Source organism: Blastomyces gilchristii (assembly GCF_000003855.2).
Source record: "Blastomyces gilchristii SLH14081 genomic scaffold supercont1.6, whole genome shotgun sequence".
In the NCBI taxonomy this organism is placed as follows: Eukaryota; Fungi; Ascomycota; class Eurotiomycetes; order Onygenales; family Ajellomycetaceae; genus Blastomyces; species Blastomyces gilchristii.
The window spans coordinates 238,507-294,607 of NW_003101677.1; the positions used below are offsets into that span (position 1 = coordinate 238,507).

Genomic DNA, 56,101 nt, shown 5'->3' on the forward strand with positions numbered 1-56,101 from the left:
AAAATCAGTTCAAGATTTATTTGATCATTATAAATCTGACTATTTCTAAGTCTTTTTAAAGCAGCTTCACTATCAGAGAATATTTATATCTCTTTCAAACTATTTTCTCTTTTATGAGATTTTATTTCAATGAGTTTGAAAGCTTTCACTATTATAAACAGTTCAGCATCAAAGACTTCAGATTCACAGCCTAAATTTCAGAAATCTGAGATAAAATTAATATTATCTTCAGTATAAGCAATGCCTGTGTCTAATCTATTCAAATTCTCATTTTTTGAGTCATCTGAGTAGATCAGAATAGAGTCTTTTATATTGATTGTAGAGATCTTCTTCAAATGCTGTTCATATTCTCTCTCTTTAGATAGTTCACTTATTTATAAGTCTATGAGAGATTTCAGCTTTTCTCTTCAGAGAGATATCTTCTCATGATCAATTTTCTTAACATTTAATGAAGAAAATTGATTTTTAATAAGTGAATATAGTCTATACAGTTGAGAGAGCATTTTCTTTAAAGAATTATTCTTATTTCAATCAAGAAATCTATTTCAATTCAGTTCATTTTCTGAGTTAACTGATGAAAATGAAGAAGAGACTCTTTCTCTGATTATATAATTTAAGCTCATGTTCATGACTCTCAGAGCATAGTTTATACAGGCCTTTTCAAATTGAATAGCAGAAGATGGAATTGAAGCTTCAATTTTCAATACTTTAATAGAAGATAATTTGAATGCTTTCAGAATTCTTCTCAGAGCTCTGTTTTATAGACTTTGAAAGAGTTCAGTGAAATTATCTTGATTGTTTCATTAAACTTAAACTTCATAATCAGCTACTGAGATAATACAGACTATGTATAACTGTCTCATAGTCTGAAAGAATAGATCTCTCTCAGTATTTGATAGTCTGATTATACTATTCAGTAGTCTCTCTGCCTTGATAATTCTTTGTTGAATATGATATTTAAAATTCAACTTGGAGTTTAATCATACTTCTAGTCATTTAACATTCAAACTGGGTTTAATCTCTTTATTCAAAAGAGTTAGACTTAGTTCTTTCTTATTAAACCTGAGAAAAAAGTGAATTAACTTAGTTTTATTCATATTAAATTGAATTAGATTGATATCTGCTCTAATAAAGATTTTCTTTACTGCTTTCTTAATCACTTCTAAATTCTCTTTGATTGTCTTTGAACTGTAGAGTAGATCAATATCATCTATATAACTTGAAGATCTCTCTATTTTCATCTCTCTATTCTTGAATAGATATGCAGTGTATATTGTAAATAAAACAGATGAGATTGAAGATTCTTATGATACTTCTATTTTTATCTCAGTTTTATCTTGTTTTCTTTCATCAAAGAATAGTTGTATAATTCTTTTAGATATGAAATAATTAACTCATTTTATTAGAGAAAGTGACAGTTTTAACATCTTCAAAGTTTGAATCATCTTAAACTTTGAAACATGATTAAATGCATCTTTTATATCAATAAAAACTACAGTTGAGACCAGGCCTTCATACTTTGCTACTTGAACATCATCAATAACTGAGAGAATAGTGTCAATTGCAGAATATTGTTTTCTATCTCTCATTTATTTATTAAATAGAAGAGAATCACTAATAGAGCTTATAAAAGATAATCTAGTAGCTATTATCTTTTCTAGAATTTTTTTTCAATAGTTCAACAGAGATATTACTCTATATAACTTAGAAATTAAAGCTTTTCTATTAGATTTTGCAAGGATTACTCCAGTAGCTTTCCTCCAGCATTCAAAATGATAATCATTTTTTAAGAGATTGAAAAAGAGCTCAAAATATTCATTCTTCAAGTAGAAATATGTGTTTTGAATAATCAAGTGATTAATTGAATCAGGCTCTGCAGCAGTTTTAATTGAACTTGAGAATATTACTGACTCTAGTTCATCACATGTAAGCTCAGATCATTCTCAGTTATTTTCATCAATATATTCATGATATAACATATTCTTCTCTTCTAAATGTGATGAGTTTTGAAAGAGAATTCTTATAAAAGCTTGATATTTTTTTTCAAAAGGGTTTGCTGTATACAATTCATTCTGAAATTCATATTTTAAGATTGAAAGCTTTGCTACACTTCTTGTTTTAGTATAGTTGAAGACTTTAAAACTTCTTTTTCTTATACTTCTTCAAGAAATTTGTTTTAGTAATCTGTTTTAACTTTTTTAATATCTGAAAAATATTCATTTTAAATAGCTTTGAACTCTTCATCAGATATTAAGTTATTCTTTCAATTTCTCTTAGTAATGACTAATTGCTTTCTTTTAGAAGTGATATTCTCATTTCATCAAGATTTGAAATACTCAGAAGACTTTTTCTTTAAAATATTTTCTTCAATACTTGTTAGAAGAATAGATGTAATCAGCTTTACTCTATTCTCAAGCATTTCATTTGAGATATCTTGACTTTGATTTCAATAGAGCTTACTCTGTCTTTCAGATTTCAGCTGTTTTACTCTTTCTTTAACTGCTTTTCAATCAGCTTTTTCAAAGTTATACTGATTAGAGAGAAGAGAATTTTCACTTCTTTATTTTTCACTCAGTTCAATATCAAATTGAATGATCTCATAATCTGATTCTGAGGTTTCATTTGAATTAATAAATCAGTTTATAAGTCTTTTTTCAATTAGATTTTGTGATATGAAAGTTAGATCTATAATAGATTTCTATTTCATGTCTTTTCTAAAGAATATTTATTGATCAGACTTGTTAACTAAATCTATTAAATACTTAAAAGTTTATTCAATCAGTTTATCTGCTCTTACTGCTCTTATGCACTCTGAGTTTTATCAGAAATGATATGCATTGAAGTCTTCTGCAATTATAAAGTTTTTTAAGAGAGTTATATTGAAAAATTCTCTATTAATTGTTCAGATATTGTTGTTTTCTTTCAATGACTTTTCATTATAGGTATTTATAAGTTGAATAATATCAAACTTATTATCTTTATCTATAATATCACTCACTAGAATATCAGAGTCAGATATGATATTAAATCTCAGATTAAATTGATATCTTGATCTTTTTCTTTCATAGATTACTACTCTTGATTTTATCTCAGATTTTTCAGAAAGAAAGCAGTAATAGCTTAAATGAGAAATAATGTACTTTTACTCAGTATCAAAGTGTGATTCTTGAAGAAGTACAAAGTGAACTTTTTATTCAAATATAATCTGAAGATAAAAATAAATATAATTTGAGTTTCTATTCACATTATTTTGAATAAATGTGATTTTTGAAGAGTTTTTAAACTTTTTTTGTTATTTTTGTTGTACATTCATACTAAAAGAGAGTGAAGATAGAGTAGAATGTAATCACTATCATCAGATAGTAGATTATAACTATTTTAAAAAGCAGAAATCTCAACTGCTTACATTCTATCTAGTTTATTATCAGAGTTATTTCTCAATTCTCTAATCTTAACTGATGTTTGAGAATTCAAATTCTGTTTATATTTAGCTGAAGAATTGAAGTTTGAAGATCTAGATAGTTGAGAGTTTCTTCTTTTTAAGCTTACAATTGTAGATTTACTAGCTTGACTTTTCTCTTCAGTTTTAGATTCACTTTGAGCTTCATCTTTTCTCCAGTTCTTCTGAGTTCTTGAAGTAAATACACATTCTTTTGAGCTAGATGCATGTTTTTCTTTGCAAATGAAGTACTTAAGCAGAGTATGTTGACATATTTCATCTCTTTTTAAGCATGTTTCATATTTATACTCACTAGTTTTATGATCTCTAGCACAGAATGTGCATTTTAAGTCTCTGAAATAAGAGATTGCAAAGTGTTTATATCTTTAACAGTTTGAACACTGTGTTTGAGCTTTGAGATTCATTCTTGAGTCTTTGTATTCATGAACTCTCATTTTCAAATGTGCTACTCTTACTTCAGAGATTCTTGATTATTCAAGTATCTTTATATATATTAGAATAGAGACATTTCTTCTACTCTGTCTGAACTTAATTGAATTAAGTTATACAGGCTCTTTTCTCAGTTGAATAGAATTGTATTCTTTTAATTCATTTTTGAGAAGTAGCATTTCTTTCTCACAGTCAAAAATTTCAACTGAAATATCATGAAGAATGAATTTATTTCACTTTTCATCTCTCTCATATAGAATTGTTGTATTCAGTAGAGATTTCATTACTGATTTTCAGAGATTCTTATTCTGAATGAGGAATTCTGCACTAAATTCAGACATTGTAATCAAAATAATAGAATTTTCAAAGAAAGATGACTCAATTGAAGCTATAACTGATTTTTAAACTTCAATATTAGTTATTAACTGAGAAAAGAACTGCTAATTAATTTCATTTCTAATTCTGAAAATGAGATTTAAGTTTAGCTGGTTTTTTTGCAAGATCTTCTGATTTGAGACTTTGAGAATAAGTCTTTTATTTCTGAAGATTTGAAAGTTCTTCTCTTTTTACATTTCTTTTTTTTTCTTTCTATGAACAGAGATCTGAGTAATATTCTTCTCAGTTTTCTCAGAATTTTTAACAGGTTTTAAAATAGCAGGTTTAGAGATAGCAGATTCTGCTACTTGAGCATATATTTTCTTCTGATTTGAAGAAGAAGATGAAGAAGTAGAAGATGAAAAAGAGTCAGTGACTGTACTAGAAGATTTCAATGTTTTTTAAATTATGTTTAAAATTTCAAGTTTGAACTTGATCACTTCTTGTAGTTATCTAGTCTGAGTATGAAGAATTAACAGAACTTCTTCATTCTTCTCACTCAGACACTGTTTTTCAAGAATTTTGCTTGCTTTTTTCAGTTTCTGTATTTCAAGAACTTATTATTTCTCTATTTCTTCCTTCTCTCTTCTCTTTAGAATTTCAATCTCAGAAATAGTATCTGGGAAAACATCTTTTTTCATATCAACTGAGTGTACTCTTAAACTCATTTTACTCACTGAATAAAAAGTTGATCAGACTGTTTCAATTGAGAGATTTATTAATCTATTTTTAAATGAAAAGTTGATCAGACTGTTTTAGTTAAGAGGTTTATTAGTCTATTTTCAATTGAAAAGTTAATCAGACTGTTTCAAAAGAAGAATGAAAGACTTTTATATATAAAACATCTGATTTTTTTCACACTAGTTCAGTAACTAGACTGACCGTGTGACCGTGTCTGAGACCAGGACCAGATTTTTTGATAGTTTCATTACTAATTCAACTGATCCCATTACATGGTTTTAACATTAGATAGTAGTCTCATACTGTCTCAGTGAGACTTACTGTCTACTCTTGTCACATTTTTCAAATGAGACCATGATTTCCACTTCTCAATTTAAATTATTTTTATTGCTTTAAATGACTTTAAATCTCATTTGAGCATTATCAAAAAGCGTTACTTTTTAAAAAATTAAAAATAGTCTAAAAAAAACCTTAAAATGTCTAAAAATAGTAACTTTATGTCAAGAATGAAACTAAATGGAATCAAATGAGATCACTTTCTCATTTTTTTCAAGTCATGGTTTCATTTTAAGATCTGATATATAGTCACTTTACATGTTTTTTTGATAGCCAGTCCCAGCGGGATTCACGCCAAAAAATGTATGAGACCAGATCAAATGAGATCAAATGTGAAATTCATGGTCTCAGCGGCCAGTCTATCAGTAACTAGATTAGATTTTTGAAGAGAATCTAATAAACTAAAATTGATTTTTAAGATAAATCAATAAAATCTTTACAAACTCTTTCTTGAGATATAGTGAGAAAAAGTATGATATCAATTGATAATAAATCAGATAATATGACAGTTTTTAAGAGAAAAACTGATAAAAAATAAGTTAATTTTTTGCAGAGAAATTGATTAAAACTATTCAATTTTATTCTAAATTATTCAATTCTTCTCACACAATAAGTATGCAACTCAAATCAGTTAATAAAGAGTATAAAAGAGAATTAAGTATTAATAAAAGCTCTTCAGTTACTGAAAAGGTAATTCTTACTTAAAAGAATATGAAATTATGACAGAAAATAACTCTGTTTTTAATTCTTTGTAAGAATATTGTATAAAATTCAGAGAAAAACATCTTACTTTTTCAAGAGAAATAAAAAACTATTTCTAAGATCTTTTTTTTTGTATTAACTGCTGCAGAAGAATAAGATAGAAACTGCTAAGATATACACTACTGTATACGGCTCAGTGGCGTAGTGATTAACTACGCTATTATGAAGTCTTAATTAGTAGCCTTCTCCTCAGAGAATGAATGTCAAGAGAGAGTAGGTTCAAACTCTGTAAGAGTCATCTTAATCACAGCTTTCACTGTTAAGTTATAAAACAGTATCAGAGGCCCCCGGGTGCACTATAGTAAATCATTATCAAGCTTAAGATGTTCATCTCAGAGGTTCTCAGATACTAATTCTCACTGATCTTAGAATTAACAGTCTCTCAGATGCTTCAAGTTAGATCAGTACTAGAGTGATTGAGATCTAGAATATCTGCAGAATAGTAAATCATTATTAAGCTTAACTGATCAGGTCTTATCTCTCTCACTCTAAACACTCACTTTCAGAGAATCAATATTTAAAAACTATCTGATTAGAACATCTCAGGTCTAGTAAGAACTTAGATGAGATGAGATCTAGATGCTCTTAATAGATGATTAGTGTAAGCAAGACTGTGACAGTCAATTGATAGGCTGAAATACTGAGATTAGCAGCTGAAAGATTAGAGACTTAACTAGAATTGAGTAGCTCTGATATTATTCTTAATGAGAATCTTACTTATAAATAAGCTAGTTATAGAAGCTAGCTGAGTAGCAGCTCTTTAGAGAGAATAATAATCTCTGAAGCAGGTCTGAGAGAACAGAGACAGCAGTCAGTTATATAGAGTGTTAAAATATGTATATAGCTTAAGATATAAACTGTAGAGATCTTGTTCTGTAGATCTCTCTTTATTTTACTTTACTTTTTTCTTTCTATTCTTTTCTATCTATCTATTTAATATGTCTATCTTTAAGACTGTGTTCTCTTTTCTTTTGTCATAATATTATCAAATGATTTCAAAGTATCAGAAGATGTTAAAATACTGTAATTTATAAATAGTTTTTATATTCTGAGCTGAAATTTTCTGATTTTATATATCTGAAATTGATGAATGTATAATAGTTAACTTTATAAATATAGAAAAAACTCTGAGAATTAAAAGTTCTTAGATAGATGTTATAGTCTCTGACTGTATACATCTATAATTGAAAAATAATAATAATAATACTACTGTATACTCTCTATCAAGACTTTTCCTCTTCAGAGTCTTGATATTATAGAGAATATAAGTCTATTTCTATATAATAATATAAATATTATCAGTGAGATGTAGAGGAACTGATTATTTATATCTTAAAATAAAAGACTTTGTCAATAATTATATCAATATAGAGTTAATTCTTAAATTTAATAGAAATTTAGTATTACTGTTCTTAATTTCTTGCAGAATCTATTAAATATTGAGATATTAAAACTAGATTTAATATATCTCACTGTGCAGAGATCAAAGACTCAGTCAAATCTTGAAATATACTGAATTTATAGTTGTTGATATGCTGTTAACTTGTTCTGTTAACTCATTATTCACTGATTATATATTGAGTACTGTTATCAAGGTATCTTTTTGTATTATTCTGCCAGTGATGAGCCAGATTGAGAGAAGTGATACAAGAGTGAGACTTGGCATTGATATCTAGATACATTGAAGACAGACAGAGTATTCACAGAAGTTGCACTTCAGAAGTGTCTGTTAATTATGTGCTTGATATTATTACTGAGGTATCTTTTTGTATTTTTCTGCTGAGGATGAGCCAGATTGAAAAAGGGCGGTACAAGGGTGGGACTTGGTGTTGATGTTTTGGAACATCAAAGATGGACAGGGTTTTCGCAGATATTGCTTCTCAGATATCTTCACAATTACAGATCAGAGATCTTCCAAAATCGAGAAGATTGATGCATATGACTAGGTCTTTTCACCTTACAATTTGTATGGCAATTTGGCCCGGGGTTGTGGTGTGATAGAGGAGAACAGGGGATAATCCCACACAGAAGTTTCAAACAATGTCTGGTTCACATTTGGCTGGATAACTTCACCACCACACGGGGTATGCAGTCAGCAATGGGGTCAAAATGCTCATATGATTGAGAGCTTTTTAATGAATTTATCGGCGGGTTCTTATTCAAAAAATCAAGTGAGTTTATAATGAAGCAGTTGTAGAAGCTTCTGTGATCTGTGAATAAAACATGAAATTATCAGATAGTTTAATATCTCTGATCACAGTATATCAGAGAAGTATAGTTTTTATAAGAAAGTGAAGAATAAACTTATATAAGAATGTATTTAGGTATTTCATAAGTATTATTAATAATTGTTATCAAATTCTGATTATATAAGTAATCACTGAATAAATTGAATAAGACTGAATTTAATCTTCAGTCTCAGTTCTATTCTGATTTTGAAAGAATGATTATCTTTCACAGTTTATTCTGAGAAATTACTTTCATTTCACTGTTCTTGAATTAAATCTGGTCATTTTTCATGTCATTTCTCTCAGAAAGAGTTCATTTTCAGATTTTTTTGAGGCTTGGTCCTGGTGGGACTCACGCCAAGAAATGTATGAGACCAGATCAAATGGGATCAAATGTGAAATTCATGGTCCCGGCGGCCAGTCTAGTCCTTACTATTAAGAATGCCAATCACAAGATTGCAACCTGTAGAGCAGATGAGATGAAAAAGATGTTCAATAAGACTCTTCAATCAATTGGAATCAAAATCTATAAAATCTACAGTCACTCAACCACAACAAGATAATTCTATAGAATCTCAACTTACAGTGGATTCTACACCTTCTAATGAGTATATAGATAATCTTTATGTTATAGATAGATGTGGTGATGATTATTAATTAATTTTTGAAGATTACTATATTCAAAATATTTTCTTTACAGTGTGGTTTTCTGTATGCTGTGGCGCACTCACTACAGAGAGTGAGTAAGCATGGCACGGTTAATCTCCATTCTTCAGGGAAATTTACCTTTTGGCAAGGGAGTGGGCCGCAAAAAAAGAAAAGAGAGCCAAGCAATGACTTTCTCTCTTGGTGGGTTAGTATACTGAGAACCAACTGACGACGGGGACAAATATGAGTGGATGATGGAGAGATATTGGATCATTTTCCTGTTCGTTTATTTTTCTTTTCCCCCTCTTCTCACCTATTTTTATCCTCTTTGCCAGGCACAGATCACAGGCGACGGTAATTGTTGAAATTGGATCTGCCCGCAACCTAGGATCGGAAGATTGGCCGAAAAGAATCCATTGGAACTTACATAGTACATCGAAAACAATATCATGAAATCCCAGGTGTATCCGCAATGCGGAAAATATACTTAGTAGCGCTCGCCTTCCCCTCCTTCAGGTCCATCAATGCCTGCTGCACCCCTGCCAGACCACCAGGCCGAACTTCATACGGATGGCCCGAGAACTCCCGCAGCATCAGCGCCCGAGTGAAATACCGACACATCACAAAGCCCAAGCGTTCATTGTTCTCAAACCCAGCCATACCATGCACTGACCCCACCGAGATAGGCATGGCCCTTGCAGGCGACACGTCCATATTAGCCTCGGCCTCCACAACATCTATCAGCCCACCTGGGGCAACGCACTTCCTCAGTACCTCCGTGCTACGCTTGATGGCGACGCAGTCGAGCGCATGGTGTACCGTGGAGTGTCCCGCTTGTTGTAGACTACTTGTGATTCCTTCAACAGTGGCCTTCAGCCCGCCGCGGTAGTCGACGATTGCATCCCCTCTGCGCCGGTCGATAAGGGTTTCCACGTAATGCGAGCCTTTGCCGGCAACTGCGATGATGGGATGGATGTTACTCTTGCAAGCTAGCTTGATAGCGAAGGATCCCACGGCCGTGCTTGCGCCGTAGATGATTAGTGGAATTCGCTCCTGGGCAGGGACCCATGGGAACGGAAGGCGGTGGTTTGGGTATAGAGATACAGCGGCGGTCAAGGTGGCGAGGGGGATCGTTGCGGCTTCTGTGTCGATTGAGGGGCAAATATCAGCACATTATATCTCTCGAGCGAACAGTGGTACGTCTAATAGGTATAAGTGATTTTCTTTTCGCGTCGCACCTTCAAACGATGTATGTTTTGGTAGATGGAAAGTTGTATGGCTCCAAGCAATCGCATATTCGGCGTAGGAGCCACCCGGCATACACATTTCATGAAATGCCGCAACCCGATCGCCCGGCTAACAAAAGGTGCAGGTCCAAGTTAGCTTTTGCTCGTTTCAACTTCCTTGTTCGGTTTCACGAGAGGTTAAAATCAATGGCCCCGTCGCGTATTTAATAAGTATCGATTCGATCGATAAATACCTTAAATTCTACAACATTCGCGCCAACTGCCTGAACGATCCCAGCAATATCATCCCCTTGATTGACTCCCTTCCCAGCTCTCTGAAGCGTTCCAGACATGCCATTGTCATCGTCAACGTCCCCCGACAGCGCCGCCCACTCCGGCATCTTCCAGTCTTTCGGGTTTGAGCCCGACACGATCACTTTGATCATGACCTGGTCATCATTTGGTTTGGGGACAGGACTGTCCACGATTTTGATGGTCGGCCCGGCGTAGTTGATTGCCTCCTTCATAGTGGGCTAGGTTCTGTAACGAAAGAAAGAAAGAAAAACTAAAAAATACGATGAACGGAGAGGAATTGATTGATTTACACGCGCCACAACACAAGGGGCATTATTATTGTAGCCCTATTATTCCTCTAGTGGGGCGCCATTGACTATTGCTCTCGAATAAATGGTCCCAACGATGATGTCACAGGGCCCAGTGCATTTCTCCCGAGCTCAGATGAGGGTTTTTTGGGCCACTATAGTTTATTTCCTCCATAAGGCGTAGAAATGAGGTCCTAGGTAGAAAAGCATTTTTCAGTTCTGATTGATGGTTCGCAAAAGATATCATCACGAATCCGGGCTACAAACTTGAACAATCCATAGTCTGTAAATGCTCCATTGGATGAGAACACATAGAAATTTGAGTCAGTCAAAAGAATATATCTGGCTACCAAGCATGTATGGTATATATACTAGAGCAAGGAATTGTATTCTCTTTCCATATCTCTTTTTCTTTGTTACAAAGGGTGGCAATCGTAAGAAAGTCCGCACTAACCATCTCAAAGAGACATTGCAAGGCTCAATTGAATGTGGCCAATCGTCATGGAATTAGGACAACCGCCGAAAAACCAGTTCCATGGAATCTGGATAGATAGAATGAAAGAAGTTTCCCCTAACGTTTTGCCTTCTTGGTTGCGGCGTACGAAAGGGCTTGTTATTGGATGTTTGAGAACTAAAAGAAACATCAATCGGGTTAGGTTGCAGACTGGAGGTTTAGGTGGGGGAAACTGCCAGGTTTGAAGATGATTTGCTGGGATGGCTGCCAGAATGCAAGAATTAATTAATTAATTAATTAATTTACTTTTTGGAAGTTTTTCTTCATAGACACCCAAAGGAGATCCCCAGGCTGGGGGAAGGGAATAGTAACTAATAACTTCGTTAACTAGTTAAGTTAATTACGATCTGTGACATAAGCAACCCTTTGAGGCTCTTTCACCTCTTCAAAGCCGTACATGTAGATACAGATATGCATGGGCATGCGATCATAGGCTTGATATTGTTGGTTCCTCTTCTCCTCCTCGCAGATTCCGAGCAGCCAGTCATGAACTCTTCAGCAACGGTTGGCTGAATTGACCAGCGTCTGAATTTTTTGCACGCAAGGACACGAAGGAGACGTTTATCATACGGAGTGCATCAAAAAGAAATGAAATGCACAGGAAATGCTTGAATATCTGTCAGGAAAAAGAGGTTATACACTACTGAACGCCACCAACATCGTATTACTGAACGCCACCAACATCGTATTACTACAATATTTCTCATCATCATCAGCTTACTACAACGCTCGTCTAATACTCGCTTATGCTAGCTCTCTTGGCTCGCACATATATTTTACTATAAATAGCTCCATCTTTTGTATGAAATAGATATATTAGATAGTGTACGGATAATAGAACAAGCAGATCTTGATACAGATAAGATTCATATGTCTTCAACATATTCATCCGTGACACCCAATCCGACAATATCTCTCATCCTAGGATCCCCCGACAAAACGCACCAAATAGGTCTACGGCTCCTCGGAAGTCAGAGCAAGATGCCAATGTTATTCCAGGTCAGCCACGTTTCCCTGCGGGTTGGCGATGGATGCAACCTCTAACGCTCACCTCGGATGCAGCAGTAGCGCCGGAGACATATCATGGGCGGGGTTTGGCCTTGCGTGGGGGGCTATTATTGGTTCCTCAGACTGATGCAGAAAGGGGCCTGTGTGCAGCTATGCAGGCGGTTATACGAGCGATGGCGCTGATAACTGCTCTGTGGAGCTGCTCAGTGGAGCTGCTCAGTGCTAGAAAGCAACGAACGAGCTGAGCCAAAGATGCTTCGAGGTTGGGGACAGCCGTTTGAGTTTGAGACTTGCGGAAGACCAAAACAACTTTCGCAAACGCTGCTGGCGAGATGGCCTTGTTGTGGCTCTTTTCCTAGGTACTCCACTTTGTTGCCGTCCGTCCCCCCTCCCGCTGCTTTTTAGCTTCGTCGAGAAGGAATCTCAAGACGCCAATTCTATGCGCCATCTCTGTTAGCCTGAACTCTCATGTCTGGAGTGTTGAGTTGACTGTGGGATTTGTGGCGATTATTTTTGCTGAGCTTTTGACTTCGTACGCTATCCAAAAGAAACCGACTATGAACGGTATTTATAGGGTCAAGGAGCTACTGAAAGAGAACATTGACATCTCATAATCTAGTCAACCGTTCATTATTTGAGTCTGATATGCCAAACTAAAATTCGCGGTGCTCAGGCCTTTGAGCAGGTTCAGTCAGTCCTTCGGTGTTGAATTGGTCGCAAATCTTACCATACCGAACATCTGTGGAGTGAGTGTCTCGTCAGAAAGTTAATGTGAGGTCCGGCAGAGGTCGGGCAAGACACTACGCCGAGTAAAGATAGGTTGCACCCTCTCACCCGTCCGGGACAGCAGGCCGGTCACTCGCGCTGGATGGCGTTTCCGATCTCCGCGACGTTAGCAGTTGAAAGTCTGCACACTAAGACTTATGCAGTAAGCGGACGGGATAATCGAGCTGATTCCTTAGTCTAGACACAGCAGCTAAAGCAGTCTGGTTATGTTCAAGCGAGGACTGCCAAAAGACGAGGATGGGGAGGCCAGGCTCCCCCTCGTGTGTACTGGGTTCATTCATATATATCGGTGTTCCCGAGCTCGTGGAAGCCCCAAAAACAAACATCTTTTGACGATTTCCTGGTAACACAGGTATTATTTGATCATTACTTCTCTCGATTTGATTTTTCTTTTTGCTTTTTGCTCCCTTTGCTCCTCGAGAAGTAAATAAAAATGACACACCAAACTGAGACAATTGTGCAGCCCTCTGCACCAAACCCCGGGATTATCGATATCGATGTAGTGACTCCCTGGCGACCTTTCCTCAATACTCTTCTTTCAAAGGTCTATAGAACTAACAACCGAAACAGACAGAATTCGCAGATTGCGCCTCAATCAGCGCGACTGTTGGCGGTTCCTCCCTTGGAACCTCGCTCTCCTCCTCAATCCTAGAATATAGATATGGTGAGCGTCATCCCAACAAAATTCTGCGCTTCCGGTCGGGTCAGCATTTCGTGCTAATGCTGTTATGCCCTTTTCTTGCCACGTTATAGAAAATGGAAGGAGATACCACGGATTCAGGAACGGATCGTATATGTTACCAAATGACGAAGCGGAGCAGGAGCGGCTCGAATTACACCACCACATCTTTCGCCTTATACTAGGCGGTCGGCTCTTCCGAGCGCCCATTACCGCGAAGCCGAAGAGAGTGCTAGACTTCGGGACAGCAACAGGTGCATGGGCTATTGATTTTGCTGATGAATTCCACACTGCCACCGTGATCGGGAACGACTTGAGCCCCATTCAACCTTCCTGGGTGCCTCCCAATTGCAAGTTTTATGTCGATGATGTTGAGAGTGAATGGGTGTATACGTCAGATGAGGCATTCGATTTTATCCATGCGCGGGGGATGGGCGGGAGCATTAAGGATTGGAACACATTGTACAGCCGCGCACTCCAGCACCTGAAGCCTGGAGGGTGGATTGAAATGCAAGAATATGAAGCGTGGGTTCACTCCGACGACGACCCGACGCTTAAGAAGTGCCCCAATACATCCCGCTGGCTAGCCCTACTAGATGAAGCGAGTATAAAATTTGGGAAACGCCTGAATGTTGCTGGTGAGCAGAAGCAGAATCTGATCAACGCTGGCTTCAAGAATGTCCAGGATGATATATACAAGGTATGTCTCTTCATCCTGATTGAGCGATTTTTGTTTTTCTTTCTTTCTTAGACTTTCCCCTCTTCTTCTTCTTCTTCATTCTACATAACCCCCTTCCCTACAGAATATAGATACTAACAAGTATCGTCCCCGCAGGTCCCAATGGGGACATGGCCCAAAGACCCCAAACTCAAGGAGGTGGGCGCATTCCAAATGGAACACATGTGCAGCTGCATCGAATCATTCACCCTGGCCCTTTTCACCCGCATCCTCGGCTGGAACATAGACGAAACCAAAGTCCTGTGCGATGCGGTGCGAAAGGAATTCCGTGACCCCAAAAACCATCTCTTGACGGTTTTCCACTTCGTATACGGACAGCGGCCGACGTCCTAGGTTAAATCGAAAAGAAAGGGGGAGCACGATTCTATTTTGATTATCGTCGTGCTTGCTGGTTTGATCATGATGATGCAATGATGACGAAAACGATCACTTGCGTTAGCGGAAAGAAGGGGGGGGTTTGATATTTTGCTTAACGCCGGGGGAAGTGGTGCTGGGTTGCCGATGGACACTTGCCTGTTATTTGCAGTAACGTTTCATGGGATAATGATACCTCAGGTATATTCTTATACCTCATTGTTTGGAGATTGGTGAATGTTGACATAGCTCCTAGGGTGGTGTGGTGTTACATTACCTTCACCATCAACCTCTTGTGATGTTAACTAATGAGATTTTGGAGTCTTGGGTGCTGAAGCCCTGGTCGACGTGCTTTTTTGTTTCATTAAATTTTCTCCCCAAGTTTACTTGTCAAGCTTGCACACTTTAATTATTTTTTTTCTAATAGGTATAAATTCGCTCTCTTATTTCTTTCATTTTCGGCTCCAACATAGCCTATATTCATTTAGCATATAGTAACTGTCATCTCCGATTTCCCCATTCATTCATTCTTTCTTTCTTTAGCAAGTTAATGAAAATCCTCGCTTAGCGCCTGACACCGGACACAGGCGAACCGTTATACTCCATCTATGTCAATTGAACCTAACTAGTGGCAAGCAATTCGTAGCAAGTAGGGAAATTTACTTGCCGACGACTCCACCGGCCTCCACGTAGTTCCATGTTTTTGTGGGGTAAAACGTATCTGTGGGGGAGGAGAAGCGTGATGTACCAGAGAAGAGAAGAAAGAAGACAAAAGAAATCCATGCATGCATGCTCTGTTGATTTCCACAGGAGGAAATGATCAATCATCAGGCGTGGTCGTGGTTAACAAAAACCCCCACTCCTCGTCTCGTCTCGTCCATTTCGTAATATTTTGATATCTGGTGACGGGTGGCGTCCTTTTTGATGTCAAGTCTCCTGTTATATGACCTGAAAACTCCCTCTGAAAAAGGCGTCTTTTGGTCTGAAATGAGCACTTATTCTGCTCCTCCTAAAGATTGAAAACTGGCAGCAGGGGAAAGATATCCAGCATATATAAGGAAACACTAGAGAAGAGGATACTAACATTCTTTCCTCCTTTTTTCTTCTTTCCGTCTCAAAATGACATAGGTTCCCCACCCCTCTCTGTCTGTCACTAGTTACCAAAGGGCATTCTAAGCTAAAGGGAATCTCCACCGGGCTTCCCGAGGGATAGGTACGTGTATGATGAGGGAAGTGCTCGGGGTTTGTTCGGAGATATGGAAAACTACTATGTATAGTTAGTTGATAATGATATAATAATATAATAATAAGGGCGGTTCAGAAGAGCAAAGTTATCGGGCCAGTTCGGTTGTGGGCCCTGATAGAATAGTTCGGTTTGATTCAGTTCGGGAACTAAGAAAATCTAACCTAACTTGGTTAGATCTCAGAGATCTTAACCCCACACAAACCGGATAGTGGAAGAATCTTATTATTATATGATAGTGGTGTCAGCAAGATCGCCATACAAACCCCACTTCAGATTCCGCTTACTAATAACTTATCAATCACCACCTCAACCTCACCCACCACAAAGCATTTTGCTAGCAGAGGCTAGAATCTGAGCCCCGAACTAGACCGAACCAATAAATTCTCAATTCTGTCGAAGATAGAATCTTCTTCTTTTTTTTTTCCCCCTGCATTGTGATCAGTATGGATCCTTGAATATGCTCAGCACAACTTATGTTTCTATTAATGATAGAGAGTATGTGGCGAAAGGACATGTGCTGTCAGCATCTCAATTCATATATTCTTCTAAAAGAAAAACAATATAATATTCATTTTCTGACTTAAAAGATTTAAAAAAGAAAAAAAAAAAAAAAAAGAGGCGGGTATCACCATCCTTACTTTGCAGCACAAGACTACTGGAAAATGATGTAGTAGTTAAAACAGAGCCGTGAATTATATCGACGAGCACAGAGATAGGAGATAGGTACTGGTTTATGGAACGGTTCATCGCTTACCGCCCAGACAGACCGCTGTCCCCTTTCCATCGTCTAGTCTAGTATGGGGTAATGGGTACCTTGCAAGTCAAAGGCTCGGCTATCTAAGCGTTCAAACTTTTTCTTTTTATATGGCAAACGCCTGGTTGGGTGGCGGCATGAAACAAACTCAAGGCGGGTCGCAGTGGGCCATGTTGAACCCGTGCACCCTTGGAAGTCTATCCATGGATGGATGTTCTATACCAAGAGAGGCATCTACGAGAGAGTGCCCAGGTGTGTTCTGTAGGGATATATCGATAATCAGCAGCATTGATTTGAAAATGAGCAAGTGTTGAGTTTGCCGCGGATGAGAAGCTCAGAGATTTCAAAAGGGGGCTAAATAACGAGAGGCTTGAACTTGGCGTCTCAGAGTCCGGCGGTGGAGGGACACAGATGGATGAAAAGCGTAGAAAAGAGTTACTGTGATACTATTTGCACACCAAACCCAGATGGATGAAAAGCGTAGAAAAGAGTTACTGTGATACTATTTGCACACCGAACCCAGATGGATGAAAAGCGTAGAAAAGAGTTACTGTGATACTATTTGCACACCGAACCCAGATTAGGGAACAGTTCATTCATAACTTTGTACGTCTGCAAATACGGTAACGGGTCTTAGAGTGCTGAATCCCATCGCGATTTGGCCGCTGCGCCTTGGCAAAGTGTCAGCCAAGCCTCATCTCCCGACTGAAGAACAAACCACAACCACTCACCTCGGAGAATAGCCATACCAGAAACCGCTTGGCTCCTAAGCCTCAATACCGAAAATATTCATTATGTTTCCCGGAGAAGAAGCCGGAAGTCGGCGGGAATTGTTCACTGCTTGGCGGGCTTGGCGGCCGCTGGTGCCAAGCATTCCGAAGAAAGCTTAATTGTCTCAAGCGTTCTAGCGCCGATCCGCACCACCAAGACGACCGCCGTGAAGAAAAAAAGTTTACAGAGAAATCTAGGAATGTTATTATTGTTGTTATGCAACCCTGGGACGCTGTTGTTACTTTCAGGGCTTCCCTGGACGGAGGGAAAGGCTATATAATATGGCCTTTATTTATGCTCATGCCATAAACTCAACGGCCGGGACTGGGGAAGTCCGTACCCACACCTTTATGGACAGCAATATGATACATTATTATTAGTAACGAGTGTGCGGCATGCCGGGGAGAGAGGAGGGGGGAAGAGATAGAAGATGTGGTGATCCGCAATCCCGGAGAAGGGTACATCTGATCGAGATTACAAACTACTATTATAGAAAGCAACGGCAGGTGATGTCGCCACTCCCTACAACTTTATTTAGAGATATTAACTAAACAACTGTATACAGACTCAGAGGCGGCGGGCGTGCCTTTCCGACTCAACAAAAATGTAGCGCCTTCAGGCACCAGGCTCCTGTTTAGGGCATAATAAGGATAGTTGATAAGGCCCCTGGGTTGGGGAGAAAGAAAATATGGAGATAAGGCCAAAAAAAAGGCGCCCCGATTTCCACTTTCACTCGGCTCCGAATTCTATTTAGCATTATTTAGAGGTGGTTTCCCGGCGCAAGGAGAAGGCGGGTTCCCAAGACCAGAAGTGGAAACGGAGAATCCGTTCAAAACCCTGTTTCTCTCCTTATGTATTCCTGGTTCTCTTCTTTATTTCAATTCCATATTTTTTTTAATATTGTCTTTCGTCATTTAGCCGTTCTCCTACTCCCGCACCCTTTTATTACTCACAATACCCCACACCATACAGGGAAAGCCTCTGCAGGCTTGTTGTTTTAACAGCTCGTTCGGACGTCGACAATTGAGAAGTTGATAACCTTGAACGTCCGGATTTTCCGCCAAGGGGGGCAGGTTCAAAAGAAGGATGGCAGTTATGCTGGATGGAGAGGAGGTACAAATCCAGTCTGGTCTCAGTGAACGGCAGATCCCTGGGAAAATAGGGGACATAGAGAAGATCGATGGCGGCAGCTCAACTTCGCTCCCGCCATACGAGAAGGATGTCGTGACTCAATGCGTGGATCCCTTCGGGAATGAGGACTCTGCTGAGGTTAAATATAAAGTGTTGACGTGGTGGTGAGTTATTTCATCAAGAATGAAGAGAAAGGGGAAAAAAATCCGTTGGAAGGAAAGAAGGAAAATGTAATGACAATTGCTGACGATTCATGCTTGTTCGCTTTTAGGCAATGTGGACTACGTATGGAACCCATGCCGCTATTAGTCCTGTTCATCAGGCGCATAGAAACAGACACTAACAATTACTACAGTCATGATCGCGGAGACTATGTCTCTGGGTATTCTTGCTCTTCCATCAGCAGTCGCAGCGTTGGGATTAGTACCGTGAGTCAAAGCTCGCCCGCCCAACGGAATTTATATTATGTATCTCCAATACAACTAACAATTACGTCCTCCTTTCAGAGCCATTATAATTCTCCTCTTTATTGGCTTTCTGGCAACCTACACCGGCTACACCATCGGCCAATTCAAAGCTGCATACCCGCACGTCCATAGCATGGCCGACGCCGGAGAGATTCTCATGGGTAGATTTGGCCGCGAGTTGCTCGGCGTTGGGCAGCTCCTCTTCCTAATATTCATCATGGGCAGCCACGTCCTTACGTTTGTCGTCATGATGAACACGCTTACGGATAACGGAACGTGCAGTATTGTTTTTGGCCTTGTGGGAATGCTGGTTTCACTAATCCTTACCCTTCCACGAACACTGAAGAATGTTTCTTGGCTCTCTATTATTTGTGAGTTCCCTCATATCCCAATATTCACCCCCGCCTCCTTTATGAACCTTGAATTATTTTCAATGAACATTATATGGACCCAATCATTGACTAATTATATCTCAACTGTAGCATTCGCTAGCATATTCAGTGCTGTCATGATTACAATGATAGCAGTCGGGGTGCAAAAACCCGGCGACGGCATTGATGCATTTGTCACGACAGATATTTACCACGCCTTCTTGGCAGTCAGCAATATCATCTTCTCCTATTGTTAGTGTCTTTTTCTCCTATCCCTTGTATATATCAAATCTGTCTTCAATACTAATCATAACTCCCTCCCATAATGTATGTACAGCCGGTCACGTTGCATTTTTCGGATTTGCATCTGAACTCAAAAATCCTAGCGATTATTCCAAAGCCCTCTTCACCCTCCAGGGAACCAACACTACCTTTTACACGATCGCTGGCGTCGTCATCTACTACTTTGCTGGAAGAGAAGTAGCATCACCAGCCTTGAGCTCAACTGGACCTCTCATTAGCAAGATCGCATACGGCGTTGCATGCCCTACTGTACGTTTGATTCCATACCCCCAAATATATATGTCCGCCCTTCAAACCAAGGCACCAACAACTAACAGCACCGTTTAGATCGTTATTGCCGGCGTCATCAACGGACACGTCGCCTGCAAATACCTATACGTCCGCATCTTCCGCGGAACAGATCACATGTCCCGACGAAGCTGGACTTCAATTGGCGCATGGGTTGGCCTGGCCACTTTACTATGGGTCATCGCCTGGATCATCGCGGAAGCTATCCCCGTCTTTAACCATCTTCTTAGTTTGATCGTACGTGTTTTCTTTCCCCCCTTTAAGGCAGGAAATGGGAATGACAAAATTATATGATGCGGAAAAGACTAACGAACCAAATTTTCTTAACTCGGTATAGACTGCCCTCTTCGCAAGTTGGTTCACTTGTAAGCAACCCTGCATATACCCACCCTCCTTTTTTTTCGTCCTTCTTTTCCAACCCCCTATGAAAACAGAGACTAACAAAAACTGCAAACCAAAACAGTCGGCCTAAACGGTTGGTTCTGGCTCTACCTGAATAAAGGCCGCTACTTCTCCAGCCCACGCAAGATCGTTCTCACCCTACTCAACGTCTTCTGCGTCGCCAGCGGCGCCCTAATTGTACGTTCATTCACCCCATGACTTTGCCTGCTTACTATGAACTCCCCAAACCCCCCCCGCCTTTTTCCCTTTTTCTTTTTTTTCCTTCTACTCCTATGTATATTCCCAAACCCAACCTGATACACTCACCCGACATAGCCATCATTATTTCAATCAAAACAAAGAAAAAAAGAAGACAACAAAGGAAAACAGGAAGACACAGAAAGGAAAAGAGAACAAGATCTAACCAAACCGAAAAAACCCCACAGTGCGGACTCGGCCTCTACGTCTCCGGAAGAGCCATCAATGAAGATACCACTTCCGCGGGCAGTTTCACCTGCTCTAGGATGTGATTAACAGCAATGACGACGAAAGATAAACTATACCTTCCATATATACAGGGGGAATGAGTTCATTTGTTTCATTTTATTATTATATATACAACAGGAAGACGGTCAGGGCAGACCCAGGCGGTTTTTTTTTTTCATTTTTCAGAGAAGCCTGGTAGAAGGGGGGTATTGTTTGCCTTTTATTTTCTTGTAATTCTTTCTTATTTTTATTTTTCCTTTTCCTTTTCCTTTAATTTTGGTTTGGTGTTTTCAACGTTCCTGATTCCTTTCAGTTGGTGTTCATTCCTGTCATCCATTATCACCCCCTCCGCGCGCGCGAAACACCATCCCTCTATGCTGTGCTCTGTATTCCATTTTTCAAATGCTTTTTATACCAGATACCTCACCCACCATCCCTTGTCTACCTTTGGCTTCTATCCTTGTTTACGAGTATCGTTGAGGTGCCTCTGCAATGGCCTGTTACTTGTGTGTTGGATATTGTTTGCTTCATTGTTTTTTGCTTCTCAGTTTTGGAACAGTTTCAACAAGTTCCTTATGTTCCCAGCAGTGCAAAGTGCTTACTTTTATTATGTTTTTTATTATATTGTTTTCAACTACCTTTTTTTTTTCTAACTATATATTTCCCGTGCTGTTTGTGTACTCTTTTTTTTATACTCTTTTAATCAGTAAGTTATTTATCACACATATTTTTAGCATACCTCAAATTCACCATCTAGATAAATGAGTTAGTTTATAAATAAACATAACTAATTTAAGTTTTAAAAATATATAAGAGACTATTCAGAAACAGAAGTTAGATCTTGCTTTATCTCAGAATATTAGCCACTGTTTAGAATATTATTGCTTTTTTTAAATCAATGATTAGTCACTCACTAGTTATTTGAAGCTAATCTTAAATAGGAAATAAGCTAACTCAAATGAATCAGATCTTGATGATTATATCATGAGAGAGATTCTTAGTGATGAGTGTTATAATCTGTGCTAGTATATAGATTAGACTATCACTGCAGCGTATGTCAATTGTAGCGTTGTATAGTACTTGTAAAATGGTAAATCTCGTCTCATTCTTCTAAGATGAGGATGGGCGGGCGCCTCTATATATATATATATGTGTGTGTACATGCTTGTCTGTTTATCATAGTTAACTTTACAGAAAGAAGCAGAAGCTCTGAGAAGTAGCATGAATGAATGTACTTCTGAATAGAGGAATAAGAATGAAGTAGAAGAAGGAAGAAAGTGAAAGAAAGAAGAAGTAGAAGAAGAAAAAAGTGAAAGAAGAAAGAAACAGAAGCTCTGAAAAGTAGCAAGAGTGAACAATCACAGTCTCTCTGTTCAGAAAGAGGCGGGCGGTCACAGAGAATGAAAATGAGATAAGGATTGAAAAATGAGATTGAAAGAAGAGTAACTACTGCAGACACTAACTCTAATAAGAAATCAATTATAGATGTATGCAGTCAGAGACTATGACATCTACCTGAGACTCAGATCTCAGGGTTTTTCTAGTACTTATACAGTCAATTATTAACTATACATTTAGCAATTTCAGATACAGAATATGCGAATTTTTTTCAAACCGCTCCACCACGAACTCGCTCAATTTTTCGAATAATAAACCGCTGATAGTGCTCGATCATTCAAGCATTTCAACCCTAACACCGACCTCATACCCCGTGTGGTGGTGAAGTGATTCAACCAAACATGGTTCAAAGCCCCCATGTGAGGTTTTCCCCCATCCCATCCACCCCTACCCTACCACGCCACAACCCCGGGTCAAATTGCCATACAAATTGGAAGGTGGAGAGACCTAGCCCTAGAATTTCTATGCATCAATTTTCTTGATTTTGAAAAATTCTCAACCTCTGATTGTGAAGAATATCTGAAGCTGTGAAAATCCTGTCTGTTTTTAATGTTTCAAAACATTAGAAAAATATAAAAAAAAGTATCTTGATAATATTAGTCAGTATATAATCTGTGAATAATTACAAAATTAAATTCAATTCAAGATTTAACTGAGTCTTTAATCAAAATATATTAAATATATAGTTTTAATATCTTAATATTTAATAGATTCTGCAAGGAATTAAGAACAGTAATATTAAATTACTATTAAAATTAAGAATTAATTTTATATTAATGTAATTACTTATAAAATCTTCTATTTTTTAAAATATAAATAATCAGTTTCTCTATATTTCACTGATATTATTTTTATCTTTAAAGAGAAACAGACTTATATAATAAAAGAGTGTTATTTTTATTTAAAAAATAATTACAATATTGAAGAATATATTATATCAATTCAATCATCATTTTCATTATTTCATATCATGTTATTTCTTTCAATTTCATATTTTTATTTCATCTCTTTTCTTTGCTCTTAAAAATATAAGAATATATATATATTCTTCTCTAGACACTTCAAGTTTCACAATTCAAGCTTTAGTAAATTTATCACTCTTACTTCTCTTTTCATCATCATTTTCCTTTCTTTTTTTCTTTCTTCTTTTCACTCATTCTCTTTTCCTTTCCTTTCCTGTTCTTCTCTTGTCAATCTCCAATTCTGTCAGGAGCTGTTATTATATATACATTATGAGAATGATAAAAACATAATCAATGATGTTAAAAAGGGGGAAAGAGTGAAAAGAAAAAGGAGAAGAGAAAACAAGAGAAGAAAAACATTATTAATCTCTACAGAAAGTTAAAAGATATGAACAAAGATAAATGCGAGAAGGAAATAGCAGACCCCAGAACTTCCACGAAATGATAATATGATAAAACACCCATCGTAACTACCCATATCCCACTTTTTCCCTTTTGTCATGATTTTCGCATCTCATTTGTCATTTTTTTGGTTGCTTTCTTTGGTTTCCTTTTGCACCGGAACACCTACGTTGACCTAGCCGAAACCCAATCCCAAATCCCAAATTTCATTGCAAGCAAGAGGTAGGGAAAAAAAAACAGCAATTAATTAAGCATATGTTTGGAAGATGCTCGGGCTCCCATACCAATCCACATCTTCAAACAGCAACAGTGGCGACGCATGCGCCGACGATGCCGATGAGGCTCCGGATGAGAAGCCTGTCGTGTGCAGTGAGTCGACGAGGAAGGGGGGTGTGTCGACAGGTGTTAGTGAGGCAGAATCTTCGGAGAGGTCGAGCTGGCGGAACGGTTCTTGTTGCTGTTGCTGCTGTTTGTTGGTGGTGGTGGTGGTGTTGGTGCAGGTGATGTTACTGCAGTTGGTGTTGCAGTTTATGTTGCAGTTTGAGTTGAGGGTTGTGGTAGTGGTAGTGTTGTTGTGGTCGAAGAATTTGCTGTAGAAGTCTGTGTTTGCGTTTGTGTCTATGAGCGGGTCATAGTCGTAGGGGGAGAGGGAGCCACTGCTATATCCAGCAGTTGAGACGTGGCGAGGGGGAGAGGAGGAGAAGTTCAGGGTGCAGTCTGGGGATTCCCAGGGGAGTTCATAGTGGTCGAGGAGGAGACCGGCGGTGTTTGTGGAGGATGGGTCGAGGATGTGTGGGTGGAGCGGTGCTGTTGTCGTGGCAGTGGATGTCTGTGCCTGTGTATTTGGCTGTGTTTGCGCCTGTGTATGCGCCTGTGTCTGCGGGGGGGACTGCGGCTGCTGCTGTTTTTGGTCTGCTATGGAAAAGCCACTATTATGATTATGTGGAAGCGCATGGGAATGATGTTGATGACTATTACTGTGGTTGTTGTTGCTATTACGCCTAGCATCGCCACCACCAGTGCCACCCAACATCCTATCGAATTCATTCCAATCAATGCGCATGGATCCAGCGTGAGGGAGGGCAGTATAATTCTGCGAATCCGTAGTGACGGTGGGGGAGAATACGCCGTCTACCCCATCCAGACCCAATCCATTGGCAGCAGCACCACCAGGTTTACTTGAAAAGTCTACCGATAACCTACCCTCTCCGTCTGCATCGGCCTTTTCCACTCCCGCTCCCGCACCACAGGTGCCAGCGCCACCACCATACCCGGCATACCCACCACCACTAGCACTGATGCCTTCTTCCAACCTCTTCAGATACCCAGTCATCTTCTTGCCCTCCATAACTTCTCTTGCAAACCTCCCTGGCGTAATGCCCACAACCTTCTTAAACACGCGATGGAAATGTGACGGGGTCAACCCTGCCTCGTTGGCCAGGTCCTGCAGGGTCGGCCTCGTCCTCGCTTCGCCGGTATTAGCACCGCTCGCTGCCCGCAGCGCCGCCAGTGTCATGGTCTGACAGGCGCGCTGGGCGAGCTTGATATGCGGGTCAGGTGGGGCACGAAGATCCTCTGGCTTGCAGCGCTTGCAAGGGCGGTAGCCGGCCTTCTCAGCCTGCTTGGGGGTGTCGTAGAACTCGACATTTGCGCGGCGGGCAAGCCTAGCAGGACAACGGGGGCGACAGTAGATTTTTGTAGTGCGCACACCATAGACAAAGTCGTTGGCGGTGGCGTCACGGTTGACGATTGCACGCCAACGGATGGAGGAGGAGGTGGTTGAGACGGCCATCTTTTGAGAGGCGTTGTCGTTGATATATTTATTTGCTGTTGATATGGTTGTCGTTTTTGATATTGATATCAATATCGATTCTGGGGTATATATATAAAGAGACCGTATGCCAGGGCTTGGAAGAGCTCCAGAGAGCGCGCGTAAGATGGCTTCTTCTTATATATCTATATAAATAATAGATAGATATATGTATACCACAGGCAGCAGGAGCAGGCTGAACACGATACGGTCTGGTCGATAGTTACTTGGCAGGCAAGAGCAGGAAGCGGAAGGGTAATAAGGGTGGACGACGGAGCGATATTGAGGAGGCGGAGGAGAAGGTGGTAAGTGGATGACTTGGTATTTCAACGGTGTTCAATGCCATCAAAGATAGCTGCGGGAGCTTGCCTTGAAGCGAGGGGTCCTTTAGGTGGTTTCTTTTGTGTTGTTGTTGTTGTTGTTGGTGGTGGTAGTTCGGGGACGTCGTTGTGGTAGGATAATAGGATAGGATGGGGTGAGTCTATAACGTTTCTCTCTCTCTCTCTCTCTCTTTCTCTCTCTCTATGCTATGCTTATAGAGTGTGCTCGGATGAAGTATTCAGATATATTCAGATATAGTAGTAGGTTATAGTAGTAGCAGTAGCAGTAGCAGTAGCAGTAGTAGTAGGTTATAGCAATAGCAGTAGTAGTAGTAGTAGTAGTAGTAGTAGTAGTAGTAGGATACAAGAAGAGCTACGTGAAGAATATCGCCGCTGGCTGCAAACTGAGTCCGAGTCCTGTTTACTGTCTGTCTGTCTTCTTCTTCTTCGCTTCTCTTTCCGTTCTTGTACTTGTTCTTGATCTTGCTGGATCTGGATATAAATGGATATGCAAGTAAATAAAATGAAGGCTCGCTCTTTCTTCTTTCGGGCAAACGAGGGCTCTGAAGGGGGGGGCCAGGCCCTAATAAATAGGGCTGGGCAGAAACGGCAGGCACCACGCCGTCAGCCCTCGACGCTTCACTCAACGCTCCCTCGCCGCTTCCTCGACGCTTCCTCGACGCTGCCCGCCCCCTCGCGTCGCCCCCCTGGCCTGGCCGGCCTGTCCCCGTGACTGCCCGCCGCCCATTGGTCAGTTTGGTAGCAACGCCTGCGACGCCCCTTGGCAACTATCAGCGCCAGTTCACGGGCTCATCACGGGACCGCAGGATTCTCGCCCCCCCCCCCCCCCCGCCGCCCGCCGCTGATTGGCTGGCTGCTGACTTATGTAAGCCCCACCACCGCCCCAACGTGGGCCAAGCCCGCCAAGCCCCGCCAAGCCCACCAGCGTCACCTTGCCTAATAAATAGTTTAAATGGCTCGAAAGGGCATGGGTCAGGTGATCAGCGCTGCCTCGGCGCTCCAAGGGCTGCTGGTTTCCCCCTTACACAAACACAAACGTAGTCCAGCGCTCTTTTGGGTTCTAGACCGGTGTCTCTGCCTGCTTGCTTGCGTTGACACATAGGAATACAAAACCCTGAGTATAGCCTGCCCCCAAGAAAGGCCGGCTATTTTGACTCCTGGTGGGTGGTGCTTGGGTTCCTTGGGTCGCGGTGGGCTGGTGTTGGTGGTGGGTTTGTGGGTTGTTTGTGTCTGCACTGTGCCGAGGCTTGGGGGCTTGGCCTCGGTGGGGTAGGTAGGTAGACGAGCGATGACATAATGCCTAGCAGTTTGGCGCTTTGGATTGGTTTAAACACCGCGAACTCTGACGGCTTGTTGAATGTACAGTAGATATTTGTCTAGAGCGTCGTCGTCTTGTATAATCATAGGAGTACCCATAGTAAAATCATCATAAGTCTAAACTCTCATGGCTTCCATTGTCTGGATTCATGGATCCCTCCAATGGGTCCATCATCATCGGTCGGTCTCTGCTGGTGGTGGCGCGCGAAGAGAAATTAACTTATTTGTGGGCGGATGACATCAGTGGCAGGTCGTTTAACTAGCTAAATTTTTTAAGAATTTTTAAACCCATAAAATAACAATTTCCCTATGGATATTTAGATCTGTGAGCCCACCGCCCGCGGGAGAGGGGGGGGAACTTCCTCAATAATATGCTCGTCATATCATTGCCCATAGATATGGCTCATGCTACGGGGCTGCTCCGATGGATCGATCGTACGCGAGACAATTGTGCCTCGGGGATGATAGCATGCATACCGCTGCCGTAGTCGTCTGCAGATTGTAGGAGAAGAGGTGAGTTGGAATAGAGTTGTTTGGAAAACTGACATCAGGTGAAATACTACGTATAATCTACCAAAGCAATATTCTGTCTCCCAAGCAACCGTGGCCCAACATGAAAAATTCCATTCCATCACGGAGAATATAATGTTTATACCAAGTGAGTACGGTTGTACAGATTAGAGAAGCCTATATATGAAGTGATGTGATGAAAGACATGAAGAGAGGTTGAAGAGGCTGAATAAAGCAGAGCAATTGATATAAATATGATCAATGAGTGTAAGAAGAGTGAATAGTAGCTACTGGAGTGAAGAAAATTTTGATTATTTTAAAGCGTGAAATGAAAAAGGTTGATATGTTTTCTGTTTTCTGTATGTCTATCTACTCATTCAGTCAATATTATATTAGTAAATGAACATTCCTGACAGAAAAGAATCCTTGAAAGGGATGTTTTGTTTTGCGTCTGAATGATCTCTGGAGTCTGTAGAATTGTTTGTTCTAGTTCAACCCCTTAGCTTTTATATAGTAAAAGTTTAAATTCTGCTGAGAGAATTTTTTTTTTTCCCGCTCTTTTCCTCCGCCAAGGAGAAAATGGTTTCTTTCCCTCAAAACTGTGTAGATAAGAGAGAGAGACAAATGTTGAGAGTTAGCTGTTGACGGTTGACCTGATCCTGATAGATTCTTGTACAAGTCATACGTTGTCTGTGCAGTTGTGAATACTACACTGTCCATCTACATATATTCCACATTCAATCACCATCCCTAACACAGAAGAAACACGAGGTATCATCATGAATGAGATTCTGGGGTCCCAGATTTTCCTATCTTTTTCTTTTGACTTATAAGTGGTGTAACATCTGCTCTCCATTCCATTTCTTTTCCTTCTCTTCCTTTTGCCTTTCTAGTCCCATTTATTTGCTCACTTCAGACGTTGTTCAAAATGGAGCCCCAGCAGGCTTCGGCCCACATGAGCCTGCTCTTCTCGAACTGTGAGTGTGCATGGTATGATCATTTACCACACACATCACATAGCCATGCCATTTTCGAGGAAAAAAAGAAAAAAAGACAAAACAAAAAGAGCTGAAAACCAGAAACAGTAAGAGAGAAGGGCGTGTGAGTATTATTTTTCTAAAAAGTTTAAATACACCACACTCCCGACCAACCAACCAACCAAACCCATCATCATAATTTTTGCGCTCTTCGGAAAGGGCGAAAAACAAAGCAGGAAACATAGAGAGACAAATAGAGGAGGTAATAAAAAAGAGAGATGCAGATGATCGCCGAGGTTTAAACACAGGAGGATCAGGAGGAGGAGAAGGATGAGGTGAAGGGAGGAAGACGGAGGGTAGAGGAAGAAAAACAACCCCCAACAACGCAGAAGCCAGAAGCAAGAATTTCGTGTATTTTTTTTCTTTTTGATTTTTGTGTTGTTTTTCTTAATCCTTGGTCTTCTGGGTACCGCGGAGTAGACCGGTTCTCCGGGCAGCGATGAGACCGGATTTTTGACCTGCGGACGCGTACCGCGAGATTGTCGAGGCTTTACCGATGTGTTGATGGTTACCACCACCGTGAGGCTAGTTGAGGGGAGGTAAAAAATTAGTATGCTGCTGGGCGGGTGTCATACGCTAAAGGTAACAAGAGGAATATATTGCTTACATGGTCGACTGGGTTCATAGCAACACCACGAGTCTTGGGCCACGAGTTGCGCTTGACGGAGAACTTGTGCTTGGCGCGGGACGCCTCTGTAGAGTTGGTCGGAGTGGTTAGTATACATAACCAAACTTATCATTTTTCCTAGGTTATTTTTCCCAGGTCACGGAAGAATGATCCCTTAAACCGGTCTCAATTGCGCGGTTTGGCGGAGGGGGTACAAAAAACGTACTGAGCAGGGGCTTGTCTGTACGACCACCTCCAGCAACAATGCCAACCATTCCTCGCGAGCGGCTCTTCACAACCTTCTTGGCACCGCTGGGAAGCTTGATGCGAGTCTTCCCTTCCTCGGGGTTATGGCCGATGACGGTAACGTAGTTTCCAGACGTGCGGCCCAACGCACCGCGGTCGCCCACTTTCTCCTCGACGTTGGTCACGACGGTACCTTCGGGCACGGAGCCAAGGGGCAGAATGTTTCCGACGGTCAAGGCAGCGTTTTTACCGGCGTAGATGAATTGGCCGGTGTACATGCCCTCATTGGCGATGAAGGTCTCGACGACGTCCTTGTACTTGTATGGGTGGCGGAAGGAGACTTGGGCCAGGGGAGCGCCTCTGCCTGCGTCGTGGATGATCTTCTTCACCACTCCGCGGGTGTATCCGTGTCTCTCAGCATAGTCGAGGGTACGGAACTGGGCAGGAGCCTTGTTGAGACGGGTGTTGGCCGCTGTGGTTTTTTCGATTAGCAACGATTTTACGATCACCACAAAAATTATGATTGCACATCTCCTCCCCCCGTTCTCGTCCATATCTCCCACTGTGTTTCTTCGCGTTCCATAAACATTTTTTTATGGCTCTCACTTCCTTTTTTCCTTCTTTTGCTCTATTTCGTCTAGGAGGATCTTGGAGAACTGGACATTTGGGGGGTAGAGAGATCGCAAGGATAAAAATGAAATCTATCTTGTCCGCAACGTACTGAAAATCGATCCACGGCCCTTCCTCTGATTGCGAATCACACGACCCATGGCGTCTAACTGTTGTCGGCAAGAAGCACGAAAAGAATGTTAGCAAAAGGCTGCCGCTTGGTCCTGCAATAATTTGAATTGCTCGATGGGGGACGGTGATCGGGCTCGTACCTGATGCTTCGCAAAGTTGGCTGCTGCGGAATGGGGTTGGCAGTTGTGAGATCGATTCTCGTCGAAATTGGCTGGGTTTCGTCTGTCTTGCTTTCTGTGTGGGCTTAGGGTGCGCGTCGCTAAGCTAACCGAGTTGACTCTAGCGCCGAGCCCCACCAACCTTGGAACATCCGCAACAGAAACCTGCAGCTGGCTTCTTCCACGGTGACAACCTGCTGCGGATGAAGTATCAATCCACCAGGCGCTGAGCTGGGTATTGATATTGGCATTCGGGGTGATAGCAGGATCTCTTCCAATCTCGCCATGCATGAAATTGGGTGATGGGGATGGATGCCCGTTGCAAGGTTGCTCTCTCCCACGATAAGATCTATCAAAGTCTGGGCGTCAAACAGTTATTCTGGCGGATTCCTTGTCAGTATTACGTGACTCTGCAATAATGTGGTTCTTGGTCGAATGCTCCTCCACGTCCTGTTCGATGGGGCAAAACATGGGGGCTTTGGTCACTAAGAACAATGAATGCACCTTGATTTTTTGATTTTTTTGATTTTTTTTTTTTGCTCTTTTTAATTGTTACTTTTATTCGTGATGCGGACTTGATTTCCTCCCACCTTACTCAACTTTTTAGGTGCGTTTGCTCAAGTGCTGAGTTAAACTCACAAATGGTTGTTGTTTCAGACAAGGGGACTGATCTTTCAGTTCACGCTCTACGAGCGAGTGGCTTTGTCGCATCTGTTTTGAAATGATGATTGTTTTACAACTTGTGCGCTGTTGATGTGTTATTTGGGTTCCCCACCACTTTCTGTCTGCTGCTGGGCGTCGGGGAACAAGCTGTGCCATGCTTGGAAACAGCCCACACCAGAACTGGTCGCGACATACCAGTATAGATACGTTGTCCCCATGGGTTGTCGGGCATATCAATCTCTGTGGACTCTGCTCGTTGTAGCGATGCTCATTTTAGCGAGCGCTTGAATGCGAACGCTGGAACAGTGGAACACTGGAACACGAGAACTCAAAGACGCTAAGCGCCACCCTTCATGAAAACTGGCTGGTTGGGCTACATTGTTGTTCAACATAGGTGGTTTTTGCCAGGCTTCCGACAACTGACCAGCAGAGGGCGGTGTCATCCCTAAAATCTCATATTTGGAGAGTGAAATACTCCTTAGAACCTTCTGATGGAGAGGCATGGCTATTTGGGACTATTGGAATGGCTTCTATTGGTGGGTCCGTGTTTGTGAGGCAGCTTTGTGATCCAGGGTGAACTATGACGGTGGCCAGCTTGAGATCTATTCGTTCTATAGAAATTGAATTTTGACAAACAATATGAATAAGATAAAAAAGGGCTTTAGTTCAACGACGATAGCCCCTAGTAATTCCATGCCACAGCGGGCTGATGTAGTCTTCCTCCCCTCCGTGGCCCAATGAAGCCTTTAGACGAGAGATCCGCGTCATAGCCGCGCTGCCACCAGGTTTAAGTTGCTCCCAAGTAAGCAAGGCCATAAGTTACAAGTTACCTAACCTCCTCCGCCCAACCACGCAAGCACCACCAACCACACGCACTCCCCGCCCTGCCATCCTCCTCTACACAGCACCCAAGGATCATGTCGGACTCGGACTCGTCTTCGCTGTCTTCTCCTCCGTCCACAGATGATGAAACCATCGCCGCCTCCGTCAACCGCAGTATGGGCCTGGGAAAGTATTTCAAACCCCAGACGCCCGCCAAACCAGCCTCTCCTCCGCCGCCAAAACGTGCCCCCTCGCCGCCTCATGAATATGTTCTCGCAGACAATCCAGACATTGCAGTAAGTAATATGAAGTTTACGCGATCATATCGCGCCCTGATCCGTAGATTTAACGCGTGTTTTGTCGGGCGATCAAAATTGTGAAAAATAGTACGCGTTTGTTAATAGTTTTCATATTTTTTTTTTTTTTTTTTAGTTTATCGTGATGTTCCGCTCCAGATTCTCGGATGTCTTTCCAAAATCACTTCCACACTACGGACCACAGGATATTGAGAGAGGAGTCACGGATACTGTCCCTGGAGATCATATTATGAGATTATTGTGCGCTTTAATTGGCCTGTGCCTTAACAGGAAGAGAGATGTTGAGTTCGTCTTCACCCATCCAATACGCCATACACGTGCCCTTTTCTATGAGCAGGACAAAGGATTACTTCCTTTTTTTTCCTTTATTTTTTGTCAGGGGATAAACGTGTCTAGGGCTAATGGGCTAATGGCTTGTGCAATATAGGAGGGACCATTACCAACGCGCCCTCGAGGAGGTTGTGCAGACGCACTCATCACAGTGGCCACGATCGTGGGGCGGTAAAAACCCCCTTCATGGCGGGGGAAGCTTTGCGACAATGACCCCTACTGAACGAGTAAGACTCCATGTCCCAACCCCACCTATGGGCAATGCGCCTTGAAACTAAAACTATATATTTTGTTGGTGAAGCTGGCCTTCCTCAAGGCATTGATACTTTGGGCCCTCTCATCCTCCGACGCCGTCCAAGCCAAACTGAAAGCATCCTATAAACAAACGAGACACGATGACGATCTCAATCAGCCATTATCCGTCCAACCATGGGGGAATGATGCCTATAAACGCCGGTATTGGCTTATTGAGGGCAGGGATGATACACATTTCAGACTGTACCGGGAAAGCAACCCTGCGCTGAAGAACAGGACATGGTGGAGCGTTGCAGGGACTATTCCTGAACTGAGAAGCGTTGCGGATTCTCTTGCTGAGGAGAAGTCGCAGCACTCTAAACGGCTGAGTGAGAAGATCTTTACCAGCATTCCGAGATTCGAGGGCTCTGAGGAGGTACGTACCGATATCAATCTGTTTGTTTCTTCTGCAATATAAACAATTCCCACGACGGTGTATATGAAGATCAAACTAACTGCCTTCGTAATAATCAAATTTATCCAGAAACGAAAGCGTCGCGACTATCGCCTGGCGCGGAAAGCCGCATTCGCTCGTCCGGAACCTGGCTTCTCTCTCTACGAAGGCCGAACTCGCGGCAAGAAGCTCAAATACACATATTCCGATGACGATGATGACTTCTCATCCGACGCCCTCCCTACCCGGAGATCAGCTCGCCAGTCCCGCTTCTCAACCCCAGGTGAAATGCCCGCCGGCCCAACCTTTACCGCCAGCGGCCGGCAGGTCAAACCACGGATTGTCGGAGCGTACGGCCAGTCCCTGCTAAGTGGTCAACGGCAAGAATCAACACCGCTGCTGCCGCGGTCTGTTGGGCCTAGCGGTGGCGAGGAAGGGGATGGCGAGAGTGAACAGCCTGTTTCCAACGGAAGAAGGCCGCATCGGAGTAGGATGGGTCGGCAGTCGAATGGCGCGGGGAGACATATTGAAGGGTATAATGCAGTTGATGAAATGGACGAGGAATCGGAAGCTGCGTCGTCGAGTGGGAATGAATGGGATGGCGGCGAGGACAATGAGTATGGAGATGAGGATGAGGAGATGAGTGACGCCGAGTCATATAGCCCTGATCCTAGCGATAATGATGGGAACGGCTACGGTACTAGCCAGCGGAGTTTGGTGGTCCAGCTGAGATATGGGAAAGCGAAGCGGGGGCTAGGAAGCAGCAGTCCTACCGCAGCTCCTAACACGCCTCCTAACCCAACTGCAGGCCAAGCTCCAGGTGCAAGCCCACAACCTATACCAGTAAAGCCAGAAGCAAGCGAACCAAATCGCCAGCATCCGTTCGCAGTGGTTGTATCTGCACCAAATGATCCACTGTACCAGCAGCGGTACCACTACCACCACCAACTGCTGTAAATTCGGACAAAGAACATATCATCTCTCCTGAGCCTACAGCTCCTCCCACTACAGCCACTACCACTCCGCCGCCGCCATCCGTGACTAGCTCGAAAGATACTCATCAAGTATCCAATATAATGCCCGCAGTGAAACAACCTCAACTTTCCTATGGATTCCAATATCCCGCAACCAAAAACACTTCATCCACCATCCGATCAGAACGGAGTTCTTCCCGGGCTACAGTAATCCACGGCATTTCCTGTCCCGCCACGATCTACTAAGGATTCTGATCAATCCGTACTCTTACTCTTTTCTTTTTTTTTATTTTCAATTCATATAGAGAGCTGAAAAAGTTCGATAACTTGTTATCTTCCTCGTGTGGTTTTTATCCGGGATAGGTTGTTATGCAAAACCAATCGGCAACATCGTCGACCAAAGATTCACATTTTAATAATCTGTTTACTTCGTTTGTCCGTTTTGTTTCTCCTTCTTTTCGCGTGTGTAGCGACAATGGAAATTCGATGGGGTATATGTTTTGATTGAATAGGCGTGGGGACCTTGGTGCTGTTTTATTTGTTTCTTTAATCAATCCCTCTCACTCTTTGCTTTGACTTAACCGTCTGGTAGGGGGATTTGTGATTTATTTAGCTTTGTCAGGTTATTTCACCTTTTCTGTTTCTTTCTTTTCTATCTCTCTCTCTTCCTCTATTTCTCTCTCTTTTGGTATGTTAAGGTGTTCCAGTTTTCCATTCAGCTATTAACGTACCCTTTCGCAAACTTCGCAAGGGTTCGTTTTATTTAAGCAGAGGGTTTTATTGTTATTTTTTCAATCTCTTTCTTGCGAGGTTTGGTGGATGTTAATCATAGATTTTTGAGCCAGTACTAGCTCTCTCAAGCTCATAATTCTCTGTTTACACGTGCCTACGCTAAAAACCCACCACATCTAGAGTTTTTTTGACACCATATCAGAGAGCAACCGATGAACTTTGTCCTGGGACTGATGTCAAAGAAAATTTACGTGGCATTTTCTGTTTCGAACAAGTTTCCAAATGTATATATATACATACATACAAGTAGCGCCAGCAAGCCAACCTTCAATGATCGATGCCTCCCAACAGTTAGGAAACCTTTCAAATATCCCATGAGCACTCTAAACACCTAACGCTCTCATATGCAGGTAGCGAAAACCAATAGCCACAGGCCCCCAAAGCCTCGCACCGCGCCGCCTTTTTTAAGGTAGAGAGTCTCCCGAAGGTCGAACTTAAACGCAACTGGACCGGCGGACGCGCTGAGTACAGGGGCAGCGTGTGAAAAAAATCCCGTGGTTGCACAGCTACTTGGGTATGATAAAAAATACTCTCCCAAATATCGGAATGTTGGAATTCTTATATACATGTATTTTTCATAACTTTTTATCTCATTCATGACTGCGGTATCTTCCAGTTGTTGACTTCCCACCACCACCTGCGGATCCTGGTCCCCAGCGTCTGGCCGGTGAATTGGGCTCCACGATTCCAATATCGCCAGCCAGTGAGGGCGAGTGTCCATAGTGTCCCTTGTAGTAGGGGGAGGAAGACCTATTTTCCGTGGCAGGGACAACATTAGTAGGCTGGTTAAGTCGTCATTCTAGGCAAACAACAAATAGTGACTGATCATGGGGAAAATAGATATTGGACCCAGTGGAAAATAGACGAAAAGGACAAAAAGAAGAAGAAATTAACAAGAGTTATATTATCCGTACCTGATCCCGTAATGTAATCCACGCAACCCTCTGCCACGTCTCCGCCCCCTTCAAGCTGGCTAGGTAACTCTGCTCGAAGCGCAGGTCCGGTAGAGGCGGCAAGGGGGCACGCTGTAGAGGCCGTATTGACCGGCTAGGGTCGACAATGTCTGTTGATATGGAGGTGGCATATGAGGGAGAGCGATGATGGTAGGTTCTGATGGTGACCGGCTCCTTTTGCGAGGTCGTTGTGGACGGATTGATGTCATGGGCTGCTGAGGGATGGGGGTTTATGGAGGCGGTTTGGATGGTCTCGGCGAGTTGGATGGCTGGGTCTGTCATTTTTCAGTTGATCTGGGGGCTCTTGGGCATGGATTGGTGGTGTATATTTGTGGTGTTGCGGTGTTGATTGCGGAGGCGTTGAAGGTGTTCGGGATGTTTGGAGGTCCGAATGAAGACCATCCAAGACTGGACGTTAAATATTTGCTTTTTCCTGCAATATTTACTACGCTCTGCAACCCCACCACAACCAAACCACGGCGACCAGATAACTCAATTTTTTCTTTCACACGCACAAAGGATATCAATCGATATACTTTTCATTAGACAAAATGGCTGCTACGGAAGGATATCCTCTTCTCTGCCTAGAGAATCCCCTGCTGGGTAAGCTGCCTTCACGAACGCCTACTGAGTTTCCTTGCTAACATGCCCCTCCTTCTAGATATTCAGGGAGTCGGGTATGTGCAACCATAGGAATTGACATATTTCCTTTACAGTTTGTTTGTCTGCGCTTTGTTAAAACCATAGTTCAGAGATGCCGCCTTGCTCGAGAAATATGGCCTGAAACCCAACGATGCCATTCTTGCAGAGGAGAAGCATATGGGTCTCTTCGAGGACCTCATCCAAAACCGTGGTGCCAAGTTGATTGCAGGAGGGGCTGCACAGAACACTGCCCGTGGCGCTCAGGTATGTTTGTGCAGAAATAACGGCCAATTGATCCTCAATGCATTGGGAAGTCTTATGGAACTTAACTCGCTCTCCAATTCAGTACATTCTCCCACCAAACTCCGTGCTTTATATCGGCTGTGTCGGCAAGGATAAATACGCAGATATTCTCCAAGAAGCCTGCAACAAGGCTGGCCTGCGTACCGAGTATCGTGTTGACGTGACTCAACCCACCGGCCGCTGCGGTGTCATCATCACTGGTCATGAGCGGAGTCTTTGCACCCACCTTGCCGCTTCCAACGAGTACAAGTTGGACCACCTGAAGCAGCCACATATCTGGTCCCTGGTGGAGAAGGCTAAGGTGTACTATGTTGGCGGTTACCATTTGACCGTCTGTGTGCCGGCAATCCTGGCATTGGCTGAGGAGGCTGCTACGAAGAACAAGGTGTGTACTCCTTACTTAACGTCCTGTATCTTCAACCTCGATATCAGTTTAGCTAATTCAAAAACCCCTCTTGTTTTCCATAATAGACTTTCATGCTCTCCCTCTCAGCCCCCTTCATCCCTCAATTCTTCAAGGACCAACTCGACTCCGTCTTCCCGTACACAGATTACGTCCTAGGCAACGAGGCGGAAGCTCTCTCCTACTCCGAATCTCATGGATGGGGAATCACTGACGTCGAAGAAATCGCCAAGAAGATGGCTACCCTGCCCAAGAAGAACACTAACAGGCCCCGAATCGTCATCATCACGCAAGGGACTGACCCAACCATCTCCGCTGTTGCTAGTGCTGACGGAAATGTTGAAGTTAAGCTGACCTCCGTTCATGCCATCTCAAAGGATGAGATCAATGACACCAACGGTGCTGGGTAAGATTCCAACTCTCCACGCCACCAGTATCCCTTGTTCAAAACGAGAGCAGTACACTAATTTTTTCCCTTAACCTTGGAACAAACAGTGATGCCTTCGCCGGTGGCTTCTGCGCTGGCGTCGTAGAGGGCAAGAGCATCGAAGAAAGTGTTGATATGGGCCATTGGCTCGCCGGACTCAGTATTAGGGAATTGGGCCCATCGTAAGTTCCGCGGCACCCAACCCCGAGTCGCGCGGGACGAGGTTACTCCCGTTCACAACCCCCTTTCAAATGAGATACTAACCTATCCATCCCACCTACTAGCTACCCCTTCCCCAAACAAACCTACAAACCCTCGTAGAAAATTTCGGACTCAGTAAACTAAAGGGGAAAATAGAGTTGCCTTCCTACCCCCCCACACCCTCTTGACCTCCGCAGCAACCCCTTTTCCCTCTCCACCACATTCCTTATTCATTCCCAGCCCATTAGACATCCACAGGCTCAACCCCAGATACCCGCATGGAGCATAGCGACCCTCCCCTCTAACTCATAAATAGTTAGATCTAGACCCTTCATCCTGCGTCTAGAAATTCTGTCCCCCCCATTTCCGCCCTTCCTCCCTCCTCTCTTCTTATCTTTACCCTTTTTCAAATGGGAATTTTTAAAAAGAATATTATAAGCATATATCAGCACATTCAACCCCGCTGGTACTTTCCGTTGGGCAGTCCCTGTTATCGTATTTCCGCATTGCACCCAACGAGTCTACATTTCGGTGTTTTGCTTTTTGGTTCCGATGAAAACATTCAATTATTTTGTTTTGCGCCCACTCTTTTTGATTTTATGGCTGGGAAAAAAAAAAAAAAAAGCACCAACATGGAAATGAGATGGTTAGAAGAAAAACAAAATTTCAACTGCCAGATAGAGAATTTCTTTTCAGAAAAGAAAAGAAAAAGGGAAGTAAGAAGATTTAATGATAGAATTGTCTCGTTTTCAACAACGCGTTATGGTACTTTTTTCCCGCAAATAATAAAGTGTTGATTTTTTCCTACTTCCTTTCCTGCTGGATACGTTATTCAATGCAAACTCCCATAGGTGCACAGCTTTGCTCTAAATAGATCGTATTAGATACACCTCGATCTAACGCGGAGGAAATACGTATATCTCTACCCGGGGGTGGGGTTGGGCTGTAGAGCTGATGGGATGAAGAGAGCGAAGGGTAATTATTTAACTATAAATAAAATAAAGGGAAAAAAAATAATTTGTGCAATTCTGAATAGCGTAAGTAATAACAAAAGCCAGCCAATCAATCTAATTAAGCTACCACTCAGTCTGGTAAGATACATCTCTGTACAAAAATTGTTCTGGTGAAAAAAAAATACGATTAGAGGAGGTTGGGGGGTTGAAAAAATAAATAAATGAAAGGAATAATACTGGTAATGAAAAACGACCAACGCATGTGAATGAATACACACGTAGACACATGTATATGTTCTTATCAATGATTTCAAAGAGAGAGAAAAAAAAGGAGATTAATCACAGAGCAGAACAATAGCATGCATGCATAGCATAAATCGTAGCACAAGCGTAGCATCGCATGGCGTACATATATTCAAGTCAATAGATACAGTATAAAAGGTTTCTTCTTTATTAAATAAAAAGAAAAGAAAAGAAAAGAAAAGAAACGTGAATCCGGACAGCCAGCAACCGCTAGCTATCCATCTAAGGAAATGACAAAAAACTCCATCCACGGCCATCGTAGCCCACAATCCCATAACTGCAATTTATGTTCAAGCCAGGCGTATGTACCACACATCTTTACGAGCGTGTGAGAGTGGCGCTGTGTGTTACTCTGATGCCCGTGCGTGTGGTGACCAAGCGTTTGCATTTTGACTGCACCGTACATTGGACCCAGGAGAGCGGGGTATTCTTGCCTAGGGGTTAGAGTAGACTAGGTTGCTGGCTAGTTGTGGTTATATGTATCAATCGCGCCTAGGTTGCAGTTTTCTGAAGCAGCCTGGTCCGGACAAGTGTTGAAGGAAATGAGGTCCCCGTTTTGAATTCTGGTTTTCCGTTCCGCAATTGCAAACTTTCAGGAGGGTAAAATTGCTGAGAGGAAATGAGACGGGTAGCGCTGGGCCTGCTAGTGATGGCAGTAGGGATGGTGGTGCCCTTGTTGGTGGCTAAAGGAAGCCATGGGGCTCGTAGTTAGAGAGAGACGTGAACTGAGGCTGGCCGGGTGGCTTTTTGGGAAGGAAGATCGTGTGGGAAGTCGGTCGGGGTTTGCAACGACCCTGTCCGGGCGAGAAGGCAGCTCATCGCACTGGTGGTAGAAAGTGGTATAGCCAATGTCGAGGGGCTCGCAACAGAGGGGTATGCTAATATTCGCTCTTTGAAGTTATCCGTTTTCGCCGATTACCTTTACTAACTCGAATAAACATCCATGACATAGCATAGTACGCCTTATTGGATCCTTCTCCATCTAGGAAGAACAAGTAGGCCCCCATCAACATTGTTTCCCAAGTCAAGGGGTTAAAAACAAACCCCGCCCCCCTTTCTCCTGCACTTCCCTACAAAACAAGTGTATATATCCCAGTGAATATGCCACGAAAGAAGGCATTGCCCAAAGAGAAAAAAACTGGTCATCCGCCACTCCCCTGCCCACTAGGCGGTGTCTGGCCAATAACGCCGGCGCCCAAATGCGACGCTTTGGAATTCACACTCGAAATGGGATCGTACGATGAGTACTGATAAGACACACCGGATGGCTGGTTGAATCCCCGCTCGTTGTACTGGTGAGCAGCGGTGTTCAAAAAACCATTGAACGGAAGGCCCGGTGGTGGTTGGCGGGTGGCATACCCACCAGCCCCGCCTTGATTATAGGGGATACCTGGGGTTTGTGTCTGTGTTGGCGATAGGCTGCTTGTTGCATATGAATAGTCATTGGGCGTGGACGGGAGTTGCAGGCTGTTTTGGAAACCCATGATGTACTGCTGTTGTTGTGGGAAATCTTGGGCTGGGGAGAACGCTCCGTTATGATGATTCGCGCGGAGGATCGGGTTATACTGATCGCCTTGCCTGATGGCCGTAGAAGGACGGGTAGCGGGCGATAGGGCTTCGCCTGGTTGCGGCGCAAATGGAGTGTTAAGGATACTTGGTAGAGCGGGCCGGGGAGAATATGATTGCGGGGCTGCAGGTTCGATGATGGGACTGTATGAATTGAAGGTTCCCGTTCCAGTTCCGGTAAAATTACCGTTACCGGCGCGGTCGTCATCCCCGTCTTGTTGAGAAACCCCATTATTGGTATTGGCGTTATTTAGGCTTGCGTCGCGCCATGCTGTAGTGGACGAGAGGGTTTTTTCAATTGGGGGACAGTTTTCGGTTGTTTCTGATTCAACGAGGTTGTCGACCATCTGGTTCATAGCGAGGGAGATAGATGCTGATGCCGATTGGGAGTTGGCGTATTCCATTGGCCCCTGACTGGATTCAGGAGGACGGATGTCTTCGCGCTCTATGCTAGTGGAGGAAAGGGTGTGTCGGTGTTGATGTCCGCTTGGGCTTGAGAATTGAGGGAGCCCTTCTTCCTTGCAGACAAATAGTTTTGTCTCCTTATTCTCTGCGAGAATGATAGGAATTTTCTGTAGGAAATAGTTTAGTCCACATTTCTGGCGATAGGCAGAAAGGTTACGGAAGAAGGGAGAAATAAGGAAAGGCGGGAAAAAAAAGAAAAAAAGAAAAAAAGAAAAAAGAAAGGGAAACTTAGTACCTCTTGAACAACCAAATCAAGACCATCAATCACAAATTCACGAACACGAAACAGCATTTCAATATGAGCGGGCAGTTTCTCTGTGATATGATCGGATCTGGGTTTCTTATGGCCACGCTCATCAACGTATCTTCGCCAGGTTATATCATTAACCAAGGGACTAAACCCTAGCGTATCTTCGTCTTCCTGAAGAAGATACCCGACATCAGAAAGACTTGGCACGTCGAAACTCGATGTAAGCAGGCTTAAAGTACCCGCATACATTTTCCAGAATTCTTTGATCTGCACATATAACAGAGTATCCTTATCTTCATAGACCAAAGAGCCACTGTTCGAGAGCAGCCAGGAGCTATAGTGTCGCAGGGCGGGCAAAACGCACTGTGCAACTGGCGTTATTCTTTCAGACTCGTTTGCTGCAACCGAGCATTCCAGCTCGGAAAGCAAGATTTGCAACAGAGTGAAGAAAGTTTTCACATTGAGTCTCTGGAAAAACAGCGGTGCATCGCGTGCGGGCTCTACATCGCCTGCGCTTTTTCCCTCATTCGTCCGCCTAGCATTTGCGTACTCTTCCGCAGCGATGTTTATCAAACAAAATTTCTGCAATAGATGCGGGTGCAAGGAGAGCTCCTTGAGGTCAATAGCCATTTGACTAAGGATCTCATTTTCAAGTTCATCGTGCTCAGGAAAGTCCAACCCTTTGTAGCACTGGGCATGGAGGTAAACAAACATAGAGATAAGAGAGGCTTTCTCATCAGTTGCGCTTGCGATAGGCTCCCCCTTAGCCCGGACTGCTAACACTTTCCTAAACTCAATTTGCAGATTCCCGTGCGAGCCCGGGTACGGCTCTTGGGCGGATAAAGCGCGGTATAGATGATAAGTTGCTTGCAGATGGTTTCCATCCGCAAGCCCAATCACCGCTAGCTGGTTGTGGGACATTCCCGAGTCTGGGTTCAGCATATCGGCCAATTTATAATACCTGATAGCCTGGTTCCAGTTTCGATTCTTCGTTGGCGGAACCAATTCCATTTCGCGATAGCGGGAAAGATCGCCAAGGCGGATAAGGGTTGCATGGCATGTAAGCAGGACGCTCTTGCGTAGATCGTCCGGAATTTCAGGTTTTTCCTCTACAGAGATGTCTGTTTGTACGAAATTAGCGAGAGGGCCAATTTGGCAATGTCTTCAGCGTCTCTCCAATGGTATAGTATATATCTTACTCTCAAACTTAAGTTCCTTGGCCAATTTCTCCAGTTCCGGTATACGGTCGAATCGCGACACGAGATGTTGGATGTAGCCACGGTAGAAACGCTGGCTCGATTTGATAAAGTTCAAGTAGTGGCTCTGCAACTTTCGCCTTTCGACGGGTCTCTTTTTCTGCGCGTTATCGTCACGGAACTGGTCCAAAAAATGGCGGATATCAGCTGGACGGAAAGTCTGACAATACAAGACATTTGCGGGAGAGATAAAAACATACACGAAGTAAAAGCTTGCGAAACCGGTTGTTGATCTTCACATGTATCTCCCATAACCGGCCCTCCACACGCAGAGATGCGGTCTCCGTCCCGGTCTCGAAGCAGTGAAATATGGCATTTTGGCATGCGATACGGAACCTGTGGGCGGCGGAATCATCTATATCAGTATACGATCTCGCGGTTCCCATTATAGGCAAGCGAAGAGCGGATATACTTGGCAAGATAATCGTTGACTTCAGCAAACGTCGGTTCTTTATCAGAGAGAACCCTCAAGAGATCCTTTTCACCGTCAAGTTCGGGGCTAAAGTGTCGAAGAAAGAAGAGAAAGTAAGCACCCGACCATGTAATCTGTATCTTATTTTTTTCATGTCCTCCGAAAGAACAAAATACAAGGCAAAAGAAGCGCGACTTGCGAAAAAAACAATTTCCTCAAGCTACCTCCTCCGTCTATCTTTGCGAGGGAAGGGGGGAGTTATATATCGTCATTCTGTTCTGCAAGAAATCAACTCACATCGCATCAGCATTATTACCATCCCGTCCTCCCGCTGCCATTGCCCCAGCTCTCCCAACTCCTTCCAGCTAGAAATTACCAGAAGAGGAAAAGTTGCTAGAATGTAGTAAGACAAGCAAGCACACAAACTGCGATACCACGCCACCAGCGGGGGAAAAAAAAAAGAAGAAAAAAAAAAAAAAAAAGGCAGGAGACAAGTTAAGTCAGAATATATATTTATATATATTTGACACTATCCCCATCAAGGAAATCTAGGATGCGCTCAGCAGCTTCCCCGTTTTCTCGTTCTTTCTCCCCCGTTACCGTAATTCCCGCCTGTCTCTTCTTTTCCTCTTGCGCTGCGCTATGTTCGGGGTCAGATGATGGTGGCCTCTCGCGACTCGTCGGTGGGTTGCCAGGACGCCGCAGGACTCGAATCCATTGGGGAGCGGGAGCTGGACGGGTGGAAGGGGACGAAGGGAAGAAGAGAGAGGGGGAAAAAAGGAGTATGGTTATGTGGGAGAAAAGAGATAGAGCTACTCTCTCGCGCGAAATGAGAGAATGCCGCCGACAATGAGGTGGAAATATATGCGATAAATGAGGGAGGTTGTTGATAGGCGAGCCGCAGCGTCTTAATAAATGACGAGAAGGGGCAACTTTGGTACCGGGGATGACTGGCGCGGGTTGTTTAGTGCCGCGTGCCACCGCCTTGGGAGGATGTCGGCGGATGCATTATGACATGACCTCAGTCAACTAATACTGATCACAAATATACACTGATAAGTCTCGAAAACTCATATGTATATAAATTGATAAATTGATAAATAAAAGTGTAGATTCAATCCTCAGATCTTTTAATACTCTCTAACTAGTTAACCCAAAAGAACAACAAACAGTTTAACATTTAATATCACAAAAGGAAATCCCCCCCTCTGATTTACAATTGGCTCTTGAACCCCTTAGAATTCAATAACCGCTGCGACTCCGCATTCTGCCAATTGATCTTCTTTGTCACCTCATCCTTCCGCTGCTTGTTCTCCCTCCTGCCCATCTGCTGCAAGTGCACCTCATCAGGGCCGTCAGCCAGCCTCAAGGTGCGGATACCCGCCCACATGGCCGCCAGGGGCGTATCCTGGCAGACACCCATGCCGCCATAAGCCTGCACCGCACGGTCAATGACAGTCAGTACCGTCTGGGGCACGAGTACCTTAGCCTCCGCAATCTCTCTCAGCGCGCTCTTGGCATCGCCTTGATCGATCTTGATCGCGGCGTTCAGCACGATGAGACGAGCAGCATCGATCTCAATGCGGGATTTGGCGATCCATTCGAGAATGACACCGTGCGAGGAGAGGACGGCGCCGAAGGGCTTGCGGGACTCGTCGTTGGCGCGGGCGATGAGGTACTCAAGAGCCTTCTCCGCGGCTCCGATGGCACGCATGGTGTGGTGGATGCGGCCCGGTCCGAGGCGGCCCTGGATGATCTCGAAGCCGCGGCCCTCGCCGAGGACCATGTTGGAGACGGGTACTCGGACATTGTTGAAGGAGACGTGGCCGTGGCCGTGTGGGGCGTCGTCGTAGCCGTAGACGGTCAACATGCGGTGGACGGTGATACCTGGGGTATCCATGGAGACGAGGACAACGGATTGTTGTCTATAGGGATCCGGGTTGTTGGGGTCGGTCTTGCCCATGACGATTAAGAGTTTGCATCTTGGGTCACCAATTCCAGACGACCACCATTTCTATAGAGCCGGCCGGATAATAAGTTAGCTTTTTTTCCATGTAATTGTTGAATAAATAAGTTAGGAGGTTGATTAGTTAGTGGCGCTGAGCGTACCTGGCCGTTGATGACGTATTCATTACCCTCTCGTCGGATATCGAGCTTGATGTTGGTAGCATCGCTGGACGCAACATCTGGCTCAGTCATGAGGAAGGCAGAGCGGATCTTGCCCTCCAACAGAGGCACAAGCCACTGTCTCTTCTGTGCCTCGTTTCCGTATTTGGCAAGGACCTCCATATTACCAGTGTCTGGCGCAGCATTGTTGGTAGCCTATGTATATTCAATCAGAATCAGATACAAGAAATCAAACAAAAAGAAGCGGGCCGGCTAAAAAACTCGGATGACCACTGAGGGGTGTCGGGGAGTAGCAAATCTCGCAATTACATACCTCACTGGCAATCCGGCTTCTACCCAAATATTCCGCCATCAATCCGTACTCCAAGTTACTGAAGCCGGCACCCTCCCTGAAGTGATTCTTAGGCAAGAACATATTCCATAGCCCAAGCTTTTGGGCCTTGACTTTGAGCTCCTCGAGGATGACGGGGGTGGTGGTCCATCGCTGGGCGCCCTCACCCAGCTCAGCTTGGAAAACGGCATCTGCGGGGACGCAGTCTTTCTCGACAAATTCTTGGACCTGAAAAGAAAAACGAGTGTCTCAGTCAGTCGGGAGCTGGGGCAGTTAAAAGAAAACAAAAAAGAGAAGTCCGAGCCATGAGAATATTGCTACCTATCCATCATGTACCGACGGACGCCGAAGGGAAGCAACGCCGCGAAAGCGCGGGATTTATTTCATAGATGATAAAACATACTAGATCCAGAGTCTTCTTTGCCCGCTCGCTGACGAATGGCAGCGCCATGGGAGGGATTCTGGAGGAAGCCGACATTGGTTTGCGCTGAATACGAACTGTGATGGGTATGGACTGCAGGGGTCGCAAGCAAAGCTTTCGTGTAGCTAGCTATAAGGAGATATGTTGGTTAAGGGAGAAAGGGATGGGAGTGAAGACCAAGACAGACCAAGACAGCGCCGGATATGGGGCAAGCCGGTGTATTTAAACCGAACGCAGGATGGGCCGATAGCTGAGCCGGGAACGAGATCGAGATCGCATATCGGCGCGATGATTCTGGGCGGTCGGTGGTGGAGAGTTATCCGGCCCAAGGACGGCGCTGAGCCGAGGCTGTTGGAGCCCGCATCGCCAATAGCCTAGGGCCTGGGTCTGGTTGCCGCAGAACAACGATGGGAGGGTAGGGTGTGTTTGTGGTAGAATTGAGTCAACTGCCAGCTAGCCCTCGGTTTGTTTGCTACTGTTTTGGAAGAGGCATAGCTAATGGGGAATGTAGTTAGTTATTACTTTTATTATTGTTAAAATTCTACTATGTTGGCTTAGCCGCCTGTTTATACCCGGTTGCAGCTCGTGTCCGCCTAAGCAACATTTTTTGAGTTTGAAACGGCAAAAGCTAGGCCTGCTCGGCACTCGCGCGGGCCCTTGTTATATGCCGCTGTGTCGGAATGGGTGTCACGGATGAATATGTTGAAGACATATGAATCTTATGTGTATCAAGATCTGCTTGTTATATTATCTGTACACTCTCTAATATATCTATTTCATACAAAAGATAGAGCTATTTATAGTAAAATATATGTGCAAGCCAAGAGAGTTAGTATAAGCAAGTATTAGATGAGTATTGTAGTAAGCTGATAATAATGAGAAATATTGTAGTAATATAATGTTGATGGCATTCAGTAGTGTATAATCTCTTTTTCCTGACACATTCTCTTCAGCAAATGTAACATGTAAATGAAAGTGTAAATTAAGCTGTAATAATAAGAGTGTAAATGAATCTGTAGTAAAAAGAGTGTAGATAAATCTGTAGAGATTATATCAAGATAGATTATTTATTCTACTTATATCTTGATGATATCTGATATATTAACTAGGCCTAGCATCTTGACAAATTCTGTATGTTTTTGACATGACAGAGTCTTAGTGAGGCCATTCACTAGTATCTGAGTCATAGACACTCAATCAACTGTAATATCACTGAATTAAACACATTCTCAGAGTCAGCTTTCATATATATCAATATAACAGAGCTTTGTGATTATAGAGAAGTCTTTTTTTATAAGAATATTAACAGTTTAACAGTTATCATATTAAATACAGATTTTATAATCAGATTCAAATTAAATATATTAGAAGAATCTATTTTATTAAATAGACTTTTTATCAGCTTATAAAATAGTAATAAGCTCAGCTTCTGTAATAGATATAGTTATAATTATCTATCTATTTAATTTTTAATCAACAGCTTTATTAAATAGTTTGAAGATATATTCTTGTATAGAGTAGTAATTTAGATTATCTGTGAAAGAGATATCACTAATAGCTTTAATAATATCAGATTTAAGATTAAGTTATAAAGATCTGTTAATATTATTATTATATTAAATAGTAAGATTCTTCATATTATATAAATAAGATATTATTCTATTTATCTCTGATAAGTAATATTTCAATGAATTTATTATAAATATAGCTAGTTTACTCACTGTATATATAATATTGAAATAAGTTATTATTACTGAGTAGATACAGAAGCTAATATATTATTAATAATAATAAATTTTTATAGATATAACTGACTCATTAAAAGACTTTAATAGAGTATTAGTTAGTAAGATATATATCTTACAGATATATATAAGATAATATATATTAACTATCTTATTAATATAAATATTCTGATATAGTCAGAGCTTCAAATTGAGATAATTATATATTATTTATATATTAAGAAATCATTTCAAATCTCTTATTTATCAGATTTTATAGATATTTTTAAGATTTTTAATTAATTAATCTCTTTCTTTCAAATCTTCTCATTGTAATAGAATAATAATATTATTCATATAAAAGAAGATAATTAATTAATTATTAGAGAAGAGATATTAATTCTCTAGTATAAAGATAAAGTCTAGTATTCTTAATATTGAAGATAATTTATTTAATCAGAGAAGAAGTAATCTATGTAATTTATATAGTACTTATAGAAGTTTTAGTATATAATTTACATACTTTAAATTTTATATTCTCTTCAACTTTCATTATTCATTAAATAGTTTTATATATACTAGCTTATTAATATTACTATTAATAAAAACATTGATTTTATCTAGCTATTCTATATCTAGATTAAATACTGCTGTTAAAGTTAATAAGATTCAGAAATCTCTGATAGTTAGTATATAAGCTTTTATAGTGAGATCTGTAATTGATTAAAGATCTCTATATATATAGATATAAGTTTTATATTTTAAAAGAAAATCTTCATCATTGAATTTATAGATAAATACTTATTATAAAGAGATAACTAAGATATCTCTCTGTAATCTGCTAGTAATTTTATATATATTCTGCAGAGATATACTATCTCATTCTTATTTAACAGTATTCTTAAATTCTTTATAATATAAGTGTTTTTTAATATCTGTTTAGTGATTCAGTGAATCTGACAGTTAAGATCTATAAATTCTTGAAGTTAATATAAATACTGTTAATATAGCTGTATTATTGATAACTGTGAAAACAGTATTTAAAAATAAATTTTAAGACTTATAGCAGTCTGAGTGTGATTGAGAGAATATCTTATTAATTATTTAAAATAGATTGTTTTTAACATTTGAAACTATTATAAGATGAGCAGCTCTGTATTTTCAGATTCTGCAGTTATCAATAATATTTACTTCATTAAAGTTAGTACTGATATTATAAGCTCTAGATACAATATTTCATATTCAATTATCTATTACAGCTGAATAAGTATTAATATTAACATTAAAATCTGTTGACTCTGACATTGAATCTAGTGTAGAAAGAATTAAAATATTATAATATTTATACTTATTATTTTTCTTCTCTATTTTTTCAGAGCTTTGAGTATTTTCTTTAAAATAGAAAATATTAATATCTGCATCTATAATCTCTTTCAATTAATTGATAGAAGTCATCAGTGATTCTCAAACTTTCATATATAAAAGCTTCATCTTCTTAGATACTCAATCTCTTAGTTGTCTTTCAATGTAGAGATCTTCAGAGTTGAATTTTCTATTCTTATTAAATATCACATCTCTTACTCTTATCACTTATTCTAAGTATGAAATTCAAATTCAATAGATGTTTGTAGAATTATATTCAACTAGATATTTAATATATACTCAGAAATCTAGCTTCTGAGAGCAGTTTCTATTAAGAACTTTATTCAGTATCTTTATATAGATGCAATATTCATAGATTTGAAGATAAGTATAAAAGTAAGGTTTGATTTGTAGAAATTCTTTCAATACTTATAAAGATGACTTTCAATCTAGAATTCTAGTAGAGATTTGATTCACTAAACAGATGATAGTAAGTATAATCTCAGAAAAAAGTGATTATAATAGAAGAAATTCTATTTATAAGTTCTTATTTTTATTATTAATATTACTTCTACTCACTCTGCTGTATTATTTTACTCATGAATATACTCTGAAGAATACTTTATCTCTAGATCTTTATTATTTACTTAATTTATAAAGTCATTTGCTTTCTTAACTGCAGTATTATTATCAATACAAATGATCTTTATAGTACAGTTGAATTGATATTTAATTCAATTAATAGCTTATCTAAGAGCTTTTCAGATTTCTGATTTTCAGATAGCTGTTATAGCTAGACTGGCCGGCGGGATCATGAATTTCACATTTGATTTCATTTGGTCTGATCTTATACATTTCTTGGCATGAGTCCCACCAGGACCAAGCCTCAAAAAAATCTGAAAATGAACCATTTCTGAGAGAAATGGCATGAAAAATGACCAGATTTAATTCAAGAACAGTGAAATGAGAGTAATTTTCCAGGATAAACTGTGAAAGATGATCATTCTTTCAAAATCAGAATGAGACTGAGACTGAAGATTAAAATCAGTCTCATTCAGTTCATTCAGTGATTGCTTATATAATCAGAATTTGATAATGATTATTAGTAACACTCATGAAACAACTAAATACATTCTTGTGCAAGTTTATTCTTCACTTTCTCATGAAAACTACACTTCTCTGATATACTGTGATCAGAGATATTAAACTGTCTGATAATTTCATGTTTTACAATCATGAGTTTCTTGATTGTTTCTTCTTATAATTGTTCTCAGTGATAGTGATAAATATCTCAACTTGAGTTGAACTTTCACTTCATTCTCACCCCTGTCAATGAAATTGTCAGAATATCACATATCATCAGTGTAACAGTTGAATATATACTCTTAATAATTTTTCATAACTCTAGAATTGATTTAGTGTGTAAATTTGTCAGATTATCTTGAAGATAGCAGTCAAATTCAGTTTTACAAACATGTAGTTTTGTCTGATTTTCAGTTATAATCAATGTATGCAAGTTCTGTTTCAAAGTTAGTATTATAGTTCTATGTGATATGAAGTGTTATCAAAGATCATTACTTATTAGAGAATTGTATTTCACTGTCTTCACATCTCAAACATCTGCTCATTCAAATCTCTGATAGTTGGCATTGTAGTAGTCTCAGACTAATTTAACATATAAGTCTCATTTCTTCTCTGTTCAATCTTGAGAAGTGTAGATATTAACTCAACAGAAGAAATCTAGTAGAGCTGCTACAGTATAGTACTCTGTAAAAGATTGTTTCATTTTACTGTAGTAATATGCCAGTTTATTTCTTACAGTAACAATAGCCTGCACTATAGCATCATCTCAGACTGAATTTCTTTTTAAGTGATTCAACTACTTCTCAAGATGAGTAAATAAACTGTTATACACTCATCAGACTGACTGCAGCATTGATGTATAAGTGATTGAGACTGTCTTTATTATCTTATAAAACTAAAACAGTAAATCAATCACATATTTCAACTGAGTTCACTTCATATCTGAAAGTTTCAATATCTGAATCTTTTCTCAATCAGAGTGTTGTACTCAATGATCAATTATCTGATGCAATCAAAGAGTCTGAACAGTTATCTCATATGTTGAACTTCACTGTGTTCTAACATTCTGTATCATATTCAGTGATATAACTGATTTGTTTATTTGTTGAATATCATGAAATCATTATTATTGTTTAGAAGAGATATAAATCACATTAACAATGTTTTAAATCTATGATATTTAAATTATTAGTCAATCTATTCAAAATTAACAGTAGTATTATTAAAAAGCATTATCAAAAAGTAATATCAAAAAGTGTTATCAAAAAACATTATCTTTTGTAAAGTGAATACAAAAGTTACTTGAGTAATCACTTTCATCTCATTCTCATCCCAAGAATCAGCCATCTCATTATTCTTCATCTCAATGTTAAGATTCTTTATCAGTGTTTGTATTACAAGTTAAATCACATGAGCAATGCAGAGAATATGACCTTGTTTACTATTTCAGAAATGCAAAGTCAATTTTTGCTTCAAGCTCTTCATCATAGTATAGTTATTCACAGTATTATCAGTTGTAATTGTAAGAAGACTGAGACTAATATCTTAATAGTCATTTTTAATCACAGTCATTAATATCTCTGTTATATAATCTCTAGTATGACTACTGATCAATGATTCAAATTCAATTAATATCTCTTGATAAGTTCAGTTCTCATCAATATAATAACATGTAACTCTTATAAATGCAAGATTGTTTATACTAGTTTATGCATTCACTGTGAGAGACACTCTTCAATAATTCTTCAACTCTGATTCTAGATGTTGTATATTGACTTTGTAGTGTGTCTTGAGATTGAACTGAAGACAGAATTTATGTGAAATATAAAAATTTAAATTAAGCATTTGAAAAAGTATTCAGAATTCGGGGTTTTCAATTGATTAAAGAGGAAGATTTAGAGATATACACATATGAAGTAATTATTCACAGAAGTTATCAGATGAGAGTTGTGAAATCAGAGTACTGATACAGAGTCATTTTCACATAATTTTCTTCAAATTAGAAAGTTAGTATTATCAAAAATTATTATCTAGTAGAGTAACTTACCAGCTCAGTAGTAATTTTCTGATTATTTTTCTTTTGTTGTCTGCATTCTGATGACTTCAGATGTCAGGAAATTCTTTCAGAGCTATGATCAGTTTATAATGAATATTTCTGAATGAAGTTACAGTGATTGTAGCAAAGAGATGACTCTTCTGTAATCTGCAATATAACCTGTTGATAATTATTTCATAGTTCATCTCAATATTTATGTTAAGTTTTTCATAAATTTCATGGCCTGAAATCAGATGTGAAGAATGAAGTGATTATTTATCATAATTGAAAGAGAGCATTCTGTGTTGAATTATAAATAATATAGACTTTGTAATTCACAGTGATTTCTTGAAGAGTTTGTGAATCTTCAATAGAAGTAAAAGAAGTGAAAGAAGTGAATTCAGAAGATATAATAATAATTTAAGAAAGATAATAATTTATTTTCAATAACTGATCACTGATATATATAAGAAGAATTAATATAAGAGAAAATAATCTTGTTTCTTAACTTAGTTATAATTTTAGTACTAACTCAGATTGAATATCATTGATGTATAAAAGTAAATAAATAATCTTGATTAATCTCTGTCATATTTCTTGAAATATATTAATATTGTGAAAGAGAGTATTACCAAATTACATTATCAGATAATATTATTAAAAATATATTAATATTGTGAATATCAATATTGAAAAAATGTTGATACTTATACATTATAGTGATTTGTGAATCATGATAGTTAAATATATATATATATATATATCATTCCTGACTTGATTACAACTTGTACAATAATTTTTAAAAACTTAAAATCAATTTTAATTATTAATAATTAAAAACTTAAACTTATAATTAACTAATATAAAAAGAAAAAAATCTATTTCTTCTCTTTCTCATTCTTCTTATCATTCTTCATAATTCACTTCTTATTCTTCTTCTTCTTCTTCTTCTTCTTCTTCTTCTTCTTCTCATCTGAGATGATAATCATCTCAAAATCTCTCTTCACTGCCTTCTCAGAGAAGAGTTCTCACTGCTCTCTCTTAGCCAGGTCAACCTGCATCTCAAAATCCCACATTTCCTGGTCTGCTGCCTCAGATTCCACCTCAGCAGTAAGCAGATTAACATGCTCAGAGAGCAGAGCTGTCTTCTCAATATTCTGAATCATGAAGTGCATTTGAGACCTGAACAAGGCCTCAATTCCCTTCTTCTCTATCAGCTCCTGCTAATCAATTAGAGAACAGAAGTATTATTAAAAATCATTATCTCTTAATAAAAAACTTATCAGTTTTGACTTCTTTGTCTCTCATTTTAATATCTTCTCAATCTTCTTCTGTCACTGCTTATTTACAGTAACACTCTTCTTCTCTCTCTCTCTCTTCATCTTAGTCTCAAATCATTCTCAGAACTTCTTCTGATCTCACTGCTGCTGCATGAGACTCTTCACTGTCTTCTTTTTCAATCTCTCACAGACAGTGTTATTCATATTATTTCTATACTTAGTTCAGTCTAAATCTATTAGAAGTATTACTTAAAATCATTATCATTCTACTCTCTTACAGAGCCTCTTTAAGACATTATAACATATCTTGTGATCTGTCTCTCTGTACTTGAATACCTTCTTCTCCTCTCTCTTCAATCTGTGACAGTGCTCACACGCCTTGATAGTCTGCAGAACCGCAGAATATTTGAAGAGAAATGACATGATTGATTTTAATAAGTATTGAGAGAGAGATGAAGACAGGCAATGATATAATAATAATGATAATGATGATGATGATGATGATAGTAATGATAATGATAGTAATGATGATGATGATAATGATGATAATAATGAAAGAGAGAGTGTATTGAAATATATTATTAACTTATCAAATATAAAGAGACAAAGAAACTATTAACAGCTTTCAGAGATATACAGAAATGACTACAGTGTTGCATAGCAACATTATCTTCATTTAATACATACACTATTGATATTCTTTGTATGCATTTATCATATAATCTATATCAGAAATACATGCAGAAAACAGATCTTTATTACTAGAAAGAATGATTGCAGTGATTCTCTGTTTTCATATTATAAAGATAAGTTATTCTTATTTCTTTCTTCTCTCTTTTCTCTTCTTCTTCAACTCATCACTAAGTTCAAGCTGGTATGAAAACTATTAAAACACTCATAGAAATCCTCAAATTGAAGAGTATAAACTAATCAAATTTTAAATGCAGATGAATTAAATTAATTCAACAATACTAATTATTCATCTCTCTCTTAATAAAACAACAGTCATGTCTTTCTTCCCTCTTCTCAAATGAAACATGACTTGTGAAAAGTGAGTATCACATCAGATCATAATGATTAATACAGTCTCAGCATGCAGGGCTGTATATGCACAGCATGTGCTGAACTGAGAGACTGTGTGAGTTGCAAACTGATGACAGCATCTCAGAAAGAGCTGTGCAGTGTGAAAAAGCTGCAACTCTCAGTCACATGCACAGAGAGTGAATCACTGCAGTAAGTGCATGTGCATTGCATGAAAGTAACACTTTTTGATAACACTCAGTCTCTGATATTATGAAAATAGAGTCTCTTCATGAGATTCATTTTTATCAGAAGTTGAGAAATCTTATATTTCTCAAGATCATCTTCATGTGCCTTGTCTGTGAAATTAATGAGAGAAATTATCAATTTCAGTGTTCTGCTCTTAATATTATTCAAGTGGCAGCAGAGTTCACCCTGATCACACTTTTTAAGTGTATGTTTTCTAATTATTCACATTTATACAGATATATACTGATTATTTATTAGATGATGTTAAGGCAATGACTTATCATAGCCATGTTACTCTCACTGTGAGAAATACACAGTTGATGATAAACATTGTAAAGACTCTGAGAAGTGAGTATTTTAAGAATACTGTGACTCTGTGATCTTGATTTTTTTTATTTTTATTTTTTATTTTTTTCTTTTTCTTTTCTTTTTTTTTTTTTTTAATGTGATTTTTTCTTGTATTTGTTTTGTTTTTTATTTTTTGTTTTTTTTTGTATTTTATGTTTTTTTCATAATTAAAATTATATAAATTATAATCTGTGTTTAGAAAAGTAATGATATTTAATAACACTCTCTGTTGAATTTTCAACAAATGAGCACTATGTTATGATATTATGTAAGTGAGAAGTGATTTCATGATCTCATTTAATGTCATTCTCAATAATGAGATCAGAATGAAAATATGACTAAGAATTCAAACATATTCTTTATTCAGAACTAGATTTTTATTTGAAAAGTGAATCTGAAACCTTTAATATTTGAAATAACATGATTTGAAATCAATGTAATGAACACAAACCATGATCAGAAGTAATGCTTTTAGACAATATGACAACTGTAAAGTTTGATTCTGGTCTCAGACACGGTCACACGGTCAGTCTAGTTATAGCTATATAAAAATAGAGATAATCACACATGAAATATATAAGATAACACTCATTATTATAACACTGTGTAGAGTCATATATAATATTTATATATAAATATTTAAATAATATTTAAGATCTAACATAAAAAAACATCTAGATATTTAATTTTTTATATTAGATAGATAACAGAGTTTACAAAGCTCAGTGATAAGCTTATTCACAGCATCTTTTAGATTAGTGATTTAAATGCTAGTTGTATTATTTATAAGCTTTTAAATAATGATTTTCAATGAATGTTCTAATCTCTTATATCATATAGACTAAGT

General features: G+C 40.3%; 11 protein-coding genes across 12 annotated transcripts; 4 read left to right on the top strand and 7 right to left on the bottom strand.

Moving 5' to 3' along the window:
• Positions 1-9,366: 9,366 nt before the first annotated feature.
• BDBG_03645 (alcohol dehydrogenase) lies at positions 9,367-10,672 on the bottom strand (the record flags this gene model as incomplete). Its single annotated transcript, XM_002625540.1, has 3 exons — positions 9,367-10,061; positions 10,158-10,275; positions 10,400-10,672. 3 exons carry the CDS (start codon positions 10,670-10,672, stop codon positions 9,367-9,369), a joined length of 1,086 nt encoding a protein of 361 aa, XP_002625586.1.
• A 2,144-nt stretch (positions 10,673-12,816) lies between these two features.
• Positions 12,817-15,432, top strand: BDBG_03646 (methyltransferase). The gene is made up of 4 exons (XM_031721340.1): positions 12,817-13,407; positions 13,519-13,719; positions 13,809-14,434; positions 14,570-15,432. The coding sequence occupies exons 3-4, from the start codon at positions 13,850-13,852 to the stop codon at positions 14,804-14,806; spliced, it is 822 nt and encodes a 273-aa protein (XP_031577861.1). The 5' UTR covers positions 12,817-13,407; positions 13,519-13,719; positions 13,809-13,849; the 3' UTR covers positions 14,807-15,432.
• A 2,405-nt stretch (positions 15,433-17,837) lies between these two features.
• Positions 17,838-21,858, top strand: BDBG_03648 (amino acid transporter). Its single transcript, XM_002625543.2, has 11 exons — positions 17,838-18,104; positions 18,164-18,893; positions 19,001-19,014; positions 19,085-19,157; positions 19,236-19,567; positions 19,679-19,819; positions 19,905-20,119; positions 20,198-20,395; positions 20,496-20,523; positions 20,622-20,737; positions 20,986-21,858. The coding sequence occupies exons 2-11, from the start codon at positions 18,685-18,687 to the stop codon at positions 21,067-21,069; spliced, it is 1,410 nt and encodes a 469-aa protein (XP_002625589.1). The 5' UTR covers positions 17,838-18,104; positions 18,164-18,684; the 3' UTR covers positions 21,070-21,858.
• Positions 21,859-23,389: 1,531 nt separating this feature from the next.
• On the bottom strand, positions 23,390-27,465 carry BDBG_03649 (DNA repair and transcription factor Ada). The gene has a single exon (XM_002625544.2). The coding sequence runs from the start codon at positions 25,577-25,579 to the stop codon at positions 24,035-24,037; it is 1,545 nt and encodes a 514-aa protein (XP_002625590.1). The 5' UTR covers positions 25,580-27,465; the 3' UTR covers positions 23,390-24,034.
• A 1,724-nt stretch (positions 27,466-29,189) lies between these two features.
• Positions 29,190-30,845, bottom strand: BDBG_03651 (60S ribosomal protein L2; the record flags this gene model as incomplete). Its single annotated transcript, XM_002625546.2, has 5 exons — positions 29,190-29,327; positions 29,410-29,495; positions 29,636-30,127; positions 30,377-30,434; positions 30,537-30,845. 5 exons carry the CDS (start codon positions 30,843-30,845, stop codon positions 29,190-29,192), a joined length of 1,083 nt encoding a protein of 360 aa, XP_002625592.1.
• Positions 30,062-35,779, top strand: BDBG_03652. 2 transcript variants are annotated; one of them, XM_031721341.1, is made up of 6 exons: positions 30,062-32,335; positions 32,472-32,641; positions 32,784-32,913; positions 32,988-33,356; positions 33,465-35,364; positions 35,491-35,779. In XM_031721341.1, exons 1-5 carry the CDS (start codon positions 32,135-32,137, stop codon positions 34,329-34,331), a joined length of 1,737 nt encoding a protein of 578 aa, XP_031577862.1. In that variant the 5' UTR covers positions 30,062-32,134; the 3' UTR covers positions 34,332-35,364; positions 35,491-35,779. The 2 variants fall into 2 exon arrangements, with proteins under 2 accessions (XP_031577862.1, XP_002625593.1); XM_002625547.2 differs by having other exon boundaries at positions 33,465-35,779.
• Positions 34,819-36,572, bottom strand: BDBG_03653 (uncharacterized protein). Its single transcript, XM_002625548.2, has 3 exons — positions 36,055-36,572; positions 34,981-35,890; positions 34,819-34,877 (listed from the first exon to the last, which is right to left on the bottom strand). The coding sequence occupies exons 1-2, from the start codon at positions 36,373-36,375 to the stop codon at positions 35,735-35,737; spliced, it is 477 nt and encodes a 158-aa protein (XP_002625594.1). The 5' UTR covers positions 36,376-36,572; the 3' UTR covers positions 34,819-34,877; positions 34,981-35,734.
• BDBG_03654 (adenosine kinase) lies at positions 36,473-39,084 on the top strand. Its single transcript, XM_031721342.1, has 7 exons — positions 36,473-36,696; positions 36,755-36,770; positions 36,846-36,999; positions 37,082-37,423; positions 37,510-37,847; positions 37,937-38,050; positions 38,153-39,084. Exons 1-7 carry the CDS (start codon positions 36,645-36,647, stop codon positions 38,187-38,189), a joined length of 1,053 nt encoding a protein of 350 aa, XP_031577863.1. The 5' UTR covers positions 36,473-36,644; the 3' UTR covers positions 38,190-39,084.
• Positions 38,722-44,179, bottom strand: BDBG_03655 (uncharacterized protein). Its single transcript, XM_002625550.2, has 6 exons — positions 43,572-44,179; positions 43,275-43,361; positions 43,063-43,198; positions 42,806-42,983; positions 41,592-42,727; positions 38,722-41,463 (listed from the first exon to the last, which is right to left on the bottom strand). The coding sequence occupies exons 1-6, from the start codon at positions 43,610-43,612 to the stop codon at positions 40,468-40,470; spliced, it is 2,574 nt and encodes an 857-aa protein (XP_002625596.2). The 5' UTR covers positions 43,613-44,179; the 3' UTR covers positions 38,722-40,467.
• A 96-nt stretch (positions 44,180-44,275) lies between these two features.
• On the bottom strand, positions 44,276-46,826 carry BDBG_03656 (acyl-CoA dehydrogenase). Its single transcript, XM_002625551.2, has 4 exons — positions 46,136-46,826; positions 45,715-45,960; positions 45,384-45,596; positions 44,276-45,288 (listed from the first exon to the last, which is right to left on the bottom strand). The coding sequence occupies exons 1-4, from the start codon at positions 46,208-46,210 to the stop codon at positions 44,488-44,490; spliced, it is 1,335 nt and encodes a 444-aa protein (XP_002625597.1). The 5' UTR covers positions 46,211-46,826; the 3' UTR covers positions 44,276-44,487.
• Positions 46,827-53,385: 6,559 nt separating this feature from the next.
• On the bottom strand, positions 53,386-54,060 carry BDBG_16868 (uncharacterized protein; the record flags this gene model as incomplete). The annotated part of the gene is made up of 2 exons (XM_031724730.1): positions 53,386-53,580; positions 53,974-54,060. 2 exons carry the CDS (start codon positions 54,058-54,060, stop codon positions 53,386-53,388), a joined length of 282 nt encoding a protein of 93 aa, XP_031577864.1.
• Positions 54,061-56,101: the final 2,041 nt, after the last annotated feature.

Coding starts and splice junctions, on each gene's coding strand:
- BDBG_03652 (XM_002625547.2), top strand. CDS start 32,135: ATGTCGGACTCGGACTCGTCTTCGCTGTCTTCTCCTCCGTCCACAGAT. Junction 32,336..32,471: donor CAGACAATCCAGACATTGCA/GTAAGTAATATG, acceptor TTTTTTTTTTAG/TTTATCGTGATGTTCCGCTC. Junction 33,357..33,464: donor GATTCGAGGGCTCTGAGGAG/GTACGTACCGAT, acceptor AAATTTATCCAG/AAACGAAAGCGTCGCGACTA.
- BDBG_03656 (XM_002625551.2), bottom strand. CDS start 46,210: ATGTCGGCTTCCTCCAGAATCCCTCCCATGGCGCTGCCATTCGTCAGC. Junction 45,597..45,714: donor GAAGCCGGATTGCCAGTGAG/GTATGTAATTGC, acceptor GAATATACATAG/GCTACCAACAATGCTGCGCC. Junction 45,289..45,383: donor AATACGTCATCAACGGCCAG/GTACGCTCAGCG, acceptor CCGGCTCTATAG/AAATGGTGGTCGTCTGGAAT.
- BDBG_03646 (XM_031721340.1), top strand. CDS start 13,850: ATGTTACCAAATGACGAAGCGGAGCAGGAGCGGCTCGAATTACACCAC. Junction 14,435..14,569: donor TCCAGGATGATATATACAAG/GTATGTCTCTTC, acceptor TCGTCCCCGCAG/GTCCCAATGGGGACATGGCC.
- BDBG_03654 (XM_031721342.1), top strand. CDS start 36,645: ATGGCTGCTACGGAAGGATATCCTCTTCTCTGCCTAGAGAATCCCCTG. Junction 37,000..37,081: donor ACACTGCCCGTGGCGCTCAG/GTATGTTTGTGC, acceptor TCTCCAATTCAG/TACATTCTCCCACCAAACTC. Junction 38,051..38,152: donor ATTAGGGAATTGGGCCCATC/GTAAGTTCCGCG, acceptor CCCACCTACTAG/CTACCCCTTCCCCAAACAAA.
- BDBG_03648 (XM_002625543.2), top strand. CDS start 18,685: ATGGCAGTTATGCTGGATGGAGAGGAGGTACAAATCCAGTCTGGTCTC. Junction 19,158..19,235: donor GCAGCGTTGGGATTAGTACC/GTGAGTCAAAGC, acceptor TCCTCCTTTCAG/AGCCATTATAATTCTCCTCT. Junction 19,820..19,904: donor CAATATCATCTTCTCCTATT/GTTAGTGTCTTT, acceptor ATGTATGTACAG/CCGGTCACGTTGCATTTTTC.
- BDBG_03655 (XM_002625550.2), bottom strand. CDS start 43,612: ATGGCAGCGGGAGGACGGGATGGTAATAATGCTGATGCGAT. Junction 43,362..43,571: donor GGTAATAATGCTGATGCGAT/GTGAGTTGATTT, acceptor TCGACACTTTAG/CCCCGAACTTGACGGTGAAA. Junction 43,199..43,274: donor GTCAACGATTATCTTGCCAA/GTATATCCGCTC, acceptor CGCCGCCCACAG/GTTCCGTATCGCATGCCAAA.
- BDBG_03649 (XM_002625544.2), bottom strand. CDS start 25,579: ATGGCCGTCTCAACCACCTCCTCCTCCATCCGTTGGCGTGCAATCGTC.
- BDBG_03653 (XM_002625548.2), bottom strand. CDS start 36,375: ATGACAGACCCAGCCATCCAACTCGCCGAGACCATCCAAACCGCCTCC. Junction 35,891..36,054: donor GGATTACATTACGGGATCAG/GTACGGATAATA, acceptor CACGGAAAATAG/GTCTTCCTCCCCCTACTACA.